This window comes from Parasteatoda tepidariorum, chromosome 1 (assembly GCF_982258835.1).
Source record: "Parasteatoda tepidariorum strain Cologne lab strain chromosome 1, Ptep-v5.0, whole genome shotgun sequence".
Lineage (NCBI taxonomy): Eukaryota > Metazoa > Arthropoda > Arachnida > Araneae > Theridiidae > Parasteatoda > Parasteatoda tepidariorum.
Window position 1 is genome coordinate 137,269,962 of NC_141755.1, and position 72,089 is coordinate 137,342,050.

Consider the following 72,089-nt stretch of genomic DNA (forward strand, 5'->3'; position numbering starts at 1 on the left):
TTTTTCAAGTTTTCACCCGTTATTCTCCATTTTCCCTATTTAAAAAAATTATTTCCTATATGTAGGAACCTTTAAAATATAGAAAAACACATTGAAAAAATAATATAATGCAAAATAAGCGGAAGAAGAAAAAAAAGAAATTTTTCTGAAAAGTTTCTGATCCTGGGATTCGAACCTGCTCCCCCTCGCCCTAGCCGTCGGTTAATAGTCCGGTGTTTTGACCACCATACAACTCCGACACGAGAAGCCTGCCACAATTTCGCTTCAAAAGTCCTCTCACAGTCAGCTATGCAATAGAATTTTGAGGCACCCCCTGCACCCCCTAATTCACATATAAAAATTTCCGCCATCAGAAATATTTGGACCATAGACCCCTACTTAGGGACCGAGTTTGAAAATTATAACTTAATATTGAAGGGAGTTAGACAGCTTCGAAATTCGAACCCCTCCCCGCCATTTTTTCTATTTTTTCTTCTTATTATTATTTCATTATGCGTTCTTTAACAAAGAAAGATGCACGATTCTACTCATAGAACAACTTACGCTTGATAAACTGTCGAATATATTGCAAAAATAACTTAAAACAATGGAAATTAAACAATTTTCCTGGATTTTTCCAGTTTTCACCCGTTATTCGCCATTTTCCCTATTTAAAAAAATTATTTCCTATACGTAGGAACCTTTAAAATATAGAAAAACACATTGAAAAAATAATATAAATCAAAATAAGCGGAAGCAAAAAAAATAGAAATTTTTCTGAAAAGATGGTGATCCTGGGATTCGAACCTGCTCCCCCTCGCCCCAGCCGTCGGTTAATAGTCCTGCGTTTTGACCACCATACTACTCGGACACAATAAGCCTGCTACAATTTCGCTTCAAAAGTCCTCTCACAGTCAGCTATGCAATGGAATTTTGAGGCACCCCCGGCACCCCCTAATTCACATATAAAAATTTCCTCCATCAGAAATGTTTGGACCATAGACCCCTACTTAGGGACCGAGTTTGAAAATTATAACTTAATATTGAAGGGAGTTAGACAGCTTCGAAATTCGAACCCCTCCCCGCCATTTTTTCTATTTTTTCTTCTTATTATTATTTAATTATGCGTTCTTTAACAAAGAAAGATGCACGATTCTACTTATAGAACAACTTACGCTTGATAAACTGTCGAATATATTGCAAAAATAACTTAAAACAATGGAAATTAAACAATTTTCCTGGATTTTTCCAGTTTTCACCCGTTATTCGCCATTTTCCCTATTTAAAAAAATTATTTCCTATACGTAGGAACCTTTAAAATATAGAAAAACACATTGAAAAAATAATATAAATCAAAATAAGCGGAAGCAAAAAAAATAGAAATTTTTCTGAAAAGATGGTGATCCTGGGATTCGAACCTGCTCCCCCTCGCCCTAGCCGTCGGTTAATAGTCCGGTGTTTTGACCACCATACAACTCGGACACGAGAAGCCTGCCACAATTTCGATTCAAAAGTACTCTCACAGTCAGCTATGCAATACAACTTTGAGGCACCCCCTGCATCCCCTAATTCACATATAAAAATTTCCTCCATCAGAAATGTTTGGACCATAGATCCCTACTTACTGACCGAGTTTGAAAATTATAACTTAATATTGAAGGGAGTTAGACGGCTTCGAAATTCGAACCCTACCCTGCTATTTTTTATATGGTTTTTTTATTATTATTATTCTATTATGCGTTCTTTAACAAAGAAAGATGCACGATTCTACTCATAACACAACTTACGCATGATAAACTGTCGAATATATTGTAAAAATAATTTGAAACAATGGAAATTAAACTATTTTCCTGGATTTTTCCAGTTTTCACCCGTTATTCTCCATTTTCCCTATTTAAAAAAATTATTTCCTATATGTAGGAACCTTTAAAATATAGAAAAACACATTGAAAAAATAATATAATGCAAAATAAGCGGAAGAAGAAAAAAAATAAATTTTTCTGAAAAGTTTCTGATCCTGGGATTCGAACCTGCTCCCCCTCGCCCTAGCCGTCGGTTAATAGTCCGGTGTTTTGACCACCATACAACTCGGACACGAGAAGCCTGCCACAATTTCGCTTCAAAAGTCCTCTCACAGTCAGCTATGCAATAGAATTTTGAGGCACCCCCTGCACCCCCTAATTCACATATAAAAATTTCCGCCATCAGAAATGTTTGGACCATAGACCCCTACTTAGGGACCGAGTTTGAAAATTATAACTTAATATTGAAGGGAGTTAGACAGCTTCGAAATTCGAACCCCTCCCCGCCATTTTTTCTATTTTTTCTTCTTATTATTATTTCATTATGCGTTCTTTAACAAAGAAAGATGCACGATTCTACTCATAGAACAACTTACGCTTGATAAACTGTCGAATATATTGCAAAAATAACTTAAAACAATGGAAATTAAACAATTTTCCTGGATTTTTCCAGTTTTCACCCGTTATTCGCCATTTTCCCTATTTAAAAAAATTATTTCCTATACGTAGGAACCTTTAAAATATAGAAAAACACATTGAAAAAATAATATAAATCAAAATAAGCGGAAGCAAAAAAAATAGAAATTTTTCTGAAAAGATGCTGATCCTGGGATTCGAACCCGCTCCCCCTCGCTCCAGCCGTCGGTTAATAGTCCGGTGTTTTGACCACCATACTACTCGGACACGAGAAGCCTGCCACAATTTCGCTTCAAAAGTCCTCTCACAGTCAGCTATGCAATGGAATTTTGAGGCACCCCCTGCACCCCCTAATTCACATATAAAAATTTCCTCCATCAGAAATGTTTGGACCATAGACCCCTACTTAGGGACCGAGTTTGAAAATTATAACTTAATATTGAAGGGAGTTAGACAGCTTCGAAATTCGAACCCCTCCCCGCCATTTTTTCTATTTTTTCTTCTTATTATTATTTCATTATGCGTTCTTTAACAAAGAAAGATGCACGATTCTACTCATAGAACAACTTACGTTTGAAAAACTGTCGAATATATTGCAAAAATAACTTAAAACAATAGAAATTAAACAATTTTCCTGGATTTTTCCAGTTTTCACCCGTTATTCGCCATTTTCCCTATTTAAAAAAATTATTTCCTATACGTAGGAACCTTTAAAATATAGAAAAACACATTGAAAAAATAATATAAATCAAAATAAGCGGAAGCAAAAAAAATAGAAATTTTTCTGAAAAGATGCTGATCCTGGGATTCGAACCTGCTCCCCCTCGCCCCAGCCGTCGGTTAATAGTCCGGTGTTTTGACCACCATACTACTCGGACACGAAAAGCCTGCCACAATTTCGATTCAAAAGTACTCTCACAGTCAGCTATGCAATAGAACTTTGAGGCACCCCCTGCATCCCCTAATTCACATATAAAAATTTCCTCCATCAGAAATGTTTGGACCATAGATCCCTACTTACTGACCGAGTTTGAAAATTATAACTTAATATTGAAGGGAGTTAGACGGCTTCGAAATTCGAACCCTACCCTGCTATTTTTTATATAGTTTTTTTATTATTATTATTCTATTATGCGTTCTTTAACAAAGAAAGATGCACGATTCTACTCATAACACAACTTACGCATGATAAACTGTCGAATATATTGTAAAAATAATTTGAAACAATGGAAATTAAACTATTTTCCTGGATTTTTCCAGTTTTCACCCGTTATTCTCCATTTTCCCTATTTAAAAAAATTATTTCCTATATGTAGGAACCTTTAAAATATAGAAAAACACATTGAAAAAATAATATAATGCAAAATAAGCGGAAGAAGAAAAAAAATAAATTTTTCTGAAAAGTTTCTGATCCTGGGATTCGAACCTGCTCCCCCTCGCCCTAGCCGTCGGTTAATAGTCCGGTGTTTTGACCACCATACAACTTGGACACGAGAAGCCTGCCACAATTTCGCTTCAAAAGTCCTCTCACAGTCAGCTATGCAATAGAATTTTGAGGCACCCCCTGCACCCCCTAATTCACATATAAAAATTTCCGCCATCAGAAATGTTTGGACCATAGACCCCTACTTAGGGACCGAGTTTGAAAATTATAACTTAATATTGAAGGGAGTTAGACAGCTTCGAAATTCGAACCCCTCCCCGCCATTTTTTCTATTTTTTCTTCTTATTATTATTTCATTATGCGTTCTTTAACAAAGAAAGATGCACGATTCTACTCATAGAACAACTTACGCTTGATAAACTGTCGAATATATTGCAAAAATAACTTAAAACAATGGAAATTAAACAATTTTCCTGGATTTTTCCAGTTTTCACCCGTTATTCGCCATTTTCCCTATTTAAAAAAATTATTTCCTATACGTAGGAACCTTTAAAATATAGAAAAACACATTGAAAAAATAATATAAATCAAAATAAGCGGAAGCAAAAAAAATAGAAATTTTTCTGAAAAGATGCTGATCCTGGGATTCGAACCTGCTCCCCCTCGCCCTAGCCGTCGATTAATAGTCCGGTGTTTTGACCACCATACAACTCGGACACGAGAAGCCTGCCACAATTTCGCTTCAAAAGTCCTCTCACAGTCAGCTATGCAATAGAATTTTGAGGCACCCCCTGCACCCCCTAATTCACATATAAATATTTCCGCCATCAGAAATGTTTGGACCATAGACCCCTACTTAGGGACCGAGTTTGAAAATTATAACCTAATATTGAAGGGAGTTAGACGGCTTCGAAATTCGAACCCCACCCTGCTATTTTTTATATGTTTTTTATTATTATTATTATTATTCTATTATGCGTTCTTTAACAAAGAAAGATGCACGATTCTACTCATAACACAACTTACGCATGATAAACTGCCGAATATATTGTAAAAATAATTTAAAACAATGGAAATTAAACTATTTTCCTGGATTTTTCCAGTTTTCACCCGTTATTCTCCATTTTCCCTATTTAAAAAAATTATTTCCTATATGTAGGAACTTTTAAAATATAGAAAAACACATTAAAAAAATAATATATTGCAAAATAAGCGGAAGAAGAAAAAAAGAAATTTTTCTGAAAACTTTCTGATCCTGGGATTCGAACCTGCTCCCCCTCGCCCCAGCCGTCGGTAATCAGTCCGGTGTTTTGACCACCATACAACTCGGACACGTGAGGCTTGCCACAATTTCGCTTCAAAAGTCCTCTCACAGTCAGCTATGCAATAGAATTTTGAGGCACCCCCTGCACCCCCTAATTCACATATAAATATTTCCGCCATCAGAAATGTTTGGACCATAGACCCCTACTTAGGCACCGAGTTTGAAAATTATAACCTAATATTGAAGGGAGTTAGACGGCTTCGAAATTCGAACCCCACCCTGCTATTTTTTATATGTTTTTTATTATTATTATTATTCTATTATGCGTTCTTTAACAAAGAAAGATGCACGATTCTACTCATAACACAACTTACGCATGATAAACTGTCGAATATATTGTAAAAATAATTTGAAACAATGACAATTATGCAATTTTCCTGGATTTTTCCAGTTTTCACCCGTTATTCGCCATTTTCCCTATTTAAAAATATTATTTGCTACATGTAGGAACCTTTAAAATATAGAAAAACACATTGAAAAAATAATATAATGCAAAATAAGCTGAAGAAGAAAAAAAGAAATTTTTCTGAAAAGTTGCTGATCCTGGGATTCGAACCTGCTCCCCCCCGCCCCTGCCGTCGGTTAATATTCCTGTGTTTTGACCTCCATACTACTCGGACACGTGAAGCCTGCTACAATTTCGCTTCAAAAGTCCTCTCACAGTCAGCTACGCAATAGAATTTTGAGGCACCCCCTGCACCCCCTGCACCCCCTAATTCTCATATAAAAATTTCCTCCATCAGAAATGTTTGGACCATAGACCCCTACTTAGGGACCGAGTTTGAAAATTATAACTTAATATTGAAGGGAGTTAGACAGCTTCGAAATTCGAACCCCTCCCCGCCATTTTTTCTATTTTTTTTATTATTATTATTTCATTATGCGTTCTTTAACAAAGAAAGATGCACGATTCTACTCATAGAACAACTTACGCTTGATAAACTGTCGAATATATTGCAAAAATAACTTAAAACAATGGAAATTAAACAATTTTCCTGGATTTTTCCAGTTTTCACCCGTTATTCGCCATTTTCCCTATTTAAAAAAATTATTTCCTATACGTAGGAACCTTTAAAATGTAGAAAAACACATTGAAAAAATAATATAAATCAAAATAAGCGGAAGCAAAAAAAATAGAAATTTTTCTGAAAAGATGCTGATCCTGGGATTCGAACCTGCGCCCCCTCGCCCCAGCCGTCGGTTAATAGTCCGGTGTTTTGACCACCATACTACTCGGACACGAGAATCCTGCCACAATTTCGATTCAAAAGTACTCTCACAGTCAGCTATGCAATAGAACTTTGAGGCACCCCCTGCATCCCCTAATTCACATATAAAAATTTCCTTTATCAGAAATGTTTATACCATAGATCCCTACTTAGGGACTGAGTTTGAAAATTATAACTTAATATTGAAGGGAGTTAGACGGCTTCGAAATTCGATCCCCTCCCCACTATTTTTTCAATTTTTCTTTATTATTATTTCATTATGCGTTCTTTAACAAAGAAAGATGCATGGTTCTACTCATAGAACAACTTACGCTTGATAAACTGTCGAATATATTGCAAAAATAACTTAAAACAATGGAAATTAAACAATTTTCCTGGATTTTTCCAGTTTTCACCCGTTATTCGCCATTTTCCCTATTTAAAAAAATTATTTCCTATGCGTAGGAACCTTTAAAATATAGAAAAACACATTGAAAAAATAATATAAATCAAAATAAGCGGAAGCAAAAAAAATAGAAATTTTTCTGAAAAGATGCTGATCCTGGGATTCGAACCTGCGCCCCCTCGCCTCAGCCGTCGGTTAATAGTCCGGTGTTTTGACCACCATACTACTCGGACACGAGAAGCCTGCCACAATTTCGATTCAAAAGTACTCTCACAGTCAGCTATGCAATAGAACTTTGAGGCACCCCCTGCATCCCCTAATTCACATATAAAAATTTCCTCTGTCAGAAATGTTTATACCATAGATCCCTACTTAGGGACCGAGTTTGAAAATTATAACTTAATATTGAAGGGAGTTAGACGGCTTCGAAATTCGAACCCCACCCTGCTATTTTTTATATGTTTTTTTATTATTATTTTCTATTATACGTTCTTTAACAAAGAAAGATGCACGATTCTACTCATAGCACAACTTACGCATGATAAACTGTCGAATATATTGTAAAAATAATTTAAAACAATGGAAATTAAACTATTTTCCTGGATTTTTCCAGTTTTCACCCGTTATTCTCCATTTTCCCTATTTAAAAAAATAATTTCCTATATGTAGGAACCTTTAAAATATAGAAAAACACATTGAAAAAATAATATAATGCAAAGTAAGCGGAAGAAGAAAAAAAGAAATTTTTCTGAAAAGTTCCTGATCCTGAGATTCGAACCTGCTTCCACTCGCCCCTGCCGTCGGTTAATAGTCCTGTGTTTTGACCACCATACTACTCGGACACGAGAAGCCTGCCACAATTTCGCTTCAAAAGTCCTCTCACAGTCAGCTATGCAATGGAATTTTGAGGCACCCCCTGCACCCCCTAATTCACATATAAAAATTTCCTCCATCAGAAATGTTTGGACCATAGACCCCTACTTAGGGACCGAGTTTGAAAATTATAACTTAATATTGAAGGGAGTTAGACAGCTTCGAAATTCGAACCCCTCCCCGCCATTTTTTCTATTTTTTCTTATTATTATTATTTCATTATGCGTTCTTTAACAAAGAAAGATGCACGATTCTACTCATAGAACAACTTACGTTTGAAAAACTGGTGAATATATTGCAAAAATAACTTAAAACAATGGAAATTAAACAATTTTCCTGGATTTTTCCAGTTTTCACTCGTTATTCGCCATTTTCCCTATTTAAAAAAATTATTTCCTATACGTAGGAACCTTTAAAATATAGAAAAACACATTGAAAAAATAATATAAATCAAAATAAGCGGAAGCAAAAAAAATAGAAATTTTTCTGAAAAGATGCTGATCCTGGGATTCGAACCTGCTCCCCCTCGCCCCAGCCGTCGGTTAATAGTCCGGTGTTTTGACCACCATACTACTCGGACACGAGAAGCCTGCCACAATTTCGATTCAAAAGTACTCTCACAGTCAGCTATGCAATAGAACTTTGAGGCACCCCCTGCATCCCCTAATTCACATATAAAAATTTCCTCCATCAGAAATGTTTGGACCATAGATCCCTACTTACTGACCGAGTTTGAAAATTATAACTTAATATTGAAGGGAGTTAGACGGCTTCGAAATTCGAACCCTACCCTGCTATTTTTTATATGGTTTTTTTATTATTATTATTCTATTATGCGTTCTTTAACAAAGAAAGATGCACGATTCTACTCATAACACAACTTACGCATGATAAACTGTCGAATATATTGTAAAAATAATTTGAAACAATGGAAATTAAACTATTTTCCTGGATTTTTCCAGTTTTCACCCGTTATTCTCCATTTTCCCTATTTAAAAAAATTATTTCCTATATGTAGGAACCTTTAAAATATAGAAAAACACATTGAAAAAATAATATAATGCAAAATAAGCGGAAGAAGAAAAAAAATAAATTTTTCTGAAAAGTTTCTGATCCTGGGATTCGAACCTGCTCCCCCTCGCCCTAGCCGTCGGTTAATAGTCCGGTGTTTTGACCACCATACAACTCGGACACGAGAAGCCTGCCACAATTTCGCTTCAAAAGTCCTCTCACAGTCAGCTATGCAATAGAATTTTGAGGCACCCCCTGCACCCCCTAATTCACATATAAAAATTTCCGCCATCAGAAATGTTTGGACCATAGACCCCTACTTAGGGACCGAGTTTGAAAATTATAACTTAATATTGAAGGGAGTTAGACAGCTTCGAAATTCGAACCCCTCCCCGCCATTTTTTCTATTTTTTCTTCTTATTATTATTTCATTATGCGTTCTTTAACAAAGAGAGATGCACGATTCTACTCATAGAACAACTTACGCTTGATAAACTGTCGAATATATTGCAAAAATAACTTAAAACAATGGAAATTAAACAATTTTCCTGGATTTTTCCAGTTTTCACCCGTTATTCGCCATTTTCCCTATTTAAAAAAATTATTTCCTATACGTAGGAACCTTTAAAATATAGAAAAACACATTGAAAAAATAATATAAATCAAAATAAGCGGAAGCAAAAAAAATAGAAATTTTTCTGAAAAGATGCTGATCCTGGGATTCGAACCTGCTCCCCCTCGCCCTAGCCGTCGATTAATAGTCCGGTGTTTTGACCACCATACAACTCGGACACGAGAAGCCTGCCACAATTTCGCTTCAAAAGTCCTCTCACAGTCAGCTATGCAATAGAATTTTGAGGCACCCCCTGCACCCCCTAATTCACATATAAATATTTCCGCCATCAGAAATGTTTGGACCATAGACCCCTACTTAGGGACCGAGTTTGAAAATTATAACCTAATATTGAAGGGAGTTAGACGGCTTCGAAATTCGAACCCCACCCTGCTATTTTTTATATGTTTTTTATTATTATTATTATTCTATTATGCGTTCTTTAACAAAGAAAGATGCACGATTCTACTCATAACACAACTTACGCATGATAAACTGTCGAATATATTGTAAAAATAATTTAAAACAATGGAAATTAAACTATTTTCCTGGATTTTTCCAGTTTTCACCCGTTATTCTCCATTTTCCCTATTTAAAAAAATTATTTCCTATATGTAGGAACCTTTAAAATATAGAAAAACACATTAAAAAAATAATATATTGCAAGATAAGCGGAAGAAGAAAAAAAGAAATTTTTCTGAAAACTTTCTGATCCTGGGATTCGAACCTGCTCCCCCTCGCCCCAGCCGTCGGTAAATAGTCCGTTGTTTTGACCACCATACAACTCGGACACGTGAGGCTTGCCACAATTTCGCTTCAAAAGTCCTCTCACAGTCAGCTATGCAATAGAATTTTGAGGCACCCCCTGCACCCCCTAATTCACATATAAATATTTCCGCCATCAGAAATGTTTGGACCATAGACCCCTACTTAGGGACCGAGTTTGAAAATTATAACCTAATATTGAAGGGAGTTAGACGGCTTCGAAATTCGAACCCCACCCTGCTATTTTTTATATGTTTTTTATTATTATTATTATTCTATTATGCGTTCATTAGCAAAGAAAGATGCACGATTCTACTCATAACACAACTTACGCATGATAAACTGTCGAATATATTGTAAAAATAATTTGAAACAATGACAATTAAGCAATTTTCCTGGATTTTTCCAGTTTTCACCCGTTATTCGCCATTTTCCCTATTTAAAAAAATTATTTGCTACATGTAGGAACCTTTAAAATATAGAAAAACACATTTAAAAAATAATATAATGCAAAATAAGCTGAAGAAGAAAAAAAGAAATTTTTCTGAAAAGTTGCTGATCCTGGGATTCGAACCTGCTCCCCCTCGCCCCTGCCGTCGGTTAATATTCCTGTGTTTTGACCTCCATACTACTCGGACACGTGAAGCCTGCTACAATTTCGCTTCAAAAGTCCTCTCACAGTCAGCTATGCAATAGAATTTTGAGGCACCCCCTGCACCCCCTAATTCTCATATAAAAATTTGCTCCATCAGAAATGTTTGGACCATAGACCCCTACTTAGGGACCGAGTTTGAAAATTATAACTTAATATTGAAGGGAGTTAGACAGCTTCGAAATTCGAACCCCTCCCCGCCATTTTTTCTATTTTTTTTATTATTATTATTTCATTATGCGTTCTTTAACAAAGAAAGATGCACGATTCTACTCATAGAACAACTTACGCTTGATAAACTGTCGAATATATTGCAAAAATAACTTAAAACAATGGAAATTAAACAATTTTCCTGGATTTTTTCCAGTTTTCACCCGTTATTCGCCATTTTCCCTATTTAAAAAAATTATTTCCTATACGTAGGAACCTTTAAAATATAGAAAAACACATTGAAAAAATAATATAAATCAAAATAAGCGGAAGCAAAAAAAATAGAAATTTTTCTGAAAAGATGCTGATCCTGGGATTCGAACCTGCGCCCCCTCGCCCCAGCCGTCGGTTAATAGTCCGGTGTTTTGACCACCATACTACTCGGACACGAGAATCCTGCCACAATTTCGATTCAAAAGTACTCTCACAGTCAGCTATGCAATAGAACTTTGAGGCACCCCCTGCATCCCCTAATTCACATATAAAAATTTCCTTTATCAGAAATGTTTATACCATAGATCCCTACTTAGGGACTGAGTTTGAAAATTATAACTTAATATTGAAGGGAGTTAGACGGCTTCGAAATTCGATCCCCTCCCCACTATTTTTTCAATTTTTCTTTATTATTATTTCATTATGCGTTCTTTAACAAAGAAAGATGCATGGTTCTACTCATAGAACAACTTACGCTTGATAAACTGTCGAATATATTGCAAAAATAACTTAAAACAATGGAAATTAAACAATTTTCCTGGATTTTTCCTGTTTTCACCCGTTATTCGCCATTTTCCCTATTTAAAAAAATTATTTCCTATATGTAGGAACCTTTAAAATATAGAAAAACACATTGAAAAAATAATATAAATCAAAATAAGCGGAAGCAAAAAAATAGAAATTTTTCTGAAAAGATGTTGATCCTGGGATTCGAACCTGCCGCCCCCTCGCCCCAGCCGTCGGTTAATAGTCCGGTGTTTTGACCACCATACTACTCGGACACGAGAAACCTGCTACAATTTCGCTTCAAAAGTCCTCTCACAGTCAGCTATGCAATAGAACTTTGTGGCACCTCCTAATTCACATATAAAAATTTCCTCCTTCAGAAATGTTTGAACCATAGAATACTTAGGAACCGAGTTTGAAAATTATAACTTAATATTGAAGGGAGTTAGATGGCTTCGAAATTCGATCCCCAGTCCGCTATTTTTTTATTATTTTTATTTCATTATGCGTTCTTTAACAAAGAAAGATGCACGGTTCTACTCATAGAACAACTTACGCATGATAAACTGTCGAATATATTGTAAAAATAATTTAAAACAATGGAACTTAAACAATTTTCCGGGATTTTTCCAGTTTTCCCCCGTTATTCGCCATTTTCCCTATTTAAAAAAATTATTTCCTATATGTAGGATCCTTTGAAATATAGAAAAACACATTGAAAAAATAATATAAATCAGAATAAGCGGAAGCAAAAAAATAGAAATTTTTCTGAAAAGATGTTGATCCTGGGATTCGAACCTGCCACCCCCTCGACCCAGCCGTCGGTTAACAGTCCGGTGTTTTGACCACCATACTGCTCGGACACGAGAAGCCTGCCACAATTTCGATTCAAAAGTACTCTCACAGTCAGCTATGCAATAGAACTTTGAGGCACCCCCTGCATCCCCTAAGCAAAAAAAAAAAAAAGAAATTTTTCTGAAAATTTGCTGAGCCTGGGATTAGGCATTGTGATTCTCTGCCGTCTAATTATTATGATGTACTGCACTTGGGGGGGGGGGGTCATTTTGCGGACACTTTAATGATTTTGTATAATTTTTCGGTTCAGTAGAGAGCTTTGATATTATTATCTAGTCATTGGATGGGCGTCAAAGTTTCTAAAAACATATACATATACTAAAAAATATTTTTTAAACATCGTTAAAAATTTTTTTACTTTGTCCGTATCACCCTCCATTGTTAACACATGTGTCGCTATAATCGATAATGATGCAAAAATGATATGAGTCTGATTAACAGCATTCTTTTTGGTCTGCATTTAATGTGAACCATTGTCTATTTCGGTTGTAGGCATTGTGATTCTCTGCTGTCAAGTTATTATTATGTACTGCGCTTGAGGGGGTCATTTTGAGGACACTTTAATGATTTTTCATAATTTTTTGGTTTACTAGAGAGCTTTGATATTAATATCAAGTCATTGGATGAGCGTCAAAGTTTCTAAACACATATATATATACTAAAAAATATTTATTAAACATCATAAAAATTTTTTTCAGTTTGTCCATCTCACCCTCGATTGTTAGCACAGGTGTCGCTATAATCAATAAGGATACAGGCATGACATGAGTTGAGTTAAGAAAATTATTTTTATCCTACACTTAATGTGAACCATTTTCTATTTCGGTTATAGGCATTGTGATTCTCTGCTGTCTAATTATTATTATGTACTGCACTTGACACTTTAATTTTGCGGACACTTTAATGATTTTTTATAATTTTTCGGTTCAGTAGAGAGCTTTGATATTATTATCAATTTATTGGATGGGTGTCAAAGTTTCTAAAAACATATACATATACTAAGAAATATTTATTAAACATCATAAAATTTTTTTATATTTTGTCCATCTCTCCCTCGATTGTTAGCACAGGTGTCGCTATAATCGATAATGATGCAGGCATGACATGAGTCGTGATAACAACATTCTTTTTATCATGCACTTAATGTGAACCATTGTCTATTTCGGTTATAGGCATTGTGATTCTCTGCTGTCTAATTATTATGATGTACTGCACTTGAGGGGGTCATTTTGCGGACAATTTAATGATTTTTTATAATTTTTCGGTTCACTAGAGAGCTTTGATATTATTATCAATTTATTGGATGGGTGTCAAAGTTTCTAAAAACATATACATATAGTACTAAGAAATATTTATTAAACATCATAAAAAAAAATTTATTTTGGCCATCTCACCCTCGATTGTTAGCACAGGTGTCACTATAATCGATAAAGATGCGGGCATGACATGAGTCGTGATAACAACATTCTTTTAATCATGCACTTAATGTGAACCATTGTCTATTTCGGTTATAGGCATTGTGATTCTCTGCTGTCTAATCATTATGATGCACTCAACTGGGGGGGGGGGTCATTTTGCGGACACTTTAATGATTTTTTATAATTTTTCGGTTCAGTAGAGAGCTTTGATATTAATATCAAGTCATTGGATGGGCGTCAAAGTTTCTAAAAATGTATACATATACTAAAAAATATTTATTAAACATCGTTAAAAATTTTTTTACTTTGTCCGTATCACCCTCCATTGTTAACACATGTGTCGCTATAATCGATAATGATGCAAAAATGATATGAGTCGAATTAACAGCATTCTTTTTGGTCTGCATTTAAAATGAAGAAATAAGTTTAAGAAGAGAATTCTGAATAAAAATAAACAGAAAATTTTAGAACCAAAAAAATTAAATAAGCTTTAAACTGATGATAAATGAGGCTAGCTTCATTATTCATTTGTAATATTTATTGAAATAATCAAGCAAGCAATAAATTGTGTAAAATTTTTTATTTCAATAAGGATTTTTTTTAAGAAATTTACTCAGTTTTAGGGAATTTTCAAAAATATGAAAAACCAGGAGAATTTTTATTAAGCCAGTAGAAACTGGCAAAATCCAGTAGTCTAGTGGTAAATCCAATAGAGTTGGCAGCTATGTATTTATTCCATAAAGACATTACAAGTTATGCCTGTTTTATATTGTAAAAACTATATTTGGGAACAATCAATTAAGTAATGAGAAAAATTATAACTTATTAATTTTCCTTTTGAACCATTATAAGATTATCTAAAATTGATCCAATGACAAAAAAGTAATTATTTTTTAATTTGGGTTAAGGCAATGGATATAAAAAGCAATCACAAAAATTGATTAGTGCAGTAGAAACCATTCATGGCTACAACATAAGTAATTTAAGCATAGAATAAATTAGTCTATAAAAACTAAGAGTCAACTATGAAATGCTAATTTTTTTTTCTTCAAAATTTCAAATTGTAAAAAAAAGAAAAAAAAAAAAATTACAATAGGTTTAGCTGCTATTATAGAGAGAATCTTGTCATAATTTTAAAAAAAAGTCAGCATAAGAGAGACTTTATAGTTAATTCTTGGTTTATATCAGCTCATTTGATTCAATACTTAAATTACTAATGCAACTATGAAACGCTTCTTCAGGGTGGCCACTCAAAACAGATTTCAAATTTCCCTGATTTTTCCAGGTTTTCCAGGTAAAAATCTTAAAATTTCCAGGTTTGTGTTTTTTAACTTTTTTCTTATAAAGTGTAGGATGTGTACAAGAAAAGTGTCTGTATTATAAAATATCTTATTCAAAATGTCATTTTTTTAAACATATCTTGAAAAACAATCTATTTTTTTACAAGATATTTTTTATTATTTTTTAATGTTCTGGTACAACATTAATTTTTAACAAATTAAGACGTGGAGAAAATATGCTTAGCTTGCAGAATATATTGTTTTTATTGAATAATTTTAATTGCTTTTATTGAATTTAATGTGATACTTTAAGTAGTATTTGCTCAAAGTGTACCTACAAAATGACAAAATCAGAATAACCAATAAAACCTTGGACAAGTATTGTTTAATATATTTTCATTAAGGAAAAGAAAACCGTTTCAGGTGATTATATATCAATAATTTTTAATAATTACAGTGACTCCCAAAAGTGCTCACTCACTTATAACTTATATTGAAATAGGAAATAAAAATTCAATAATTAAAATGAATATTTCACAATGGGTATTTGATAATAAGATGTATAATCTATTCTTAGCAAAACTGCACGGAATATTTTAAAAACAAAGCAAACGTTAATTTTTTAATCAAATAGTAACAAAAATTCTACCCCACGAAAGTCATCGTACATTTAAATGTTTTGGACCTCAGAATTAAAATTATCGTCAATTGCTTTTTTTATTTAATTATTTTTCATTAAATTTCTTATTTCTTTATTAGCAATTTAGTATCAAACCTATAATAGCAAAATTATATTTTAACTTTTGCTTGCTAACTCCGTAATATTTTATTTTATCATTTAAAAATGACTTGTGGTCGTAATAAAATAGACCAAATTTGATTATTTGTCTTCATAAGAGGTAAATCAGTGATGAATATGTTAAATTAGTTTACTGTATTCAATTGAACTGTGCAATATGTGATAAAATGCTTAAAAGAAGGACTTCATATCAGAGATTAAAATTATAAATTTTGTGGAAAAATTAATAAATTTGCAATTGAGTGTTGTAAAAGTTTCTGCAAAAATTTTAAAAAAAATATTCTGCACGAATTTCACCTGACAAAAAAAAACTAGTTACACGTATTTTCAACCATTAAAAGCTATTGTAGATGCTAAAGGAAACACCACTAAATGTTAATTTAACGAAAAATTAGATTTACTAATAGACTAAGTTTTTTCTTTAAAAGTGTATGATGACTTTTGTGGGATCAAGTTTTTGTCACTTTTTGATGATTGATTCTTAAAAATAAACTTTTCCTTAGTTTTTAAAACATTTCATATTGTCATTTAAAATATTTCAGTTTTGTTACGATTCGAACACATTTTTTATCATTAAATATACATTCTGAAACATTCATTTTAATTAATGCATAGTCTTATTTCATAGAAAGTCATAAAGTGTATCAACAGTTTTGTGAATCACTGTAATTACATTTCAACATAAAGCTGTACTATATACTGCATTATATAGTATTTCATCTTACCAGTGCTTTTCATAAAATTCACTGATCATATTTTCCTTAAACCAATATCTCAAGTCAAATTTTTAAATAACGGTATTTTGAAATAGCATTTTTATTTTAAAAGATTCAGTATAAAAAAATAAATGTCAGAAATGTAAAATTGTCTAATTTTTAGTTCTATACTCTATAGAAGAAAAAAAAATAGATAAAATTCCTTAAAATTTATACTTTCTTGATTTTTTTCTTATTTAAAATTAAAACATTTAAAGAATTCCAATCTAAACGCACAGTTTTTTAGTTTAGCATAGTTAATTGTTTTTGTTTGAACAACTGGAATCTTGTACAGTGCAGAACTAAAACACAAAGTTTCGTTTTCCTTCTCCTGACTAAACACATATGAATAAAAAAAATATATTTTATGTATATATATCATTTAACATGTTTCCTATATATTCCTTATTCATTGTCAGCTTTTTGAGGTAAAAAGAGGAATAGTTTTGAAATATCATCTCTGGAATGCAAGCAACATTTACGAACTTTCGATATTATGATAACTATACAATTCGAATTTTTAATCAAAAAACTAATATTTACCAACAAAACCGTAAAATTTGATATCAATATATAGTTAGTTCTAAAAAAAACTTCTTTCAAAATAAAAATATACTATAAAAGGTTAAAATGAAATAGAAAAAATTAGCATTAATGCAATAATTGTAACAATTTGTCGAGAAACATTGCTGTTAGTGATGGGGGGAAATGCGTGATTGGTTGGCTTGCTGAGAAAAAATAATTTACAGATTTCTTTGAATGGGAGTTCAAAAGCTTTCAGAAAAATAGTGCAATATAAGAGTGCAATATTATTATTAAATTATAACCAACTAACTTTTAGAGAATTTAATAACGTTAAAAATACAAAAACATTTTCTCATTTTGTCAAAATAGAAAAAAATTACCACTCTCAATTGCGAATAAACTTGAATCATTGTGTGAACAAACCCACGGACAGAATTTAAAAACCGAATCCACCATAATCTTTGCTTTTCCTAAATTGCACAGTCCCATAGTCTGCATACTACATTTGCATGGGAGAATTTTATGTTGTATTCTAGTTTAACAGGGTTATAATGGAGCAAATTTTGAAGAAAGCAAAGTAAGTAGATGATATTATAACTGTTTGGAGATACATTTCTGTCTAAAAAATGTGGGTGTAATGGATGAAACAATTTAAATTAAGAAAATTAGCAAATAATTTAAATTAGTGAAATTAAAAAAATATATATAAGAAAAAATTTCCAGCTTTTCTTTAAAATTTCCAGGTTTTTATCCATATTTCCCTGATTTTTCCAGGTTTATTCCAGTATAAAAAAAATTCCCTGATAATTCCAGGTTTTCAAGGTTTTCCAGGTGGGTGGCCACCCTGTTCTTTCAAAGTATAACATCCTTTTTTTTTTTAAGCTTTTTTAAAAGGATCAAGCTGATTTTGAAAATGAACAGCTCAACTTAAAGATTAGCAATATAATTTGAATGAAAATAAAAAAAAAGTGGAGATAGTTCTTAAAAACAATAAATCATATTTCAATAATAACAGAAAACATTAACTTAGGTAATTACGAACACCACCTAAAGAAAGCAATACTATTCTGAAAAATGGACAATGCTAAAATACAGTAGACAATTTAAATTAAAAATATTTATATTTGCAAGAAAGAAGAAGTAATTTTTAATAAGATTTAGTACACAATTTCAGGTATTGACATCATGAATGCAAAATGTAATACTGTTAAAAGTTGAAATAAAACTGTGTAACAAAACAACAAAATATAATTTGTACTCTCACATCAAAAGCAAATAACAGACCTATACAGAAGCTGAAATCTGTATTTTCACATAAAAAAAAATCTGTAATGTACACTTGCAAGTAAATCAGCAGATTTATGCTTAAAAATTATCAATATCTTGAGTGATAATGAAAAAAAAAACTAAAATGAATGAAAAAATTTTTGTAACTAAATTTTGTAAATTGTAACTAAAAATGAATGAAAAAATTTTTTTCATGATCAATGCACACATTTAATTTTGATAAACATTTTTAATGCATTATACCAAAATGGAAGAGCAGTATATGGATTTTTTTAATGAATTATAATTTGAAATGTACAGCAATATTTCTTTGTAGTTTATTTAATTCCAAAATTGTAATATTTTATTGAAACAGGTATGTTAGAGATACAAGATTTTACAGCTCCAAAATTCAGTAGGAAAGCTTAAATAAAAAATATAGTAAATTTACATGAATAAAAATCTTTGAAAAGAAACAGCTAATGTTATGTTTAAGGTAGAATGGGACAGTTCTTTTTTTAAACACAAGAACTTCAATATCATTAATAGTTCAAATAAATGAAAAGAAAATAATCTTAATTTTGTAAATTAAGGTACACAATATTCCACAAGGACATAGGTACAGTTCAATTTAAAGGATCCTATATTTAATACAATATGAAAACATTAAAAAAAATTGATACAGACAATGGAATCATTCATTAACTCATAAGGAATAAAAAGAAAAAGAGAAAATTATGCACTTTTAAGTAGAAACAAACAAAGTGAAGTAGGATTTCAAACAAAATAAATTGCTTCACACCAAACTTAAGAATTCCCATGATCAACAAAAAATCTACTATAATTAGAAAACTTGAAAGCACAGGCAAATAGTTTTAAAAATACATAATCAGTGTACAACATTAAAATTTCTTTTTAAATTTTATTTATAACAGTGTAGAATTTCATTGACTTGGAGTCAGGTATCGTACCCATCAGTACCAGGTGACATTTAAAAAGAATGACTGATGCAGACTGCTTTGATTAATGCTAATAAATAGCTTGCAAGTATAGAAAAAAAATCCTGAATAGCTTTAAACCAAGTGCTTGAATATTTATGTACAATAAATGAAAGAAAGATTTAAAATCAGACACAAAACAGGATTAATTTTTTTTGGCCTAAACGTAAGATATTTAACTCCAAGTTGCCTCAATGCATAACTAAGAAAACTTTAGAAATTAATATTTTTTTGATAAGATTTTAATTATAAAAAAGAGCAACTTTTGAACTGTCCTAATTCTAAATGGCAAGATTTAAAACTGGAAAGAGATGAGTTAAAAATAGTTAATGAGAAATAAAAATTGAAAAAAGCTTTATTTTTGAATTTTTACAGTTCAAAAATTAATCACCTAATTTAACTTGAATTTTTTAAACATAGCATAATATTCCTAAATAATTCACAAAATATTTATAATTTACAATCTAATGATGATTAGATTGCAAATTAAATTAAATTATAAACAGCTTAGTAATCTTCAAATTAAATTATCTTAACAAATTTTATAAAAAATTGAATTAATGCTAAAGAGCTTTAACTTTTAACTGGTATCTCGACTTAACTTTCGGTACTTTATGAAACAACCCTCAATATTTTGAGGATTAAAACTCAAAAAGGGTAATATATATATTTATTCCTGTGAAATTGTGTTTTGATGTAACTTAATTTATTGCTTGCACTAACATACCTTTCCAAATATTGTACATTGTATCTCCTGCGGCAGAATTTTTTTGAGCTTTATGTGACAACCTTCTCTAGCATTAATATTTTTTAAGATACTTTTAATTATAACAATTACTAATTTAAAATAACATTGTGTTTACAGAAGAAAGTATAGAATAAAACGTATAAAAATTTCTTGCATTTTGTATTTGGAAAAAAAATTAACTAATCATTTCCTCTCTCAAATTTTGTAAATCATTACAAAAATTAAAATTCATAAATAAATTATAATTAGTACATAATTTAACGTTACATTGCTATTACGTTACATTATCTAGTAATTGATATCAACTTCATTTTAGATATTCGTGACATTCTTAAATTAGTATAAAAGTTCTACATTGAAAAAAAACTCACAATTTTAGAATGTTTAATATTAGTAGAGCTTTATGAATTTTACAATAGTAAAACTGTTTTAGAATATGTGGGGGAAAATATATAGAAATTTACAAGTCCTAAATGATTTTTATTTTATAGTGAGAATTTTTGAAAGTATTTTCTTACTCCACCATATTTTTGTTTTGATTTTTTCAACATGATTTTTAATTTTCATAAAATAGGAACCACTTAAAAAAAACCTAGACAGACCTCTGATAAACAAGGTTTACTTCATTTAGCATTAATACTTATTTAAGCAAGCACTGAACTGCATAAAATCTATTTTGATACTTTTTTCAGAAAATTTCTTAATAATTGGGAATTTTCAAACCAAGAGAATAATTAGCAAAATCCGATATAGTTGGCAACTGTTTCTTAAGGTATAAGTTAGCATAAACATAACTACATAAGTTTATATAACACATCATTAAACATAACTCTCAAATAATGAAATACAAACATCTGAAAGGGCAACTTTTTAAACTATGTAAATCAGGTAGAGTGGTTGGATGTTTTTTCTAATCAGTTTGTTCAGCCAAAAAATGAAATCCTAATAAAAATTGTTTATAAATATTTCTACAACAGAATTATGCTTGATAAATGAAAACATTAATATTTTCTTCGTCCCTTTCCATAAATTTGTGTTCTATTAACCACTCAATTTGTTCTTTTATCATCTTCTTGGAAGGTAAAAACATATTGTTAAGAATTTCAACGAGTTCTGTTTGTAATTGAGCATTAGTAATCTTTTTATGCATCTTCATGATTTACACAATGGCTTCCTGCAAACACAAGGAAAGGAAATTAATTTAACAGCATATTTATGAAGAAAAAAAAGAAATTTTAAGCACATTTTTAAACAAAATCTCAGGATTTAAAGCATAAGAAATCAAATACTATAATTTTATAGATTTAAATTGCTCTTTTTTGCTAATATTTTTATACTATTGTATATTAAAAACGTTTTTCAGTGCAAAACTTTATCTTATTTCATATAAAAAGAGTACACATATAATTATTATTATGCTCACAAATGCTAGTAAAACACACAGCAGTTCAAAAATAATATTTAAAATGCAAAATACAAATAAGTGCTTCATTTCTAAACAGCAAGTATATGTTTATGTAATATAGCATTACAAGGGACATGGTTAAGAGCTAAACTGAAAAATAAGAAAAAGGAACAAAAATATTGAAGACAAAAACCACAATACTTTGAGTCAGAATTTTTTTTTTTTAAATTTAAATACTTCCAGAAATGATAGGTAAAAGCAAAGCTGTTATACTCTGCATTGTCATATTTAAAGACTTTAAATTTAAAAAAACATGGTTTTTAAATATCCTAATGTATTTCAGATGATATGGGAAATTCGAATTGTACATTTGAAGATATACTTTTTAAGGCAGTGATTCTATCGTGTTTTATGATAATTATTGCTTTTGCTTAATTATATTTATTGCTTAATTATATTTCCATATAATTTTTAAAATTCGATACTATTTACTACAACAATCAAATCTTGAAATGAAACCCGCATTTGAGGTAAGCCCTTTTTGCAGAGTGGTAGGATTTAGTCGTTGATCTGTTTTTTTGGTAATTACTGCAACGGATTTCAGGATTTTTAACTGTCTTTTTTAAATGAGATGACGATTTACAAAATGCAATATAGGAAATTCGTGCAACAAAATGTGAGAACATTTGAATAATATTAGAATAAAAAAACATTGCATGTTCAATAAAAGTAATTTCCATGTTTTATTTCTCGTTTTTTTTGTAAGCACAGCGTTTTTGTTACTTTAAATTAGTAACATACATCTTTGTTATTACTGAAAGTACCTTGCAGAAAGATATTAGCGCTAGAGTTTTGTCAGAGATAGCCCAAAAAAATTCTGCCCCTCGGCTCACTGCTATAGTTACACTTTGTATAATGTTACAATGACTCCTTTATTTAAATCTTTTCTTTAATACCTTTATTTACTTTTAGTTTTAAAACTGTTTGAGATTAATTTATGCAAAATTTTCAAGTGATTTTTCTTAAATTAAGAGACTTTTCTTCTAAATTTTAACTAAATACATTAGATATATTTTGTCTGGCAAAAATTTCACTTTTTTTTCAAAAAGAATATTAACTTTCTGTTTGTCCTTTATTGCTCGGTCAGCACGGTCATTGCTTTTCCTGTGCAGTCGATAACAGAACTTATATTTTATTTGTATAATATGCAAATTATCACAACTGTTAAGTTTCATGTTTAATCGCAATAAACTGTTTCTTTCACAATGCCACCAGATATAAATATTTTCACCTTTGTTGTAATGCATAGTTGCATGCACATTTTTTTAAAACATAATTCTTGCTCGGCTTCATATTTTAGTCTGTTATTTTATCTTTAATTTTATTATGCTTTCAAAACTGAATTAATGAATCAGAATTATCAACCTGACAAAATAATTAGATATAGAAATTAGATAGATTCATAAACAAATGTGATAACTTAAAAAATGTTTGGGTAATCATTGCTAAAATTATAGTTAATAAATTTAATGTAAAACTGCGTCCAAATAAAACAAATAATAAATTTAATAATGCACTATTTATTCAGATTACCTAAATTAACTCTTAAGAGATTTGGAAAGATGGTTAGCAGCTAAAAAGTTCGGCTCAAGATTAAGGAGTTGCTTATGTCCTGTGGTAAGGAGGGCAAAAACAGAGCAGATGAAGTTGCGTGTAGAAAGGATTGGAGCAAAAAAAATTAATTAAATAAATAAATAAATAAATAAAAAAAATATACATATTTTCCAAATTATTTATTTTTCAAAGGCGTCTACTTTATGTTGAGAGAAAATTTTTGTTTTGTATCGTGCATAAAATTTTGATGGCTGTTAAAAATATTAAACCCTACAAGATGCCGATAATAACTCGTGTTATTTATAATGATATAATCATTAACTTAGCTTTTGATATAAATTTTTAAATATTTTTTTCATTTATGGTAAAATAAAAACTTTGCACTGGCATTTAGCACACTTTTTTGATACCAGATATAAATCTATTGCATTTGCTGTGAATTGTTTGCTGTATTGTCTGTCATGAAATTATTTAGGAGGTAAATTTCAATGGAAATCCATACCATATTTAACATATACTATGCAACTTTTCACCAGAAAACAAACAGAGAACAAAACATTCTTGAGAACAAAAACATATTATAATATGAGAGTGGAAACATGGAAAACTTTCACCAAAAAGTGGATTTCTATAAAATAATTGTAATAGATGTTATAATTATTTAACTTGAATCTCAATAATTGATTACTGTTATTGACACAATTAAGACTGATTGTTTTACAGGTATGAATATAGGAATTTTCAATTTTTTTTTTGTAAAAAATTTAAACTTTCACTGCTTTTTAGAGTTAACATGAAATTCTCTGACAATTCCAAATTTTCTCTCACCTATGGGAGCTCTATTTATTTATTCTTGCTCAGCTTTGTAGTTTAGTTACTTTTACTATTTTTTGATTATTTAGATTTTACAAAGCAAAAGAGCTTAAAAATAAAGAACCTCGAAGCAGTATCACTTTTTGAAACTTGTGCTATAGTCCCTGTGTCAGAATTTTCTGCAAGATACTTTTAATAATAACAAATATATATGCTACTAATTTAAAATAACAAAAGCGCTGTGTTTACAAAAACGTATAATTTTTTTTAAATTGAACATGCAATAATTTTTTATTTTAATACTATGAGTGATATTCTCGCATTTTGTTGGAGGGCACAAATTATTTCCTTTTTCCCATTTTGTAAATAATCATCACAATAAAAAATAATTAAAAACTGTGAAATTGCCGAAGAAGAGATCGACAACGAAATCATGCCAATCGCACTCCAAATCCGTGTTTCGTTTCAAGATTAGGTTGTCGCAATAAGTAATATCGTATAAAGAATATCGGATTTAAAAGCTATGGGGAAATCTATAGCAATAAATGCGAAAAATTCGATAAAATTATTGATTTAAAAGTAAATACTCAAATGCACGATTCGAATTTTCCATATTGTTTGAAATGTATTGGGATAATCAAAATCCACGTAAAAATCAATATCAATAACTGCCAAAAATACAATCAAAACATTATATCGCTTTACGATACTACCGACAAAAATTGAGCATGTAAAAAAGAAATTATCTAAATGCATGATTCAAATATTATGTGTAAATTTTTGCAGAAAAGAAAAAGAATTTTTTTTTTAATTTTGAAAAGAAAAATTCTTCTGCAATAACTCTGTAATGTTCTGCGACAATGTCGCCGCAATTCTGCCACGGGGGCTATAGTTATTGTTTTCTTTGGACTATATGATGTCACCATTCCACTATGTTGTTGACTCTCTATCATTGTCCCTCTAGAGATCTCTAAAGACTGCTTTTGCCAATTCAAATTTCTTTTCCTGGGACCTCTTAAAGGCAAAGGAAGAAATGAATTAAAATTAAAAGATGAAATTTTACAAACCTGAGTTCTAAGTATTCCCAGCTGAACAATGCTTTCATTATCTTCTCTGCTTTTTTCTGTAGAGAGTTGAAGCCTACCAATTAGGTTTACTTTCCCTCTTTTCTGAGAGTTGTTATTTTTTCTAAAATAAAAATAAATATAAATAAAATCGAATGACAACAAAAGAAAATAAACCTTATGTAGGGTTTTAAGATTAAAAACTAACAAAATATAGCACAGTGTTTTGAAATATATTTACAACAGTTTAAAATCAGGGTTCCCACTCAATTTTTAAAAAAAAAAATTCAAGGACTTTTCAATGATTTTCAAGGAACTATTCGGCATTACAGTTATATGCCAACCAGATTTTACAATTACGTAGAAGCAAAATTTGTATATTTTTAAAGCACAATGCTTATTTGACAACAACAGCTAATAATACAAATGGTTGATAGTTACATTGCTGCTTAAATCACTTTGAAAAATTCCAATTAACAAATGAAAAAAAGAAAGAAACTCTGTTACTAGCCAACATTTAAAAACTAGCCTCAATCAAACGTATTGTGAAAAATTTAATGAGGTGAATTAGAATTAATGAAACTGAATGAATGAATAATGCATATTACATTGAACTAGCAGAGTAAATAATTGATAAAGTTTGTATAATTGCATGATTATTAAAATATACATACTTTTCTTATTATGTTAGATCAAATTTTAGGTCACAGGAAATATACAATTAGATAAAATATCAAAATATATCCATTTAGCATACTATCTGTTTCAATTTTAATAACAAATTATCTATTTTGTTACTTCAGAATATCAGTAATGTATTTTGAACATAATAAAATCTATTGTAGAACAATATTTTATGGATAATTAAATAAGATTTACTAAGCTTTATTTTCTTTAAAATATATCCATAAATTGTGAAGCATGATTTTAAAAATTTCGCGATTATGCATAATTTTCACTAAGCCTAATTTTTAAATTCCATTTATACGAATCTAGATATACTATATGTAAATCAAAATTATAAGAAAGGTGAAGTAAGACCAGAAGATTGCGTAAATCACATATCACAATGTGTAATTTGCAAATGACGTAAATCACAATGTGTGATACATAAATCACTTGAATGTGAATTCTGTTGCATGATTAGGTAATAGTTTTCATGTGAATAGTGATCATTATGATGCAAACTGCAATTTGTGATTCTTAAATCTCTCTATTGTGAATCGCAATGCCCGATTCTGAAATTACTTAAATATGTATCACGTTATATGATTCAGAAATAATTTTAATTGAAATCATGATGTGTGATTGATAAATCACTTTAATGTGAATCATGATGTGTGATTTATAAAATACCTTAATATGAATCCAGATGAGTAATTTGCAAATCAAGTAATATTTGATATGTGACTCTTTAAACACTTTCATTTAAAATCGCAATTTGTAGAATACTTTATACAGGGTTGCCACAGAAAAAAATGAACAAAATAGTTGCTTTTAGTAGTCTAAAGCATGAAAATAGTTGCTCAAAACTATGAAAATAGTTGCCTAAATAAAAACAAAAAAATTTCAATAATATGACTAAAATTTTATTGACTAAAATTTTATTAAAAGACTTAATTGTCATATACCATGATCCATTTAGTCAAGTTGGTGGCAAAAACGTTGATTCTTATATAAACTTTAGTGTTCTAGAACTAAATTTTTATATAAAAAAATTAAATACTTTTAATTACTAAAATTCATTCAAAATAATACTTTTTCATTAAAAAAACTTACTTTTTCTAAAAATTTTTCCCCTTCATGAATAATTGATTCAGCAAATATATATATACATATATTGTGAAATGTGAAGATTTATATTTGATAATTCATGCATCGTAATATCGTTGGGGTTTTTAAAATCATGCAGAATTTTGTAGCAATAACTGTTGAAAAAGCGATTGAAAAAGAAAATAGACTTACAATGAAATCTGTGCAAATTGAGCGCATTAAAAAGTGATGACTCAAATTTGCAATTCAAAATTTTAATAACTGTTTATTTTTAAGAATAAAAATTCATTTTGTACAGAAGATCCTGCGAACTGCAGGTTATCAATCAAATTTATGCTAAAAAGCATCACTAGGACCACAGAAAAGTCTGCCAATAGTCTCCTTTTCCTCAAAATAGTTACTTTTTTACCCTTTTCAGGCAAAAAAAGTTGTCAAAAATAGTTGCATATAGTCGCATTTTAGTCACCTGTGCCAACCCTGCTTATATGAATTCCGATCCGTAAATCAAGAATCAGTTTAATACGATTCACGATGCTTATTCATAATCAATGAAACCCTGTAGAACTAAATTTTATTTATTAGCGGTAAAAACTAAATTTAAAAATTTTATTATAAATGATAAAATTTAATCATCCTTTGTACATAAATCAAAAGAACAAATAAGATAACAATATTAACCTGTCGTAATAATGAAGTTAACACATTGAACATATTTCTAAATCGATTAAACACCATATATCATTTGAAAACTACGACTACAAAACCTAAAATTTGTTAGGAATCGCTTTCAAAACATTAGAGAGAAGAAGAATAATCTGATGTGAAAATCTAGGAGAGAAAAGTTTTGCATCTTCATCAACCTCTTTTCACTTCAAGCATTAAAAATCGCATCTATCAGAATTGCTATAATTTTCCTTTGAATTTATTTAGTATTTTTTTACTGCTTTTTTGTAAAAAAGATTAGTATTATTTCAATTCCTAAAAAATCAAGTATTTTTCAAGTACCCTATAGCAGAATTCAAGGTTTTTCAAATATCGTGGGAACTCTGTTATATGCTTAAAAATATTGTTACATTGCTGCATCCATCTTTATAAGGCAGTTTGTTTCATTTTCCTATGTTTTTGTCATTTTTTTCCAGACTGCACTGCCATGCAATTTTAAAATATATAAAAATGTATGACTTTAAAAAAAAACACGAAAAAAAATAAATTAAAAATTTTACTGACTGATGGGAAAAAAAGCTGCACTACCTATGTGGCAGAATTTTTTTGGGCTTTCTACGACAAACCTCTCTAGCACTAATATCATTCTGCAAGATGCTTTTAATAATAAAAAATATACATGTTACTAACTAAATTTAAAGCAGCAAAAAAATCTATTTGAATAAAATAAAATTGTATTTAATTTTTAAATGAATACGTAATATTTTTTAAAATTCTAATATCATGGGGGAGATTCTCCCATTTTACTAAACAAGAAAACACACAAATTATTTCCTTTTTCGCATTTCATACATCATCATATTAAAAAAAATATATAAATAAAAATCGTGTAATTTGTAGGAGTGACTATCGAAAAAAAGATAGAAGGCGAAACCACACGAATTAAATACACCACATGGATCAACGATAACATCGGCGCAAAATGAATGTGTCAAAGAATGTTTTCTTGATTCCGCAAATTGAATTTCGCAAACCAGAATAATATCAGTATATTTCAGAAATTCACCAGAAAATAAAAAATAACTGAGCAATGAAAGATATCGGGACTTCAAAAGAAACAAAGCAAAAATTCGTAGCAATAGTAGTCTCAATGAATGATTGAAATACCTTATGGATTAACGAGCAATGAATGGCAAATGAATGGACGAATGATTTCTGGAGGGAAAAAAATAAAATCTTTCAACATTTCTACAGAAAAGAAATTTTTTATTTCTTTATTTCTATTTCTGTATTTCTCATTCTTCTCACATAAGAATAGAAAAATCACAATAATTTTTTTCCCCTCCGATCTGCAAAAAAGGTATCTTTTAATTATAATTTTAGAGATAAAAAAAATTTTAAAAAATTTTCTACTTCCTAAAAGAAAATTCTTTCTGCAACTCTAATATTCTGCAACAATGTCACCGCAATTCTGCCACGGGGTGCATCATTAAGACAAATATCACATTTAAATAGAAGCGTGAAAAGTAAACGTGCTTACATGAGTGAAAATTCCTGATTAACCCAAAATAAAGAGTTGTCGTCAAAATCTTTGGTTGACCTGGCTTCAGATCCTGTGCTGGTCACATTCAGTAAGACTTGTAGTTTTAATTATGGAAAGGCAACCAATGACTGTTTTAAGAAAGGAAAAAAGCATAAAATAGAATGTCACCGAACTTAGATTAAAAATAAATTTAATACAGCAATAAACTTCAAAAGTAAAAGCAGAATAATAAAAGTGAATTTTTTTAAAATAAAAAAAATTCATTAAAAAAAAGAACAATAATTGTGACTCTGCTAGATTTTGGAAACAACAGGTCCTTAGAATTCTGGATCTCCTTTTACTATAAGCAGGGTCTCTAGTAAAAACATGAATTCCTTTACACTTTTATTTATCTATTAATATGTACATTTATAATAATAGAATATAATAATAGGAGAATTTCAAACAGGGTGGTCATTCAAATAGAAGAACAAAATTCTTGGATATTTATACATTATATTTTATTTCAATTAAAAAATATAATATACAGAGGAAAAAATGAAGTAAAGATAAAAGAAATATATCACATAAAAGAGTAATCATATATATCAAGTATCAATATATATCAAGTAAATCATATAAAAAAATATTCTGAAAAATAATAACAAATTGTCTCACTAAGCTAACACAGAAGAATATAATTTTTGTTTCATTTTGTAACTCTGTTTAATATAATTTTATACTTCACACCTGAATGATGAGAGATGCAAAAATGAACAAAAAGAAAAGACTGTCGCTGTCAAAGCTGTTCAAACCGTTAAAGTGTGGAAAAATTATACATAGACATACTTTAGTTTAAACTTTACTCATAGTAAAAAAAGCATTATAATTTTTTGCTACAGTGAACTCTCGCTACTACGATATCCGATACAACAACTCCCTCTATTACGATAATGTTTCATGATCCCGATGAACTTGCATATGAATTAATGTTATCCTCCTCTCAATATTACGATATCCTCTGAAGCAATAAACCCTTGTTTTTTCTCTCCAAATTTCAACCTTATTTTCTCCATTTACAATTGGTTTTCAAATAATGTAAAAAATCTTAATTTATCATCTTTTGAAACTTTTTCTGACAAGAGAAGACTCACTGCTAGAACTTCCTTTCTTAGAATTATCTCTTAAGAAGCCAAAGATGTCCTATCAGACTTCATTTCCTTCATGTTAAAAGCTGATTATGAGTCACAAATGACATCACATTAACACCTAAAAGACAATTTTTTCCATAGTGGGTGGGTGGAGCACCATTCACAAATGAAAATCATTTTCGTGCTTTGAATTCAATGCATACTTTGTTGGTCAACTTAACAGTAAAAAAAAGAGAAAAAAAAAAGTAATTAACAAAAATATCGGATAATTTTCAATAAAAACAGTTTTCAGGTATGTTTAAGATCATATTTTCTGAATTTGTTTCAATTGTTTTTAATATTTAACCATAATTAACACTCTGCAAATTAATTTCTTATATAATAGATAAATATATTTATAATTAATTCATAAATAACATTGATTTTATGATAGATTTTATGAAATATAAATTTCATGATAATTATTGCAAAATATATTACACATAGGGAAGTTTAGGGATTTTTACAGTCGTCGAAACAGAAAAACTGCAATATTTTCCAGTTATGATTTCATATTAAATAAACTTGAAATGTTATATATAATGTTTATTCATAATTTTGAATAGTAATAGGCATTTAATTCCTCAAAGATAGTTAACTGAATTTTATAAATGAGGTATGTATGTATGTATTAGTGACACTTATTTAAATATTCAATAATATGGGCCAAAATTCTATTTCAATAGGGATTTCCTTTAGGAAACTTACTCAATTTTTGAGAATTTTCTAAAATGTACAAAAACCAGGAGAATTTTTATTAAACCAGTAGACCAAGAGAAACTAGCAAAATCCAGTAGAGTTGGCAGCTATGTTTTAGTTATTTAAAATTAATTTATTTTCCTTAACTTTTTGAGTCACATTTCCTGTTTTAGGGCAACCCTGATACCTGAAGTTGTAATTGGAAGTTATAATTACATTATTCTAATGTGTTGGAAATAATTTATTAAGGGTAAAAATCTTTTTACTTCACAGAAGAAAAGAAAGTCTTTTAAAACAAAAATTATAGAAATATTGTTTCATTTTTGAAAAGAGTAGTGAAAGTATACCTATAGTGTTCGTCTCAATTCTGTATCTGGTAATTCTGTTGCAAGTCTTAGATTTTCAAATGAAATTTTGTCCAAAGGCCTTTGATTCCACGCAAAGAGAACTGCCATTTGAAAAGTTGTCACATCCAGATCAAACTTTCTAGACATATTACTAAATGTTATCTAGGAGAGAAAAAGATAGATATTCTAATACATAAATAATGAAATGCAGAAACAGATAAAATTGCTGCTAGAGCCACAAAAAATAACAGACCCAGGTATTCCAAGAGACACAATTCTACATATTAATTATTAATATAATCTTCATTAACAATAATTAGTATATTTTCTTAGAAAAATATAATGGACAATACAAATATAAAGTTTGTTTGCATATTCAGCAGACTCAAAAAAATTACAGAACAATCAAAAAAGGGAAAAAGAAAAATAATAATAATAAAAATTCAAAAAATAGGAAAAAACTAAAGAAAAAAAATTAATAAAAATCTCGAAAAATAAAATATATAATCTTTTCATCAACTCACATGATTATATCTGCAAAAAGGAGTGCTTTCTAATATTGTATCAATATAGATAAAGCAAAATATATCAATGCAATAGTGTGAGGAGCACTCAAAATTTTTTTCCTCACATCAAATAAAATAGAACACATTAAGTAAAAATATCATGTAAAAACAGAAAATAAAATATAAAGGGAAAAAAAACAGAATAAAACATAAAACAAAATCTTCAAAGCAAGTGGCGAATTCAAATGAACTAAATGAAAGGAAATTTCTTCAAGAATGATTTAAAATATTTTTGTAACAAGATTGCCAGATTACAAAATATGAAAATAGAAGTGCAAGTTGAGGGGTTTTGTTTTATAATGCGTTCTTACTGCAGTACTAAAGTGCGTTTGATTTGTTAGTTACCAAGGATGAGCCTGATAATGAATGTCTGCAAGGCAATGCACTGAAGAGCCAAAAAAACTGGTATACCTGCCTAATATCGTGTAGGGCTTCCGTGAGCACGCAGAAGTGCGGCAACACAACGTGGCATGGATTCGATCAATGTGTGAAGTAGTGCTGGAGATAATTGACACCATGAATCCTGTAGGGCTGTCCATAAACCAGTGGGAGTAAGAGGGGGAGGGGATATCTTCTGAACATCACGTTGCAATGCATCCCAAACATGTTCAATAATGTTCATGTCCAGGGATTTCACCGGATTTCCGATACTCACGATATACTCGTGAAATAATCAGACGTGAAAATCCAAATTTCATTGCTATCTGGGAGATGCTATGCCCCATCTCCTGTGCGCCGACTATAACACCACGTTGAAACTCACTTAAATCTGTATAACCTGGCATTGTAGCAGCAGTAACCCATCTAAGAACTGTGCTAGACACTCGTTGTCTTAGTATATACACGTTACCGATCACAGCGCTGTACTTTGATTGGCTCCATACCCCTTTATTTGCATACTCATACCTGTACCAGTTTTTTGGCTCTTCAATGTATTATACTGGACAATTTAAAGAAGATGACCATTAATAATTTTAGAAAATTAACTTTTATTTAAGGGGGGGAAAATAGAAAAGAGAAAGAAACATGAATTACCTGTTTTACACATAATTTGAGCCACAGATTTGCACATGGTAAAAATTATATAAATTAACAAAGAAGTTTCTTTAGTAAATGTATTTACAATAATATATATTTAACTCAATGATTTAATATAAAATTTAATTACTTTAGTTGGGTATCTATTATTTTTTTTAATCAAATTTCGAAAGAGTTTATCTACTTGTTTTTTGGATATATAAACATTACTACATATTCTTTTAATTCTATTCATCTGGTTAAAAATGGTAGTTAAATAGATTATATTTTTTGTGAGTGTTCCTCACGCTATTGTATTGATATAGTTAGCTTTGGCTATATGGATCCAATATTAGAAAGCACTCCTTTATGCGGATATAATTCTGTGAGCTGATGAAAAGATTATTGCGTTTATTTTCCAGATTTTTATTATTATTAGTTTTCTTTTTCCCTTTTTTCATTGTTCTGTAATTTTTTCCATGTTTTCTCTACATTTTGAACTTATTTTATGAGTTCTATTTACTTGCAGCTTATGCACAGTAAATAAAACTTATTGTTTTTCTTATCTTTCTTAGTTCTTTTTTGTCTTTTTTGTATTTATTTATTATGCTATATATATATATACATGTGTTGAGTTTCAGTGTCATAGTGTAATATTTGGGAAGATTACATCAGCCGTCATCACGAAATACTTCAGAACTTCATCATCCTCTTCGTCATAGAACGGTACCAGAGAGTCCTGAATTTATAATTAACTCCCCTTTCAATAGAACAAACTAATTTCACATTCACATTTGATTTGGCGATACTGTGCGAAGGCAGCTCTCACCAATCATGTCACTGTTAAAACTTATTTCCTTTTTTTCTATTAAATGTTAAGTTTGATGATTAAATTATCGTCGTTATTTCCTCTTATGCTCCACAAACTCCTACATATATACATAAATTTAGTTAGAAATGAAATTTACTTTTTAATAAAAAAATATGTCATTTTGCCAGGTACAAATCAAATTTACCAAGGGTTGAGAGTAAACATGTAGATTTTATGATACACATGTATATAAACTATAACAGATGAAATTTTTGCACAAGAACTTAAATTTAAAATCTCACAATGATAGATAGTTAATTCAGTCTTGTGATTAAGATTATTCAGAACCAAATTACAGAAGATATTAAAAGATTTAAGATATATGCATAGCTCCCAACAAGGATAGGAAAAAACGCAGAAGAATTTATGAAATATAAGTATCATGACAATTGTTGCATACTGTGCTAAATATATTGCACATAGGGAATTTTAAGCCATCAAAATAGAAAAATTGCAATATTTTGCAGTTACGATTGACATTAAACATAGGGGAGAGGGGGGCACATGTGAACAAATTTTTTTATTTCTTCACTTTTCGAAAAATATCATCAATTTTTCATAGTAAAAAAGTCCATTTGTTTAAATAGTATTTTCTTTGTCTTGTGGAATTTTTTGAGATTTTTCAATAAAATATTTCTTTACTTTATAATATTTTAGAAAAATGACTTCAATTGTTCACATGTGCCCCTATTGGGGGCACATGTGAACAGGCCTGGGGCACATATGAACAAGATTAAAAACACAAAGCAATCATCATATTTCAAAGAAAAAAAATCTTTAATATAACAGATATAGATACGCATTATACTGAGGGGGTTGTAGCTTACTATGTGAATTTAAATTGTACAACAGTACTGTCAATAAGAAAATAATTTTTCAGCTGTACAATAATTTATCCGTAATTGGGTTTTTCGCAACTTCATGTTCCACGGATGTTCTCTCTTCTTCTCTAATACTCTTTCATGCTTTTTTTTTTTTTTTCATTTTTTCTATCTTTTCATTTGTAGCTTTAACAATTCTATTTTCTCAGGTGCATCAGTTAATATGCGTGAAAAGCGAAAGATTTTAAAAGCGAAAAGCGAAAGCGTTTTAAGCGAAAAATTAATAAATTAATTATGGAAAATTAAATAATGATAATTTTAAATGCATACATATTTTTTAAACTTATAATATCATGAGGATAATAATCTTAATACTATGTAGGGGCACTTGTGAACTGTTTACATCTGCCCCAGATGTTTTGTTCACAAGTGCCCCCATCATCCTTCTTAAACCTAACTTGAAAAATAAAGAACTTTTAATTGAGTAAAAAAAAAGAATAATTGTCATAAACTTACCTGAATGTTCATATAATGATCTGCAATAGTTAATTTTAGTTTATTAGTTGATTTATATTATGCTTTCACTTGGAGAAGCGAGCGATTATAATATATGCAACACCAGCTGATACAAAGAAATTGTCAGAATAGACCAACAAAATGTCTCATTGTTCTGGAAGTTTTTCAGAGAGGTAGGACTAGTACTGCCATCAATTGAAAATTTTTTGAGATTTTTTATTTCAAATCATATTGGTAAAACATACCATGTTCACATGTGCCCTCCTCTCCCCTACTTGAAATGTTATGTATCATGCATACTCATAATTTTGAATATTAAAAGACATTTAATTCATCAAATATAGTTAAAATATTTTTTTAATAAATTTAAAAAGAGAGTTTTGAATAAAAAATATAGTGAACATTTTATGACAAAAAAGTTTCGAATTGATTTCTATAAATGAAGATCGCTTTATTATGTATTATTAATACTTATTTAAATATTTAAGAAAGCAATAATTTGTACAAAAATTTTATTTCAATATTTTTTTTTAGGAAACTTATTCAATTTTAGGGAATTTTCTAAAATGTACAAAAACCAGGAGAACTTTAATTAAACCAGAAGACCAAGATAAACTGGAAAAATACAGTAGATGAGAAGAACAAAAAATCGGTCACAATACAAGAGAAAAATGAAAAACATTACCGCTCCATTAGACATGTGGAGGTACCATTGTAGTTTTCGACCACTGTGTTTTTGATGATAGAAATCTTCTACTTCAGGAATAAAATCTTCTAACTCAAGAGGCAATGATACTTGAACCCTCTCATTGCCCCTTGCCCACGCACCAGCATTTAGAATCTTTATGTTTATGGAATCTAAATGGACAAAAATTAAAACTGTTCAATACTTTAAATAAATTATTCCGTAGTGGGAAAGAAAAACTCCTCAATAACTTTTGATTAACTGATTCAAGCTAATGATAAGTTTGAGTAGATGATATTTTAAGTTACAAAAATGGGCACAAAACATTCTTTTGTTAAATAAATATTTTTATTTTCTCTTTCATTTTTTATTGACTCATTTTTTGAATTCAATGGGCGGGAGAGCAATTTTGAAAATAAGAAGCTAGTATTTAAGGCTATTATTATTTATGGAAAGTTTTAGCTCCCTAATGCTAACTTTGCTTCTTTTCCCCATACCTGCCAATATTGGTAAAAAAAAGAAGAAAAAAACCCCGAGATTTTACTAGTGACATTTATCAGGCTACCAGTAAAGTTTTGAAACATCATGTAAGTTAAAAAAAGAATTTCAAAATTGGAAATAACATAAGCACTTACATTTAGCAAAAAATATGTATATAAATCTTAATCTAAAGAATGGTTTTTTAAAACCATTATTTATAATTACTTAAACTATTTCATTTTATAACTGTCATTGAACAACCGTCCCAATTTTTTGGGTTTATGACTACTAATTTTCAACTCTATAGCCTTTTAATTTAAAGCCCAATCCAGAGACAAGGAACTCCAGAATCAAGTGGTGGAATATATCTACTTTTGTCGAGGATTTTTTGATGGAACTAACCCGCATTTGAGTTACATGGAGAAGAAAATCACTGTAAACCCCCCACAGTTAGCCTGACTGCAAGGAAACTCTAACTCGTGATCCGGCCACCACTTTGGTCGGATTAAGCTGGATGCAGAATTCTTATCAACTAGCCATGGCTGGGATTCGAACTCGGCTCACCTCACTGGAGGGAAACATTCGATCCCTTGAGGCACCAAGGCTCGACTATAACTATTAACACACTGCAGTACTGGCAATACCACCATCCGTTGAGGAATAAGAGAAGTATTTTTACCATTAGTGAATATTTTACCACCAAAAAGTTTTTTTAAAAAACGTCTTCAACAAATAAAGAGAAATTTGAGAATATACAGGAAAACAGTAAACTTGGCAGGTATGATTTTAACATTCAAATTACACAGTTAAAAATTATTTAAACAATTGTACACCATATAACTGAAATTTGTTTCACCCCTATTATTAGAATAAATAACAAAAAAAAAATTATAATCTAAGATCAATTAAAATAGTTTAAGAAAATATATGAGGAAATATGCAGAAGAAAAAAATTAGTACTACATAACTATTACATATTAAATCTAATTGGAAAATTTCACTAGACTAAAAGCCACGGTAATGACAGTAAAAAAAATCTGTGCAAGCTTTAAGGGGAGATTTTTTTATATTACTTTAAAGAAAAAATTAATTACAAATGTATATTTACTAACCTGCTAAACTCCCTTTACACATGTGAGTTACTTTGAAACTTTGATTTAGATCGTCGCTTACTTTAATGTCTTGAAACATTCTGGCTAATTTGTTTACATAATAAGCAGGCATTCCTACATCCTATACAAAAAATAATAAAAGATCATGAAGAAGAAAACAAATAAATTTCTAAAGTCGATTATTATCAATGTAACAAAAATAATCATACGCAATATGTTACAATTAAACATTTTGAACTATAACCTGGAATTATATAAATTCCTGGTTTTATAATGACAGGTATTTATAAAATTTAATTACTGTTTCTATAATATAAAACAAAATAAATGCATAAGCTTGATTGCAAATACTCATAACATAGACTAACGCAATTAAAATAAAGTTAATTTGAAAGAATGAATTTAAAGTTTTACTGGGATCAAAAGTTTTTCAAAAGGCTACTGCTATGCTAAAGGCAATTACATGTTTTGAATTCATGCTAGAATAAACAAAACAAAAACATCAATAGTTTAAGCTATTCTACATTTCTTTCATTTAACATGAAAATAAATCATCGAAATGAATTTGAAATACACTAATATGGTTTAAAAAATTAAAGAGCCAATTTTTTTTTTGTATTTATAATACAAAATTTTAATAAGTAATACCAGACATACATAACTCATTCTAACACCTTTTTCACTGAACTAAAAAATCTTCAACATTCAGAATTAGAAAATTTCGTCAACTATTAATAGTGTTTCAGTGGATACCATTGATATTTAACATTATAAAATAGCGTTATATTAAATCCAAAATTTCATTATGCCACAATTTATTATACAGATAGTTATTAACTATCTAAAATAGTTTTAAGAAAATTCAAACGAAAGCCAGGGATCCCACTCAATTTCAGAAAAAAAAAGTTCCCTGAATGAAAATTCAGAAATTTTCGATGAAAATTAAGACCGTATTTTCATCAGAAAACTTTGATTCTTTTATTTTTAATGGGGAAATTAGATTTTCTGTGTAAAATATTATTAAATAAGGAAGGGAATATTTCAATTTGATTAAAATTACAAATTTTTACAACAAATAATTGTAATAGATGTTCAAATTATTTAACTCGAATCTCAATTACTGATTACAGTTACTGACAATTTTAAGACTGGTTATTTTCCATGTATAATATAGGAATATTCCAGGTCTGTGTAAAAAAAATTTCAATATTCCCCCGCTATTCTCTGATTTTTGGAATTAAAATAAAATTCCCTGATAATCTAGGTTTCCCCCATTCCCTCTGACCACTGAGAACCCTGAAGAACATATGGGATTGTAAATGAATCGCAGAGAACATTAGTGACATCAGTTCGCGAAGTCATGTGACTCTCCATTTCAGGTGAAAACGAAATTAAGTGTTATTTTGCTTAATAACTTAATAAATAGCGCTTTAAGAAAGTAATATGTTTTCTGAGGTTTTTAAGGGATTCTGAATGGATTAAGATTTTTAAAAAAAATTACTGCAATTGCCTATTCATAGCTGCCAACACATATAGGAAAAAACAGTAATGATTTCACATTAAATGATCTTGAAATGTTATATATTATGTTTATTCATAATTATGAATAGTAACAGGCATTTAATTCGTCAAAGATAGTTAACTGAATTTTACAAATGAGGCTCGCTTTATTATGTATTAGTGACACTTATTCAAGCAAGCAATAATCTACACAAAAAGTCTACTTCAATAGGGATTTTTTAAGGAAACTTACTCAATTTTCGGGAGATTTCTAACATTTTAGGGAATTTACAAAAATCAGAATTTTTATTAAACCAGTAGACAGGGAGAAACTGGCAAAATCCAGTAGAGTTGGCAGCTATGCCTATTGCTGATGTTTTTGTCCTTTTTCAACAATAACATTTGAGTCCGGAAACATATTGCCCAGCACGATCGGTACAACCGATTAGAAAATTATGTTCAATAATGAATGCTGCAAACATTTAGCTAATCCTTGCATGAAAGTTATTTTTTTCACTAAAGAATTTTTGTTCCTTTTGCAGTGATACTTATTTTCCGCAAAAACAAAAAAACGCTTTAAAAATAGGGTACTTTTAAAAAATATTTTTAAGTTAAACAAGTTTAAAGATTAAGCTTTTTCACTAGAAGAATTTTAATGTGAAATTTTCTTCTCAAGAGTTTTTAGGTATGTGGAAAAATCAGAGAGAAAAAAACTATTTTTAGGAATCAGATTGAGGGTACTTTAAGTTAATAGTCAATATCATTTCAGAGTACTACATAAAAGCACTAAAGTAGAAAGAACAATAAACATACCCGTAACCATTCTACCATATTTTCTTCTTTTTCACTGTCGGCAGAAGACTCGAGAATAAGTCTCCACGTCAAGTGAGCTTTGTGGTACCTCATGAAGACATCTTTATTCTGTACATACTTTAATACTAATAGCTGCAACACACATAAATAAACTAAATTAAGTACACAATAATTGGAACAGATTGTGATGATCATTGCTTTGTGTGGTGTACGAATGCAATGTGATATAAACAGATATCTTTATACTATAGTGAAACACATTCTTAAACACAAAATGTTTTATTCTGTGTTTTGACAACAAGTGGGTATCTGCACCTAGTTGAGGGCGAGAAAAAAAAACGTTTTTAGAGAAAAAATTAATTAATCGAAATGTAAAAGAATTGCTCACACTTTTTTAAATTTTTTTATACCTATTCTTTTTTAAAAGTTATTGAGTAAAAAACTCAATACAAAACAAGTTTATTATTTGTAAAGATTTTTTTTTATAGAAACAACATATCCTGTAAAATTTTATTCTATATCTTATTTTACATCCGTCGTTGAACAGTTGGTTTACGTTGAACAAATTTTGGTTTACGACTAGCCCAGTGCCCTACCAACCAGGTTATCTCGGCTTTATCCTGTAATATTGCAAAATTTGATTTAACAAACTGTTACGTAACATTTTAATCTGTTTGAATAATAGTTAAGAAAAGGTAAAAAATTAATTTAGGCCGCCTGATGAATAAATATAGATGAACAGCAAAAAATGATAATAGTTAGGGAACAATTTTATTAAGAAACAAATTAATAGAGTTTTTTGGACAAATCTACTAAAATTTAATCATATTGCAGCTATTAAAAATAAAAGGCTGTTGGCAAGTAAAAAAAATTAACAATATAAATAAATAATGAAATTGAATTTTTCTATATTTGACGAAGATTCTGCGACTTAACAGAAATGGCTAAGACGAGAACAATACTTACCACTTCTTTCAGTTTAGTCTCAATCTCGTCAGAGGCGAGTTTTCTGCTTAGAGGAGTTTTCCTAAGCAGCATATCACAGTAGTTTGCTAAAAGCTCAGGACAACGAGATTCCGGCTGAGTTTTATTACCCCCCCCCCTGAAAAAGATAACTTTTTTTAAAATTACATGCAAAAATACAGAGCTCCTACTCTTCAAACAAAGCAAAAATTAAGGTCTTTTAAAGCACTTTTAGGAAAAATTAAGGATTTTAAATATGATTGTTTATCATCAAATATAGCACCAGTGACAGTGCTAATTACTAACTTTTCTTAAAAAAATCAATAAATAAAAAACAATTTTATTATAACGTTAATACTGATATAATTGTATTAATTAAGAAGGTGTACCAAAGAAGGACCTGGCAATTTTTGCCAACCTGGGTTGGGTTTTTTTCGTAAATATAATCAGATTGTTAAATGTTAATAATATTTATGAAACCAATCTGTATTCCATTTTTAATGATTTTATTGAAATTTAGTGGCAAAATTAAGTGCAGAAATTAAGATTTGAAATTTCTTTCATTCATTCATTCAAAAAAAGAGGAAATAAAGAAATTTGGGAAAAACATTGAAATTAATAAAAAAAAAAGCTTTTATATTTCGCTGCTAGACATGCATCATATATTCAGTTATGCCAAAAAGAAACAGAAAAAAGTTTGTCTCTCTAAAATGCTCTACCCTCAATGCATGGTCTCATTCTAGGTCATAAAAGAAGACTTTCTTAAAAAATATTTTTCTAAGACTGAAAAAATTGTTCCGATCAAGTATAATGATGCTGGAAAATTAAAAACTTAAACCCTTGTACTAAAATTAAGTACTTAGGGACCCTTATTTTCCAAAATAAAAATTAAGCAGTTTTTAAACACTTTTAAGGACTGCAGGAACCCTAAAACATTTATACAATTCAATAAATCGGAGATCAGGATAAGGATTTATTTTATTTTAAAAAAGTTTACCTGGGGAGGAATTTCAAAACATGGAGCAGTAAATTTGGAACATTTATAAATTATTACAGGGTTCATACAGAGATCAGAAGAAGAAATCTAAGGAGTATCCAAGGAGTCCAAAATTTAAAAACTTTGTGTAAAAGATAGCTAGACATTTTCTTTTAAAATTAAAAAGCAGTTATTATAAAAAACTTGCAAAAATGTATATTTTGCATAAGATATTTTTTCTAGCCCTTTTGAAATAAATTTTGACTTTATTTATTTTTCTTGATAAAGTTTGACAAAGTTATCACTTTTACACATAAATACATTTTCCGGTTTCAAATATTTTAATAAATCTTGTTAAAGTATAGATGTTAAAGATTAACATAAAAACCTACCAATCTTATATTTCTAAAGTTGAATACATAAGAAAATCTAAGACATTTTAGACAAAAAAAAAAAAATAATAATAATAAATAAATTATGGCAAATAATTAATTAAGTTTACTTGTACTTAACATGTAAAGTTCAAATTATTTGCTGTCATTTTTTTCTGGCAATTCAATTTCTTTTTTCGTTTAAAGTTTTCCTTAAACTATTAGATTTTGGCAGCTAAGTCATATCATTTCATTTCCCTGCTTTACAGCAAATTCATCAGCGGACTTAGTAAGTTCATTTATGCAATGCAATAATATAAGGAGTTTCTAAGGACTAATTTGGAAATCGAAGTAGTTCCAAGTACTCCTTGGAGACTTATTTATTTCCAAGGAGTATAAGGAGTCTGTACGAATCCAATTATATTTGGCAGCATTACGAAATTTAATTATAAAACAAGTAATTCCTTAGAATAATCACAACTAGGGTTAAGTCAGGTATTTTTGGCAGTGCCCAAATAGAGATTACTTAAACTTTTAACACTAAGATGGACCCGAGGCCAGTCTAGCGCTTCCCAGATTGCTTGTGTATGGATTAATTAGACATCCAAATTCTTAAAATTTTATCACAATTAATTTAATAAAAATTATATTAAAAACTATGTCATCCAAATTTTATTTGCAAAGATGCCAACATAGATAGGAAAAAAATCCAGTAGATTTTACGAAATAATATAAATTTCATGATAATTATTGCAGAATGTTCTCAATATTTGATACATAAGGAATTTTAGGGATTTTTATAGCAATCAAAATAGAAAAACTGCAATATTTTCCAGTCATGATTGAGATTAAATATACTTAAAATGTAATGTATTATGTTTACTCATAATTTTTAAATAGTAAGAGGCATTTAATTCATCAAAGATAGTTAAAAAAGTTTTTTCAATTAATTTAAAATGGAGTTCGGAATAAAACAAAAAAATTTAACTGATTTCTATTAACGAGACTCACTTCATTAAGTATTAGTAATACTTATTTAAATATTCAAACAAGTAACAATCTATTTCAAAAGGGAATTTTTTAGGAAACCTAATTAATTTTAATAGAATTTTTATTAAAACAGTAGACCAGGAAAAACTGGCAAAATCGAGCAATCTAGAGATTACACAATATATTAAGAGGAAAAACACAATCACTGTATCGGACACAATCACTGTATGAGTTGTATTGGACTAAATATAACAGTTAGAATTGCTGTGAAAATTAAGAGGAAAAAAGAACAGCTGAACATATTTAAAACATTGCGATATTAATTAGTTTAATGATAAATGAATTAGTTTAATAGCTGAAATATCATTCTTAAATATCCCATAGATCGCACTTTTGAGTGGTTATCATTTTTTTAAAAGAAGGAAATAAAAATTTAAATTCCTTGTATTTTCCCAGTTTCTAAAGAAAAACTTCAAAATGTTAGATAATTTTTAAATTCCCTGTATTTTCTAGGTTTTCCCTTTGGAGTGGCAACCCTGTCTACTTAACAACAATTTTTATATTTGCATATAAAATAATTTTTTGAAAAAAGATTTTGTTATAACCATATTATGCACCCAGAGATGCCAACATTCAAAGTATTATTTGGTCAACATTGAGGGGTTGACTATGTATGGCATTTTGTATGGAATTTCTTCTTGTAATGAACAACTCAAACCAATTCTAAAGAGCAATGGATAGTGGGATATTAATGAGTGACAAAAACTGCTTCCGATGTTCTAATGACTTCCACCTTTTGAGACATAACATTTGCGCAATAATACAAACACCTTTAGATCAATTTGTTTGTATCGTTTTTGTTGATAAGTATTAACCATTAGAACTAACTGTACTTTTAATAATGGCATAAAACACTTGTATTTGTAAATTTATAAAACGGCTAACTGGAAGTAGTTTAGAACTATTTTTATTTTAATTAAAAAGTGCAGTTGAAATAGAAGCAATAATACAATTTTAAATATTATTTTTATTTAAAAAAAGATTACTTCAATTACATCTGGCTCCGTCTTATTTAAATTCTCGTTTTTGCTGAGGGTTGTTTTTTCTTCGAATGATTTTCTTAATTCCCTGAGCCCTTACTTCATCTGCATGTATAATACATACAAGTATAAAAAATTTGCAACAATTAAAAGCACAATATAAGCACTAAAAAATGGGAGAAAAATGGAAAAATAAAAATTCAAACAAAACATGCCCAAAAATTTTCAGTTACTGACAGTTCAGAGACTGTGCATAATTGAAGGTCAAAAGGGAAAAACTGCTTATGTCACTGAAAGCTGATTTTAAAAAACAAACTTTGCATGTGAACAGGAACCATTTATTCCCAATAAAGTCCACCTTCACTGCATTATAACTTTCTGGGCATGCCAGTTTTTCACGTTATTGATTTGTCAAAACTAAATAATTCTCAAAGTGTCATAGATAGCAATCCAATAGTCCTTTTCCAGAAAAATGGACATAAACCATACTTTCTCCTTGACTTTCAATTGTCATTCATCAACTTTTATCAACTGCTATATTAACTCTAATAAGAAATAATATTTCTGAGAATGAAGCCACTTACTCCTTTTGTTTTGAAGGTAGGTCTAATTTGAATACAGAAATATCGTTAACAACTTGTTTAAAAGCCTAAAATAATAATTTATTATTATTACAAGCATGTAATTTATAAAAGAAAGCAGCTTAAGAAGGAAGAAATGTTAAAATACAAAAAAATATTACCTTATCTCTAGATGTTAGGGATCTCGGAAAAGCTTCCTTGACTATTTTGCTAAATTTTGTAAACAACTCTAAAAGTTGTTCGACATATTTCTCAGAATCCTATAAAAATACATAATTTTTTTAAGATCAAAATAAGTGACAGATTTATGTTTAGTCAAAGAATGAAACTAATTTATAAATTCACGAAAAGATAAAATAAGTAAGTAACATTTAAAATAATACATCAAAATAGAAAAGAGCTTAAAGCAGCTAAATCCAAATTTGTTTTATTTTAATTTATAAAGTCAGAAAAACAATTCCAGCTGGAAAAAAAAAATTATAAAAATCTTAAGATGTGTGTATTAGCAGGACAGCACTTCATCAGGGGACACACTGCCTGCTAACACACAGGAGCCTTTCTGTTGTTAGTGGTGAAACCAAAAACTGACAGTGTCTCGAGGCCCCATAATGGAAAATCAGATAAGAAAAAGCAATTAGAAAAATTGAAATGCAATTGAAAAAAAAGAAGAAACTATCACAAAGTCTTAATAATGACTTAAGTACACAGACTAAGACATAATAAAGAGATGCATACAAATAAGAAAAATAAATAAAGATAAAGTTACAGTTAAAATGACCACATCAAAATAAAATATAAATTGCCAAATTAAACTATGGGTTCTTCCCACGTGACGTCACACTCCCGGGGTGTAGGAATAAACATTCCAATGCCTACACGCGTTACTACAGTGTGATAATCATAATCTTCTGTTCTCTCTATTTTTAATTTCTTTAATTGTACAACTAACACTAGGTATAAACTTAGTGAAACACCGTTATATGTTACAAATTTTAATTCATTGACGATTTTGAATTATAGAGCGAAAATAAACGAAAGTAGACAGAATTGCAACAGTGATATTATGTTTATGAATGAATATACTAAAGATTTTAATATGTTTTTAGAGCATTTTGTGAGTAACGTAGAATTTGTTGATTTTGTGGGGGATAATAAGCATTAAAAAATTCAACTTAAGCATTTGAAATTAAGAAAACATTCAAAACAAAGATTAGTTTACTGTTGTTTTCAACAAACATTAAAGACAAGTTTAACAGATTTAAAAGTTTATACGATGCATCTATTCTTATAATCATTGATACAGCACAATATCACTATATATAATCATTAATATTAAACAATATAATTAAAAATTTGCCTACCTCTAGTTATTGGTAAAGAAAAAATGTGTTATAGTTGCTAGCAAATCCTGACAATTAAGGATAAGAAAACAGAAAAGTAAAACATGCAGAAAAAGCTTCGTTAAAATAAATTTATACAGAAGATTAATTATTTACAAGATTTACATTAAAACATAGCAACAATAATAGATATTAAAGTGTTTTTAAGAAAGGATAAAAGTAAACACAAATGTGAAAGATACAAGACGGTTATAGAATAATAAGAAATAAAAGCTTAGTTATTATGAAATAGGAAAAAAATTTCTTTTCAAATATCTATTTACAAAATAAAGTGAAAAGTTTATGCAACAAGAATTTTTTTTAAGGGAACAATAAAGTAAAATTCAGTTTAAATTATGCGTCTGCAATGTAAACAATGGACGCAGTCGGTCGGGCATTACAATACCACGTGACCAAACAGACAAAGTTGGGAAGAACCCATTATTACTTTTAGAAATTGCTTATCCCTTTCTCGAAATTCCTGAAAAAATAAGTTTCAACATTAAAAAAAAAGTACAAAAATACAAAATGTTTCAAAAATTAGAAACTACATGACACGAATATAAGCAATATTCTGAGCCTAAATTTAAAGTAATCCATCGTTTCGATATTTTTTTTTGAAAGTTAAGAAAACCAGAAAAGTTTGAGTTCAATCCTTTACCCTAAAATGAAATAAAAACATTTTTTAAATAGACTTATTGGGGGTAATTATGACAATTTTGACTTTTTAAAAATATTAATTTCGTGACTTGTACGGAATTTTGACGTGTCAAGAAAGTGAGAAAATACAATTGACATTCCAAGTAAATTACTTAAGACTTGGAAAGAGGTGGTCATATTACCCTACCAAAATTCCTAAAAAGTGAAAGTTTGGTGTAATTATGACAACTTATGAGGGATTTTGATTAAATCAGCTGCTTCATATTCTAGAACTGCTGTTCTAATTGTTAAGTTATTACGGCAGCACAACTCCTTGACTAACTTTTAGGCAAATTTGTAGCTAGAAAACTATATTTGGTAAACCATATTTGCTTTCAGATTTTCAGTGACTTTTAGTACCATCACAATAACAACCTGTACATCAATTAAAAAACATTTATTTTGCAAATGCCATACATTATTCAGGGGTAATTGCGGCACAAAGTGAAAAACCCTGAAAATTTTAACATAATTTTTTGAATAACAATTATAAATTACGTTCTGATGCAAAATATATCACATCTTTAGAGTAACAAATTCATGAAGAAACTTACTTCTAACGAGAATCGCGATATTAGATTTTTTTTTAAAAATCGTGCGAATATCACTCACCAAATCTAATGTTTCAATCGTTCAAATGCGAATCACTAGATCGAGTGAATACAAATCTCAATGCGTAGTTTTTAAAGTGCGTGTAAAAATCAATGTTTGATATTACAAACGTGTGAATAGGAATTGCAGCCTTGGACTTTAAACTTGCGTGAGTATGAATAGCAATACTGGGTTTTATAAATGCATAACTACAAATCACGATATTGGATTTTTAAATCAAGTGAATATGAATCGCAACACATAGTTTTTACATCAGGTAAATACGAAAATCGATGCTTGATATTAAAATCGAGTGAATAAGATTAGAGATATTAGCTGCTGTACCAAATATTTAAAATAGCGAAAATCAAATCAAAACAATCAAATTGGCTAAAGTAGGACGTCATTCTTTAAGTAATCAGTGGAAGAATGTATGAAAACGTCTCATTAATGGGGTATAGCAAAATCTTCAAAATTTCATTGGGTTATAAGTTTTGATTCGCGGAACCAATGGTCTTGAGTTATGCGAAATTCTGTGATATTCACGCAAAACTGGCATGCAATGCATTTAGTTCTTGAACCTGAAAAAATGATACGAAAAACCCGGAATTCCGGGGTTCAATCACCCCTGATTATTACAAACAATAACACCTATGCCATTAGAGTGTATTATTTATTTAATTGTACAATTAAAATTCAATAGTGCAGCGCACACAAAGTCATTAATTTTGGAATAAGGTGATAATTACCCGTTAGACCCAAGGAGTGTCTCGTATTACAAAAAGTTGGTCATTATTTGAAATATTAGTTTTCAACTTCTTTATCTGTCCTATTAATATTCATAATATTTTATTAACTGACAGACGAAACTAAGGGACTCAAATCATTATATTTGAATTATCAAGGCTAATAATTAGGACTGACTAAACTCCTTCATCAAGGAAAAGCAATGATATAATTTGATACTCGGAGTACCATAATTTCGCAGTGATGCCTTGTCCAAGGACCATCATTTGACCAAAAAGGAAATGTTTTTCAAGAGAAAGGCTGCATTATCCAACACCAAGCAAAATTTACTGCATGAACAATAGTGGGGTAAACAAATCTGTTGCAAATAACAAATAGAATGAATTATTAAGCATTTAAAGTCCATTAAATCAGAAATTATGCATTTCGATAATTGTAATCATAACTGTTCAAATAAGTGCAAAATTGAACTAAAATTGTGCCAATTCAAATGTAAAACAATTGCAAATGCATTATGTTAATAAAAACTAATTTGAAATACTCTAATTTTAAGTAATTAGTAAGCTATTAAAATATAATAAATTAACGAAAAGAATCTTTTAAGCACATAATTCCAGGAAATTTGAATCAATCCAGGTTGCATCAAGACACTTAATTGTAATTTAATTTGAAATATTTTTAAAAATCACATAATTAAACAGCTAAAGGCCTATACAATAATTTAAAATTCTACTACACATAACAATCCATTCCATTCCAATGTTCGAGACCAATGAAAATTTTGCAGACTTTGATAATGGAATAAAAGAACTCACTTGTGTAATAATGTCAGCAGATGCCACCATTGATTGATGATATGATGCTCAAGGTCTTTGGAAGTTATACCATCAGCTACTCTATCCATCAGCTTCAACATCAATTGCAATTCTAAGGAAAGTCATGAGGATTATTATATGGACACAAAATAGATGAACACTTGGCCAACAAAATGTACTGCACATGAGTATAAGCTATTTACCACACATTTCTCAACGTTTACAACTAATAGAATTACTTAATGCAGGTAATAATAAAGTTTTAAAAACCTTATAAAAAAGTAAAAATGCTGTAATTGAAATTAATTAATCATGGTTGAGCATTCAGCTAGAATCACCTCCTTCAAACAGGTAACAAGAAACTGGACGCAGCATTCATTTAACTGCAAATGAAAATAAACTAATCAAAGACACTTCTTAAATAGTGCATTCAATACTCTGTACAAACAACAACGAAAAATGATAGTGAAGAAATTCCATATCTTCTTTAATCAACAATAATTAAAGCGGGGTGGCATTCGTCAAATATTTTATGTAGCAGACAAAATTTAATTCTGCAATATGTTCTGTGCAATCAAATTTCATTTTTTTTGCAATGATAAATACATATTAATTTGTAGGAAAATTCTCATTTATATTCAGGAGGAAAGGAAAAGATTCAGTAACAGTAAAATTTTTAGAATAGGGAAAAAAGAAGTTCATTTCTTATTTAAAGCAAATAACAGCTTCAAGTAAATAAATCAAAAGCAACTATTTTTGTATATTTTTCAAACTATATGTTTTAAAAATATAATACATAATTAAAAATCCGTTTACTCTGTATATTTTTTTCACAATTCATTCACTTTTTAAAGTGTTTCTCATAGTACATATTAAACTGGAAAACAACACAAAGTTTAGGGCAGGGACTGAAATTTCTTACAATTAACAAATCATACATATTAAGTTATTTAATATATGTGATTTGTTAATTGAATAGTATTCAATTATAATATATTACAAAGGTTTAGGCTCTATTAGATTCCATCAAATTAAATATGCACAAGTTGCTTTAGTTACAACTAATGACAATCAAGACAAGACAGAAAAGATATAACTATTCTTAAAATAAGTGTTGTTTTTTTTACTACGTTTTAAGGATCCACATTTAACAATAGTTTACAGTGTTTTTATTACGGCGCGATAAACATTATAAAATTGTTACTGTGACAAATTTGAGCAATCTCTAAACCAACTTTAAAATAAGGAAACATCCCGAATTTTTGGAAAAATTTCTGAATTCCACTATTTTTTATTCTTTTCAATTTTTATTCCTCCAGCCGTGGGAGAATCGAGGTGACATTGTGACAGAGAGGTTTTGCAGAAAGATTTTTCCTTTGTAAAATAAAAAAATTTCATTTTCTTTTCTGCAGAAATTTTTGAAAGATTACATATTTTGGCCAGAATTATATTAAAAAGATGCATCGCCCGCACATCAGAGTGGGAAAAAAAGGTTTGTGGTTTTTCTGTTTTAATTTGAGAATAAAAAATAAAAAATTTGGTTTTCTTTTCTGCAGAAATTTTTGTTATATTTTTTCATACAGCTATTACTACTGATTTCTTTTAAAATCCAATATTTTTAATACAATATTAGTTATTACAAAAACTGCATCTTGAAATGAAAACATGCATTTAGTAACCCCTATTTGAAGAGTCTGATTTCTCCGTTGATTTTTTTTTTTTTTTGGTAGTTACTGCTACAAATTTCATGATTTTTTTAATCTGATGATGAATTACAAAATGCAAAAAAGGAAATAATTAGTGTGTTATCTTCCCATAGAATGCGAGAATTTCACCTATAGTATTAGAATTAAAAAAAACATTCAATCAAAAAACTATTTATTTATTCAGAAGTTAATGCTTGTTATTTTAAATTAGTAACATGTACATTTGTTATTTTTAAGTATCTAGCAGAAAGATGTTAGTATTAGAGAGGCATGTCACAGAAAGTCAGAAAAAAAAACTGCCACAGGGATCTCGTTTCTCTCGCAATCAGTATCGTTCAGAACCAGTTCAAACGGAAAATCTTCCCTCCTAAACACAGGAACCCCTTTCAGAACACACGAGATCGAGATCCTAACACATTCAAGTGCATGAGTAATTATTATAGTGTGCTTTCACTTAAAATTTAAACAAACTAATTCTCATTAGTTCTGAGTTTAATTGGATAATTTTAATATTGAATTAGATAAATAAAATAGGTAAAAATACCTCATGAGAAATAAAAGACATGGAGTATTTTCATGTGATGATGGTATAATAATTAAAGAAATAAATTTTTTAAAGCCTATTTGTGTTCTTTTATAATTTTTAAATATCTCACAAAATCTAACTTTATAGAACAGCAGAGTAATGGAACATGTAAAGCAGTTTCTGGGTGGAAGGGCATACCTACCAACATTATCGAAATAAAATAACAACTAGCAAACTTTTAGTAACAAAATTTTTTAGGCTAAGAGTAAATTGTTTTAACATATTATACATAAAAAAAATATAAATCAAAAAGAAAAATTCGAAATTGGAAATAATATAAGCCCTTACATTTAGCAAAAAATATGCAGAATATATATCTTAATCTAAAGAAGATTTTTCAAACCCTTTACGAATTTTCGCCCAAAAACTTGGATCAAATAAGCAGGCCTTAAAACCAGGAATGGCACAACTACAGAAACAAACTGTACACGTATGGGTTTATATCCTTTTTCACACTGAATTTGTATCAAAAACTTTTTTTAAGATACAGCAATACATAAACAGATTCATATACATCTCCAAACATATTCAGAGCTTAGCATTAAAATAAAACTTACACTTTCAGGCAAACTGCAGCCATTTTGGAGGCAGGTGCTTTTGTAAGCTTTTCACAAAATGTGTGAATAAGTGGTTCAGTCTCACTTTGCAGAACCAGGATAAGGAGGGTTTAAAGTACATTCTGCATCTGAAAAAAACATTCAGCATCAATAAAATGAATGACAATCAAATTGATTACTGACATAGGCTCAAACTATAAAGGCTAACAGGAAAGAATTTGATAAGTAGAAATACAAGGTTAGCAGAAAATAATTCATTTGGACCCATTGTTTTTCATCTGGATAATTTCTTCAAAAATATTTTTTTAATTTACCATAATTAAAGATATATTATGCTCATTAAATTGTCATTGTAAAGAAATTTTTAGATTAAATATCTTCTTACCAGTAATTGCGCATGTAAATACTATTTAAATGCCATGTGTGTATACTTCATAATTAAACGTAAAAATTTTAAAAATATCAAAATGAAAATAAATTATAAGAAGATAACTTCTGATTACACAATGGTTACTTCCAATAATTTGTTTGCATTTTTAAATTCAGAAGAAAAAATTTCAGCGATTTAAACTTGATAACTTACTCTAGGTTAGTCTGAACTCACTTTCTCATCACTTTAAATTAGTTATGGAGATGAAAGAGAACTTTGAATGAAAAGTTTCCTTAAGGGTATGGAATTCTCTTAAGTCATTTTTCAAAACAAAATATAAATGCAGGAAAAATGTATATACCCAAAACAATAAGTATAATGTTAGTGAAAAGAGAAAATCTGGCATTCCAAGCAAACTAAATTAATTTTTGAATTAAAATTTAAAATGTTTCAAATAAGGGATGTGTAAATTTTTATTCATTAATGTAATGGTTCCAATTTCAGCTTTTAAAAACTTTTTACTTACTTCAATTTTACATTATTTCTCATAACATGCAGCGGTTAATTGTTGAAACAATTTAATAGAATTAGTGAGTTCAAAGAAATTAATACCAATCACTTATTTTTACACTACAGTATTTTTTAATACTTATACCACGTTCATGATTTTTTTTTTTTTTTAAAGCTTCGCATTGCTTTAAAAACAATTATGTTATCCATAAAAAATTATATTTTACAACAGATGGGACCAAAATTAATGTTAACGTACCATAAAACATTATAAAAAGAGAAAAATAATAATTTATAGAAAGTAAAAATAATGAGATGCAATTGTTATTATAATTATAAACGGAATCTTTTCCCTTCAATAGGATAAAATACTTTTAAGAATACATTTTAAATTCGAATTTAATTTGAGGTTATTTTAATAATTCTTTGAAGAAAACACTATCATATAATCATTTGTTATTTCAGAAAAATAAAACCATGTGTGGACCGTGGTTTCATTTTTTACTGTTAGTTATGTGTATATGTTTAGGCATTAACCATGAACTGGTAGATGGTTTTATGATTTTAATAATTGTAGAGCTCTTGGAATTTTGTCTGTTATTTTTTTTATCTATGTATCTATGTCTTCCTTATTAAATGTGTTTGTGAATGTCTGGCACTTGTTTTTCTTATATGTGGACCTGCAATGAAAAAATCAGATCTGCAATGAAAAAATCAGGTAGATATTTACTCATTGAGATATATTTGGAGCAGGCCACATGCAGCAATTATTCTTTAAAGAAAACTCCCAATCATACAATCATTTGTTCTTTCCAGAAAAATAAAACAGCAACTTTACCAGCTTCATGAAGTCATAATTCGCAACAGCCAATCACATCTTCTAAATCAGCTAGAAATCCTTCATCTGAATTCTCCGATCAAATATTGCCTCCAAGACTATTAAAATAGCTACGACGATCTTGACACTATAAAGAATAAAATTACAAATCTCAATAATAGGCAGAAAAAGAGATTTAAACTTTTTATTCAGTAATATGTTTCTACACTTAGAGTTGTTTCTTAAAAGTGATCTTTTTGGAATCAAGCGCTTTTTCAATAGCTGGAACACTCAAATAACATTTGGAATTATATGGTTCAGTTTAGATTTTAATAACCAGTTTTACCATAACATGATAAAAAGTAGCTTTTTAGTGGTTGAAAAAGATAAAAATAAACAAAACCTGTTAAAAACTAGCAGCCCAAAATTTATTTGCATGTTTACTAATTATAGCTGATACAATTAAATAATATAGATATTTTACAGTTAATACTTGTTGTTGTTGTCGTGTCTATGCTAGTGCAAAGATTAGAGTCCTCCAAAAGTCTTGATAACAAGATAGTTAATACTTGGCAGTAATGTATAATATATAATTTAAAAAGAAAATTAGGACTAAGGATGTACTTAAACATGTTCATTAAAAATATTATTTTAAATAAGTTTGTGACTAGAATTATTATTCTCTACCATGTTATCATGAACTCACTTTAATAAATACTTAAAATAATAGAAGAATTTTATTTTAATAATAACCGAGACTGCTATTTTTCTTGTTTAGTACCTTATCCTATAGCTTATTACTGAAAATTATTAATTTCTGACAATATTTTTTTGTTGTTGTTGTTCCTAACTGAAAATTTTTTGGAATAACCTATGTACTATATAAAAGCAACTAATCATTAGTTTATGATTATAAAACTAATTGTTTACAAAAGAAAAAGCGGACAATTTTGTTCACTGCTGACAAAAACTTACTAGCACCAAACAGGCACCAATATAAATATATCCCTAAGTAATTCCATACCAATATGTCGTCTTAAAAATAGATCTGTGGGGGAGGTGTTATCAGACAATACCAACCGTCATCTATCAAAAGGTACCTCGTGATAGAATCAAGTTAGCATGCTTTATATATCAGTGAATTGATGTTTTAATTTTCGTAGTGGTAGTTGCGCCACAGATCCATCACAATATTTACTGTTTTAAAATCCAGTTTTTTTTTTAAATTTATAATTTCAATACTTTATGCACTTAAATTTAATGAATTAACGCAAAGTTTAGTAAAAATCGATAGCTTTATAAAATTTGTTGACAGACCTCTCAAAAGATATGACTGTCATTTGACTTGTAACTATATCATTTACTGTAAAAAAATAAGTTAGGTTCGTTACAATTGTTACAAACGACTCGCAATTCTTCAACTTTAATATAAAATCAATTTAATGATATAATTTGATTTCATATTAAAGTCGAATGAATTAATAAAAATCACTCGGATACCATAATTAAAAGAAATATGAGAGAAACAGTTCCATACCCAAATGCTGATTACAGAATACAAAAAAAAATTAAACTCAACCTGCTCTTTATCAGTTGCATCATTAAAAGTAGGACCACTCATCCTTATTCGGAATTATATTTATTAGAAAAGTTAATGTCCTATATTTATTTCAGAAAGACTTAATAATAACTAGAATCTTGAATCAGAAAGAGATCAAATTTTTTGTTTTGCTAGGTTGCTTGCTGCTGCATACGTCTGTGAGATTTAAAACAAGCTTTTAACTTTCAAAGCTTTGTGGAGACGTAGTAGCTACAGGTGGCGTAGGTATGTAGGTACTTTATTTACATCGCACTAGAGCTGCACGATGTGCAACGGTCTGGGAAACATCCCTGAGGATGATACGAAGACATGCCATCTCAATTCTAATCCTTTGCTGAGGGGATGGCTAACCTGCTTTGGTAGACAGATGACCTGCGCGCGAAGTCGAATACTTTACCGCAGTACAGTTTTACGAGGACCGATGCCGCTCACCCTCAGTCCCTACTCAGACTAATCAAAGTGGTGATCTACCCGCTTACAGACCGCAGACTGTTTTGCTTGACTTCGGTGTTCTGCTGGGAACCGTGTCTTTCGCCAATAGCGTGTGGAGAGTCACGCCATCCAATATTACCTTATAAAGCGTTCCTTCAATTTAATTGTTGTTGTTGTTGTTAATTTACGTCGCACTAGAGCTGTACAATGGGCTATTGGCGACGGTCTCGGAAACATCCCGGAGGATGATCCGAAGACATGCCATCACAATTTTGATCCTCAGCGGAGGGGATGGCACCCCCGCTTCGGTAGCCCGGCGACCTGCGCGCGAAGTCGAGCACTTTACGGTAGCACAGTTTAACGAGGACCCATACCGCACACCCTCGGTCCCTACGCAGACTGATCCAAGTGGTCACCCACCCGCACACTGACCATAGCCAGTGATGCTTGCCTTCGGTGATCCGCTGGGAACCGTGTCTTAACGATCAGTCCACTGCGGGACCCTTCAATTTAAATTTCAACGAAACAAACAGCAAATGGATTTTGAAAACTCCACTAGCAAGCTATAATACAATTACGAAATTGAAAATAACATTACAGTGTACTTCTTTTTCTTTGTTTGCGTGACAGCTCCTTGCAGGCCTTGTCTGCCGCAACAGCTGACAAAAGCCAACGACTCATATCCCTGACAAACTCCCTTCCAAATTTTAATCTTTAGGGTTTTCAGGTCACTTTCGATGTCGTAGAGGATATTGTGCACTAATAAAGCAAAATAAGGGATAACATTCAAAACATGGCAAACCCTACCCTTTATTTAGGTTGCGATATTATTGTTCTTAAACTTGTTTAAAGCTCACGACCTGTTAGAATTTATAAATTACAGAAAACTCTTTTGAATGGTAAAATTCTTAAGAGTACATTTAAACACAAATCACAACAATAAAACTTCTTAGAATATTAAGTGTTCATACATCACCTCGTAAGCATAGCATCAGAGGAGGAAACTTATCGAAAATGATACTATATCTACGACTATATCTACATAGTTTTAATTTGATAGTTCTTTTTCAATCGGACATATTTTTCATCCTTTTATTACGAAAATAATTATACAAAATAATCTGTTGAACATTTCAAAAATAATATTTATAATAGACTGATTAAAAAATAGGCCTAGTTCTGAGCCAAATTTATTTCAATTTACAGCTAAATTCATTTAATATCGCATTTATGTAGTTAATTATTAATTTTCAGTTTAGATTTTTACTTCTGATAGATACTTTCATAGTTCATAATATATATTTTAATTCAGAACAGTTTCTAATTATTTATACATTATATTTTGAATAATTATTTTATTTCATTTAAATTTAAATGTTTTAATTACATGATAAAGCATTTTTATAGCATTGATGAAAATACTTTTACTTGACAAAACAATTATACTACATAGTATTGTGATATTGATTTAGAACACAAGAAAAGAGCTACCACTAATTTTTAGTGAATACATTATATTCCTAAAAGAACATAGTTTTAATATCTATTTTACATTTTATAACCGTCGTTGAACAGCCGACCCTATTTTTTTGGGTTTACGACTACTAATGTTCAACTCCGTATCCTTGTAATTTTGAACCAATCCAGAAGACTAGGAAACTTCTGGATCAGTACCCCCGGAGGTATGATTTGTTAAAGGAACACAGAAGACTCTATGACCCGACAGATTTAACGTACAGCAGTCACTATTTACTAGTCTTCGTCCGGCGGGGGTCGAACCCAGGAACTCTTGAACATGGGCCCAGTGCCCTACCAACCAGGCTATTCCGGCCTAATCTATTTGTAAAATCTATTTAATTTAATTTAATAACCGTCATGACGGATCATTGGCCCCCTTGTTGTCAGGCTAACCGTGGGAACTTTTCTTCCCCATGTTACGCCAATGAGGGTTAGTTGTATAAAAAAATCCTCTACGAAGGTAAATTTCTCCAAATACGTGATACAAGAGTTCCCTTGGGTTCAAAATTACGGGTAATAATTATAGGCTTATTAGGGGTACACAATGTTGCCCTATAGGTTACAACGTAAGTATATATATATGTGTGTGTTAAATAGCGCTAAAATGATGAAATTCGAAGCCAATATTTTGTATTACAACATGCCCTTTATCTTATTTTGCCTTCGTGGAGGATTTTTTGATGGAACTAATCCGCATTTGCGTTACTTGGAGAAGAAGACCACGAGAATCTCCCACGGTTAGCTTGACGGCAAGGGAACTCTAACCCATGATCTGTCCACCACTAAGGATATTTCACGTCAGTATTTGTCTTGCGAAAATAAAGTTGAAAAAAATTCTTTTCTAAAATTACCAATTTAACTTTATTTTTACGAATGTCTAAATTTCAGAAAGGACGAAACATATTATTCGCCAGCTTACTTTAATTTCAGAGGATAGTAAAGTTCTATCAATTCTGAGTGGATTTTTTTTTCTCTATTAAGTTTGTTAAATAAACTTGACAATAATATATGTCTAAATTTCAGAAAGAGAGAAACCCATCCTTCAACCTTAAACTAAATTTCAAAAGAAAGTTTTATTTTCGAAAAGTAGCTTCTAAATTGAAATAAAAAGTCCTTTTTTTTTTTAAAAAAAAAGTAATTAATTTATTTTACTTTATTTTCACAAATGTCGAAAGTTCAGAAGAAGCGAAGCAAATTGTTCGTCCTCTTGATTAAAATTCAGAGTAAAATAAAGTTTTCAATTTCGAAAATAACTTCAAAGTTGAATTTTTTTTTTTAAATTATCAGTTTAACTTAACATTATTTTCATGAATGTCAAAATTTTAGAGGAGACGAAGCATGTTATTTTCTTTTTTACTTTAATTTCAGAGCGAAATATAGTTTTCTACTTAAAAAATCGCTTCGAAGTTGGAAAAAAAAGTTTTTTTTTACTCTATTTCTAATTTAAGAGGGGGCAAAACTAATTATTGGCCCTTTAATCAAGTTTCAAAAGAAAATTAAGTTTTTTTTTCTCTAAATAACTTCAAAATTGAAGGGAAAAAAAAACAGTTTTTATTTTCTAAAATTACCAATTTCAAGTGACTTTATTTTAGCGGCGAATGTTCACATTTCAGGAGGGGCAAAACATGTTCGTCGCCACCTCGCTTTAATTTCAGAGAGTGCGACGGTTCGATCTGACTGCCCCCCCCTCGGTTGGCACAGGATGTGGAGGCTATAGCAGGCAAGTATGAACTGAATAATAGCTTTTATTCTCCTTCTAACGTTTACCACTGAGGATAATTTACGCCACGAAGCCGGAATTCGTATCGACCACACATTGATGGGATTCGAACCCGGTTCACCTCATTGGAAGGCATTATCCCCTGACCCATCACGGCACAATTTAATTGAATTGTTTCAACTCTTGGCCATCCGCGGAACAAGTTTTGGGAACCGGTGTTCTAGAGAAACACGTCTTTTTTAAGGCGGATTTTTGAATCAAATTATAAGGAATAACCACAATTTGAAAATGCGGTCCAACAATTTTGTTAATTTGAGCCACATACTGAGAATTTTATTTTTTGCAGAATATATTTTCAAAGAATTAAAAAGTAGTTTTAGTTATTCAGTAAATTTAACATTAATTTAAACGTTTTTGTCTTGTAACATAAAAAATTTTTTATATTGAAATTTTCACCTAGCGTTTTACATTGCAAGATGATTCCTTCTTCGTTTAAAGTCTTTTTAAATAATTTCAGAAAAATATTTTTCTTATTTATCAATTACTTTTGAAATTTTAACCACACCCGAATTGGATTTTTTTTCATACCCTTGTGAGGAAAATGTAATTATTTCCTCATTTGCATTGCTTTAAACTACCGATAGTTCAAATATTAATAGTTTTTCAGTGTTTATTTTTTTAATTTAAAGCATTGTTTTTTATTATCTTTTAAATACATCATTCATTGAAATTCCTAAGATCGCTGGTGGCAGCGTTGTATAAAAAATAAAACAGTGGTAAAGTAGAGAGTTCCCGCAACACCGTAGTGGGTTATGGGGGATAAGACTGCACCATTTCGTGACCAATATGGCACGATTGTGGTTAGCACTATGCACAGGCCACCTTTACTTTGCACATCAACTGATACCCATCGATCTGAGGCTGAGTAGGCTTCTTACTGCCTCTGGAAATCGAACTCCAGCTCTTCTCAATGACAGCTTATTTCGTTAACCACTGAGCCATCACGACTCAAAACAGTGTTAGGAGAATTTCGATAATTTTCACCGGTTTTAGCCGTTCTAAGTCAGCCCTCTTTAAGTTTAAAAATCAAAAAATCAGAAGACATTCCTGCCAGACCTAACTGTCAACTTTAAAACTACCTCCAAGCTCTGATCGGGGAGCTTTCCATAGTAATAGTAAATACATATAAAATAAGGCCGGGATAGTTTGGTATGTAGGGCGCTGGACTTACCTTTATGAAAAGGGGAGTTCGAATTCAGTAGGCCGTAGACTTCCGTGTAATAAATGGTGACTGATGCACGCTAAATCTGTCGGGCCACAAAGTTCTCGATGTTCCCATAAAAATCAGTACCTCTGGTGGTGCTGAATTGGAGATTTATCGTTCTCCAGTTCAGATCAAAATTACGATCTGTGGATGAATGTATGAATGAGTCTGCCTTATTAACGAGTATGGCAGATGTCAAATTCTTGGTCATAGATGGCACCACTGGAAAATCGCACCCTTAATATCTGACTACAACAACAATATATATTATATAAAATATTTATCTATTAATGCTAATAGATAAATATTTTATAATAGTTGCAATGATCGCAGACCTTTCTCTTTCCATAGAAGTATTTTAAACAAAATTAATCTGAAAAGGTCATGAATAATGGACTTTGTAGTTAATACACTTCGGCTGGCTGGATTCGAGCTCCCGTCCTCACGAACGTGGGTCCAGCGCCCTGCCAACCAGGCTCACTTATCGTTGCCGGTAATGTAAAAAAAAAAAATTCATGAAAAGTTTCTGTAAAAATTATAGCAATTTTTTACAATGTGCTAATTGCAAAGACAAAAAACCTTTTGAAACATTTACTAAATACATTAAATAATTCGTTGAATTTCACAAACAATTAACACACTCTCATCAAGTTCGTAAAATCTTTCCAGTTTTAGGAGAAAATACACTCCTATAAAGCTATTGAAACCCGTGTATAGGTTTCATAACTTGAAAAGAAGCTCCAAGGAATATATATTGAGTTCATTCACGCTTATAATTAAACTGAAGCACGTATGAATGTAATAAGTAAGCGGTAAGTATAAATTGAATTTTCTACACTAAGTGTTGTTTTTTTTACTCTTTAGTTTCATAATTTCAATTTTGAACCAGTCAGCTTATATAGTTTTTAAATCTTTTGTCTAACAGAGAGAGTTTTCATGGTTTTCTTCTCCTTGTAATAAGGTACAAGGTTTTACTGAAATAGCTTCTCATTGATGAGAAATTGCACCTCCGAAAGGTTCCTAATTTTCTGTATTGGGTTTAAATTAAAAAGGATACAGAATTTTCATTAAAATCGAAAATCCGCTATCTTTTTCGCTATCTATCTTTTCAATGGTGGTATAAGAAGAAAAAAAATTCAACACTGCTTTTTAGTTTTTGTTGTTGTTAATTTACGTCGTACTAGAGCTGCGCAATGGGCTATTGGCGACGGTCTGGGAAGCATCCCGGAGGATGATCCGAAGACATGCCATCACAATTTTGATCCTCTGCGGAGGGGATGGCACCCCCGCTTCAGTAGCCCGACGACCTGCGCGCGAAGTCGAGCACTTTACGGTAGCACAGTTTAACGAGGACCAATACCGCACACCCTCGGTCCCTACTCAGACTGATCCAAGTGGTCACCCACTCGCACACTGACTGCAGCCAGTGATGCTTGACTTCGGTGATCTGCTGGGAACCGTGTCTTTTAATTTTTAGAACATCGCTTTAAGTGACAATTCATTTTCCATCTTGTGAAATTTATGAAGACTTAAACTCCAGATCTTTTTAATTTATCTGGTGATAGTTTTAAAAATTTTAGTTTAAATGTTCGATTTATAGTTCCTCCCAAAACCAGGAGTAGAATTATATCTAATGCTCGACAACAAAATTTTTTATCATTACAAATGTTCTACATGGATCATGCCATCGGGCGAACCATAAAGGGTTTCTTTGATTTTCTTCATTGTTATGCCGATTACTGCCATTGCATGTCTTCCATAAAAGCAGGTTGTGACTGTAACTTTTATTCTTCTTCTTTGTGATCAAAATTAGAAAGTGTTAAGCATTGTTTGCCATGAATTTATGGTCTATTATGAACGCCGATGATAAAATAAATGGGACATAGCATTTTTACACACAGTTTCAGTTGAATTCTAATGCATAATATGCATTGCAATGTTCCATATTTCAATCGAAAATGATAAAGAAAATTAAAAAACTTTCCTTTCTTTTTCATTAAAAGTGTAAGTTTAATTGAAAAAAGTGGGGAAATACACAGAAGTTCTATCACCGTTGTTACGACAAATTTACACTAAAATCTATGCATTATTTATTTTTGTTTTAATATTAAGTAAGAGTAAAATTTGCTCAGGCGCTAATTTTTCTGGAATTGGCGTAATTTGTTTAGTTTTTGGTAACCCTTTAAGATGACGTTGAATCCCGTTCAAAACAAACTAATTCAAATTTGAATGCTATAAAGTAAGTGTCCTTAATGCTCAAAATAATTGTATCTAATATTTTATCCAATATATTTAACGGTTTTTAATGTATATTTATAATCCTATATATATATATATATATATATATATATATATATATATATATTAATTCAATTAGCTAAATAGACACTATGATTGATTTAAAGTGCAGTAGGCCTGCGAAGTTAGTGCAAGTTGATGTGAGAATTTTAATATCGTGATATATGCAGTTATTTAGAGATCTAAGAGAAACAGTTCTTCATCATTGAAATTTCGTTAATTTACAAAATCAGTTATTGATCAAAATTTAAATATGAATGAAAAAACTTTAAACTGCTTATTTTGGATTTTATACTTTAATACAAATATAATTTAATATTTTTTTTAAAAATAATATAACATATCTATAGAAGGGGTATCCCATCTACTTCAAAAGGTTACACCCCCCATGACTATAAAATTTATCGACGTTCTTTTATAATCAAGAATAAATGTTAATTATTTTCTAATACTGTTTAAAAAAGGAAACAACCTTAATTGCTTTTGATAGAATGATTGGATTTTCGCTTTACTGGAAGTCAATTTGAGAGTCTAACCTTAAATATATTAATTAGGGCAGATTTTATTTTACGCTACGAAGGAAGACACAAAAATTCATTTCAATGAATGTATTTTGTATAGACTTTTGGCCCTCAATATATGGAAGGATCTGGAAAATAAAATTCCACTAATTTAGGCAATAGAGTGTTAATTTTTAATGTTAAATTCACTTTTTGCGTTTTTTTACGAGATCATGTAACGGAAAAAAATTATTTGTTATTTTTTTTAATAATTTGTTGTTATTTTGCATTTTATTAAATTATGGTCAAAAAGTTTTTCAATTGTAATGCATATTAAATTTTACACCTTTTTATACTTTGCAAGTAAAAATCACAAAGTTCCAAATTTGCGCATAATGAGTCGCAAATTTGGAACTTTGTGATTTGGATATATATATATATATATATATATATATATATATATATATATATATATATATATATATATATATATATATATATATATATATATATATATATATATATATATATATATATATATATATATATATATATATATATATATATATATATATATATATCCAAATCACAAAGTTCCAGTTGAAATTTTTCGATCGATTTCGTTCAAATTTTGCATTTTGAGTCTGGATTTGATTATGCAGGTTTTCTAATTTTACAACTAAAAATATAAACAGCGAAAATCAATTTTTCCTTTAAGTACATGCTTTGGAATCATTAAGCTTGTCCTCGAGTAGATGAAACTCGGATTATCGATTTAAAAGTTATTCAAAGTGTGCATCTCGAAAGAACAATTTTGTTTTTGTTTTTCTTTCTTTTTCTCTTTTTGTGTGTTGAAAGCTGAATTATTCAAAAACAAAAGTAAAACAATTACAATTAATAAAAAGCAAATAACAGATATTGTTTCAGAAAAGTATTATCTGAAACTAGAAAATATGATTCATTGACAGACTTATGCCAAACAAAGGAAATCATAATTAAAAAGTTTAAAAACGAAATTTTCCGAATAAAACATGAAATGATTGATGTTTCTCTAAAAACTATGCAACAGCTGTACAACAATTGTATCCGCCTGTTATATTTTTGTTATGAACTAAGAGTAAAGTTTTAAATACATTTAATATGAACTGAAAAATGTTGAATGAAAAACAAACTATTGTGAAGAATTTGTAAAGCATTGGGTTCTTAGCAGTACACATTGATTGAAATTTGACGCTTTTTTCTTTCTTTTTTATATATAGCCTTTTAACGGCGGCCTTAGTCAAAGCTCAAATTAAAAATTTCAACTTTTAAGCAAAAAAAAGATTACCACCGCCGTTTTTTTATGCCATTGCGCAAGTACTGCATTGAGAATTAAGGAAAGCAAATTTTTCCCAATATTTCATTCATTTTGATTAAATGAAACATAATGCTGGATCCCAGCATAAGCAAAAGAAACTGGCCAAGCGATGATGGCTCAAGGGATTGAGCGTTTTAATGAAGTGAACCGGGTTCGAATCCCAGGGATGGCTTGTGACACGAATTCCGGCTTGCACCGGCCACAGTGCTGATAAAAAATATCCTCAGTGATAGACGGGTCACCGGTTAGAGTCCCTTTGCCGTCAGACAAATCGTGGGAGGATTTCGTCTTTTTCCACTCCATGTAACACAAATGCGTGTTAGTTGCATCAAAAAGTCCTAAAGGACTTTTTTGATGCATTAAATAAAGCTAAAAATGCATTAAATAAAACGTCTCTGAATTTTGATGCATTAAATAAAGCTAAATCTTGTTGGAAAACAAAAATATCCTCTTCAGTTGATGAAATAATATTGTGCTAGAGAGCCGTGATGGCTCAGTTGGTTCTGACGCGATCTGACCACGCCTACAGTGACAGAAACGTCTACTTCGATAGATGGTCCACATTAAACTGTTATTTGTCACCTGCGATATCGCCCCCATCAAGCTGTTAATACTCAGTCTCGAACACATGCAACGTCAGCTCGACTACTAATGTCAGCACAGGAAGGACAACGACCGTCGTGATCTTAATACAGCTCTCCCGGTTTCTCACATAACAGCAACGAATTCAACTGGCGATTCATCGAATTCAATCGCAGCTTAAAATTCTGGTGGGAGAGTACTGTGGCGTGGTTAAAACTACAGTTAATCAACTTAAATTCAAAAAAATTATATAAGACGTGATCTCAACTCTATGTCGAGCTATCTTTTCATACATTGTCTAAGAACACCTTCCCCATGAGGGGTGGTCAGTTTTTGCATTCCCCGATTGAACATGAATTAGATAACCAAAATCTTTCTAAGAATTTAATTAGAGACTATGTCATTAAAATTTTATGGTGTTTCATTGGATTTGATGTACGAAAATATTTGTTTAAACAGAACACACTTAGTTTCTTGACGGAGCAGTAGTTTCTCAGATAATTGTGTTTTCTTTTCTCTGTAAATAATATTGAAGGTGAATTGAAATACTTTTTTTAAAAAAAATCGGTACCTTACACCTACGAAAGGTTATAAAAATATCTAACCCTACTTGGAGGTTTTGGGTACATATCAAAATAACTAATGTTGCCCCATCCCTCATTCTAAGTATAAGGTTCTGTAAATACGATATATACATTCCTATAAGTTAACACTTGGGTCATATTATGAAGAGACAGGAATACTCAATACTTTCGACAAATTAATTTCTTTAAATGCAAAGTCAAAAAAAAAAAATCTAAGTAAATAAATGAATATAATAATTAATTGTAAAAAGATGCCAGAATGCTTTTCCTCAGAACCATCTTTTTAAGAATTACCTTTTTCAGAATTCCGATTCTTACTGAAACTTATTTTCAAAATATTGCTGCCTAAATCCTTAGGATAACTTAAAAACAGTGGTGTAATTAAGCATCTTGAGAGTTTGTATTTCGGAGGGTAGATTCTTGCGATCGGAACTTCGATCAGCTCTCAAACTTGGTGCTAAAAGTTCCGTGTCTAATGACAATTATTTCCAAGTCGTTTTGAGCGTGATGCTATCACGAAATACATTTCAATTATTTACCGAAATTTCAATCAGTTCCCAATTAACTAGCGTGTTTAAAATTTCTATAACTGTTTTGTGACTAGAGTTTTTAAATTCTAAATAGAGTCTGATTATAACATTCGTTTCCCGATGGTCACTAGTAAAATGCATCATTCATAAAAAATAGAATTTATGGTCAATCGGAAATTCGATCTTTTTCCAATTAACTGGAGTATTGTTGAACATGCAAACCTGCAATCATTGCTTCAAGCAGAGTTTATTTTCAATCGATATTTTGAACACTTACAATATAGCCAGAATGCTCAGATTTCAACTGGATGACTACATAAATAATATTTATTTTCGAATTCTTAGGGACAAAATATATCGCCTGTCGAAATTACTAATATTTTATGACGTAAAACAGATAGTATACACAAAAAAGTTAGTATATACAAAATTTAAAAGCAGAGAATAATAAAATAAAATAAAAGTTTTTACAAACTATCCTTTCTACCTAAAATGTAGTTTGCATCCAGGGCTAAAGGTTGAATCAACTTAATAATGAATCACCATCAAAAATTCCGTCATCCCATACAAAATGTTTTTTTTATTTATTTATTTATTTATGTTTATCTTCAGTTTTATACATTATTGTTTTTTTGCTGTAAATGCAGTAGATTGAAGTTCGCATAGACAAATTTCTGAACTACAATTTTTTTTAAGAACTGAAGTCGTTTCCTTCACTCACCAAATTGAATTTATTTTCAATCAAATTCTGACTAGCGAATCTCAATAGGAAGTGATAATACAAGTTTCTCCTTATCGTAGGTGACAGATTTTATCTTCAACCAAAATTTTGTCTTCTTCTCGTCTACTTATCATAAGTGTAGTATTAGTGTAGCATTAGAACTCAAAAAATTTCTGAATTTTTATTTTTGAACCCCGAAGAATCTATGTTTGAATAAGGGAATATTTTTAAACAGTTCATATATAATTTGTCCAAACAATTCTATGATCATCAATTTTAAGCAATCTTCAACAATATTTTATAAATTTTATTTTTAAAAAATAATTAAAATTTGAACTTAATTTCAATGGGAGAAAAATGATAAACATAGGTTTGATACTTTTCAAAGTAACTTTTTGGATTGGTCAAGTATTCTTTTTCTCTCTCCTTAAACAGCATGCTTTGAAATCGTAATCAACATTCTAATTTACTTAAAGCGTAAATTTTTTGGTAAAATTTAATGGAAATCAATCGTGTTAAATATCATATTTTTTACCCAATGTATTCCTTTCATGCAAAATGTCCTTTTTTTTCATTTATTATTTTTATATCTGGCGGAGATATTTTTTCTAACCTGTTCCAGTAGAATCTATTCTAAACTGTTTCTTTCAAATTTTTAAAAAAACTTTTCAAAATTAAGGTTCAGACTTGGAAAATTGCCCCAAGCGCATAAAAATATTAAAAGGAGCAGATTTTTACAAATTATAAGAATGGATTCTTTTACATTTTAAGAGATTTAGATTTTTTCTCACTTTTAATATTTGAAGCTTTAATTATCACCGGAGTATGTTATGATGGATTCGATTTTTTTTACTGGATAAAAGTTAAAACAAAATAAATTTGAGAAAACTGGTTTTACGATTTCGGCAATCTGAGCATATCCGAAATTACAAGCCTAAACTAATTTATTTTATTATTTTTTTCATTATTAATGTATTTCAGGATCATTAAAATTTTCTAAAATTTTTTACTACAGGAATCTAAAATTTAAAATTAAACATAATTTAACTAAGCATAATTTCTAATTAATAAAAATTCTGGAATTAAAAAATATTTAAGGTTAAAAGAATTATAAATGATGATTCAGAAGAAACCTAAATTTGAAAGATAAAATTTAAAAGATATCCTCGCAATCGTAATTTCATAGAATTATTTTGTTGTTGTCAATTTTTTGAAATAGCAAATCTTATTCTGAAATAAATTCTTATTATGTTTAAAATCGTAGTATTTCTCTGTAGAAAAAATTAGTGGGAATTTTTTCCACTTTAATGACATTCTTAAGATTCAAATTTACTGTATTTTGCTAACATTCTTTTAAAAGCCTTTGGAACCTAATTGCTCGGCGCCGGGATAGCCTGATTGGCAGGATGCTGGACTCACTTTCGTGAGAATGGGAGTTCGAATCAGAAGACTACCCGTGTAGTAAATGGTGACTGATGCACGTTAAATCTATCGAGTCACAAAGTCCTCCATGCTTCTATAACAAATCAATACCTCTTGGGGTACTGAATTGAAGATTGACCGTTATCTGGTTCAGGTCAAAATTACGATCTGTGGATGAATGAATGGATGTATTAAAACGGTATGGATGTATTAAAACGAATGGATGTATTAAAACGGCCCTATAAACGGGTGCAACGCATGAGTGTGGCAGAAGTCGAATTATTGGCCATAGATGCCGCCAGTGGAAAACGAGAACAATCACACAAAAATGCCTTAATGGCCTAATTAAGCAGCAACAACCTAACTGCTCTTGCTATATTTGTTTTATTCTTTTTAAATATTTTATTATTGTTGTAAATTTGAGTTCTTATAGCGGAGAGACTATCCACTTAATATGAATACTGTAAGACAAAATGAAGTATTTTAAGTAAAATGAAATCGAATTCCTGAAAAGTCTAATAAAACTGAAATCTCTTTTAAAAGTAACAACGTCGATAACTATTATGGCTATCTCTTATAAAAACGTTTTTCTACCCCTATAGATGTTACAGCTATGCTTGTAGTGATCTAGAAAAGATTGAAAAATCGATCTTCTGTTAAGATTTCGATACTCTTGCTAGTCAGAAACCTGGTGAGATTCTTATTACATCATTCCATCCTCAAAAACAAGAAAACAGTTTAATAAAAATGAGATAAATAATAATAAAGAAAACCCAAGCAAATTCTGAAGCAAACGCTCTTTATAAGCTGCCTACTTATTACAACATTTAAGATAATTCTTTTGAGATTTAGAGCTCTCCGTAAAAATTGCATCCATTTATGAGTTTAGAAAATTGTATGACTATTTCAAAAAGGTGCAATGGGAATAAAATTTGAATTGAATGCTTTTTTTTTCTTCCTTTTCCAGAACAAAGTGAAAATGCCTAAAGTTGGTGATAAGCGAAATAGGGTAAGTTTTGGTACAATTTTATCTTTGTTATAATAGTAAATTCTACGCTTTCTTTTCTTCTAAAAACTGTATTTTACTCAATATTCAAATTGTTTATCGTTAGATTTTAGTTGTTTTTAATGATTTTGAAAATAATGCAGAAAGATTGATAGAATAAAGGTGCATGTTAGAAAAAATATAGCCACTACTTTTTTTTAACATAAATTATGAGCTTTAAAAAGACAAAGAACCTAGTGAAATTATGGATGAATATAAATCCGCTTGCAAAATTTAAAATCATGTGCAAAAATTTGGCTAAAAATCTCAAATAAGGTGAAATAAACAGAAAGTAAAATTAAGGGGACCGAACTCCTGAACTTTTGGGTCCCTATTTTTCAGAACTCCCTTCCCGTATTTTGATAATCTATCAAAAACTTAGTAAACCAACTTATTTGTATCTGATTCCTTAACTAAATAGTAAATACAAAATCATCAGCATATTTAAGGTCAACCCTTTAAACCACTTAGTTTGGTTTTTGCTTGTTGACATTTCGATCAAGTTGTTCATAATGAACTAATCTTTCAGATTTTTTTTGCATAAAACACTTATATTAATGCAAAAATTTAGTAATTAGTGAATTTTAATTTATGAGGTTGCGGTGCATAACTTGCATCCCTGAAAGAACTGTCCATTTCCATGATTTGTTTGCTTCTTTTCTGCAAAAATTCTTAAGTAAAACCAATTTTAAATACTCCTAAAACCAGTTGACATCCCAGGAGTGCAGCTACCCTAATATATGAGGTCCTAAGTTTTATAGAAAATCTCTAACCATGAAATTTTTTTTTAAAAATTATTCTAAGATTTTATTTATCTTTTGTACTTATGTTTTTTTTTCCTACTAACAGGATGAAGAAGGGGACGAAGGATCTGGTGGGAGAGGCGGTTCCAAGTAAGTAAACTTTCTCTCGACTTATAATTCACTGCTGTATCATTCATTTTTCCACTAAGGTGTCATGCAGCATGAAAACATTATAGTCAAATATAATAACTTATAATTGTTTTTCGTGAACTAATATCATAGTTTAAATAGTATTTATTTCGTCTTGCTGCTTTGGATATATCTAGGCTTTCGACCGTTAGAGTAATTCGAAAGTTTGGGCTTCTTAATGTTGATTTAACTTCGAAATATTTCACCATATTTCCAAACTTTTTGAAGTAAATCAAATCAGTTGTGCACACAGTAATAAAATTCATTTTTTCAAGTATACTCCATGTAAAAAATTACTCATTAAATTTTTTATTTAATTTTTTTGTAATGGTTTAAATTTTTTTTAACTTAGAGGCATAGAAACCGTCTCAAACTGTGTGATGTAAATTAAAAACGAATAGTTTTGAGAAATGAACATTTAAAAACATTATTTTTCATATTTCATCACTTAGAAACTATTCGATGTTCAAAGTTCATCATTTAAAATCACAATGTTTAAAACTATTTTTATCATTCTGATTTTCCTAAATTCCTATCACTTTAATACCTACCTTCATTTAGTTTTTAAATCGATCTCTACCTACTAGTATTAAGAGTTTTAATTGTATTTTAACATGTTTGGTCTAGAGATGTTTCGGTATTTTAACATGTTCAGTCTTTGCAAGCAATTTCTATGCATATAAATAAGTGTGCATACCTGACTGCAAATAACTATGCGTTTATTTTATTAAAAATTAGTTACTGAAATCTTGTGAGTTTTGTAAAATCATGGGTATTGACACCTCTTAAGCTTTGTTACTGAATGGCATGCACGATTCTTATGTTAATATGTTTATTGTTTCAGTGACCGTCCTGTTGGAAAAGCATCCCGTGTGCTTCGTTCTTCGAGCGAGGAAGAAACTCCCTCCGAAACCGTGAGTTCATTTTTCTAAATCATAATCTTTCTGTTTTGTCAACCATCATCTTTTTTTGTATTTATATGTAGTATTTGTAATCTCTCGAACAGAGTGGTACCCAACTCATTCTAAATAATTTTCATTGCTTTTTTATTCCCTACACCGAAAAATAGCATATATATTGAATAGCTGTTCAGATTTTGATTATTTTTCAACATGTTTCAATAATTAAACTATTAAAGCATAAAAATGTTTAATGTACCAGTTATTTCATAGTTTATTTTTAATTAACAAACTTATTAGCGAAATAAACTAATAATAATTACTTTTCACTTTCAGTCTTAATAGTTCACTTTTGTTTGAGTTCAATTCTATTGAACGTATAACATTATATAAGATACAATGCCTCAATTTTTTTTAAAAAATAGCAATATCAAACGCTTCATAAAAGCAAAATTAACTTTTTGTGTAAAAACACTCAGTACGAGGGTTGCACTTAGATAGTTTTGACAGTTGAGATATTTTTAATGCTCAGCTTCAATCATTTTATTTCTGCAACATAAAGCAAAATAATTATGAAAATTTTTATTAGTTTTTGGATATTTTAACTGAAAGAGTTGTAGCAGAACCTCCTGTGTTTACGAGATAAATTAATAGTCTAAATTAGAAGTTCTCAGATAACCCAGGATGCAATTTTTTTTTTAAATAAATAATACGGGGTTGATTACCACAAAGGATGACTAGGCTTGAAGCCGTTCAATTTAAGGAACCTTCAAGTATTTACAATCGTGAAAAATTAAGGCACAACGATAAAAATATTTTTCAACACTTAATATTTTTAAATTGAATAAAGGTATGAAAGGATAAAGTGTTAATAATTATAAGTTCACATGCTTTGTTTTTTTTTTTTTTTTTACATTTTTCTGTACGTAATTTTTTAAAAGAATATTATCTATGAATTCTTGCAAATCCTAAACGCGAAAACTTAGTTTATTGGAAATTCTCATTTTTGCTCAATTTTTTATAAATAAACTCTTTGCATACTTAAAAAGTTCTTAAAAAATATGTAATACGCATAATTGCTTTATAAATAACAGGATTTTTTCTTTTAAATGTTTCTTTTTCTGTATTATTAATTATTAATATTCGTAATAATATTTAGCAACTTAATTACCATCTTTAATTATTAAATTATATTTAATTTAAGTAATAAAAATGCAGCTTTAAATAAAATAAAGCTTAATATAAAATAAACACAAGAATTACATTTAAGTTGATTGAAAGAGTTTGAA

General features: G+C 29.7%; 1 pseudogene across 1 annotated transcript; it reads right to left on the reverse strand.

The window, feature by feature from the left end:
• Positions 1 to 17,523: 17,523 nt before the first annotated feature.
• Positions 17,524 to 49,060, reverse strand: LOC107439150 (cullin-5-like; annotated as a pseudogene). The gene is made up of 12 exons (XR_015431450.1): positions 49,054 to 49,060; positions 48,851 to 48,962; positions 44,781 to 44,879; positions 44,623 to 44,687; positions 40,665 to 40,800; positions 39,699 to 39,830; positions 37,386 to 37,506; positions 35,794 to 35,966; positions 31,318 to 31,479; positions 29,100 to 29,230; positions 25,127 to 25,247; positions 17,524 to 21,401 (listed from the first exon to the last, which is right to left on the reverse strand). The product of XR_015431450.1 is annotated as a cullin-5-like (transcript).
• Positions 49,061 to 72,089: the final 23,029 nt, after the last annotated feature.